We start from the raw sequence: 63101 nt of genomic DNA, 5'->3' as shown, positions 1-63101 counted from the left end.
TATGCTATGTGAAGGAAGCCAATTGCAAAAAAGACAACTACTACATGAATTCACTTATATAAATGTCTGAAGTAGTCAAACTCTTGGAAACAAAAAGTAGAATGGTGTCTTCCCCAGGGATAAAGGAGGGGGGGACTGTTTAATAGGTATACAATTTAATATTTGCAAGATGAATAAGTTCTAGAGATGTTGTGCAATAATGTGCATGTAATTAATATTACTGTATATGTAAAAATGGTTAAGTTGGGTTTTTTTATGGTGGGGGGAGATTGGTTCTGGGAATTGAACTCACAGGCACTTTACCACTAAGCCACGTCGCTAGCACTTTTTAGTTTTTATTTTGAAACAAGTTCTCACTGAGTCGCTGCAGGCCTTGCTAAATTGCTGAGGCTGGTCTTGAACTTGTGATCCTCTGGTCTCAGCCTCCTAAGTCTCTGGGATTACAGGCATGTGCACCATCCCTGGAAAGATTAAATTTTTGTTTTTTTACCACACATATGCACAAAGCACACTGCTAAGAAGACAAATTTTTCTTTAAAAAATTTTTTTTTAGTTGTTGATGGACCTTTATTTAATTAATTTATTTATATGATTGCTGAGAATCGAACCAGTGCCAGGCAAGCAGTCTATCACTGAGCCACAACTCCAGCCCAAAATTGTTATTTTTAAGACTGTTGCATAAGGGAGAGAATAAAGTACATCTTGCCTTTCCTATATGAACAGCATCTCAGGAACCAAATAGTTAAGGGCAGGTTACTCTTTATAGAAGAATTGTGGTTAATAAATGAAAAGGAATGGAAGTATTTAGGCAGTGCTTATCAAGGATGGCTAAAAGCACCATGTGCAGACACCATGTGCTCTCTGAAGTAAGGCTATGGCTACCTTCGAAGTATACTTAACAGTAAAAATAACTCAAAACCTGGAGGTGGCACTCAGTGGAAGAAAGTGTACATAGTATGGGGCTGGGATTGTGGCTCAGCGGTAGAGCGCTCACCTAGCCCGGGCAGGACCCAGGTTCGATCCTCAGCACCACATAAAAATAACGGCACTGTGTTGTGTCCATCTACACCTAAAAAATAAATATTAAAAAAAAGAGAGTTTAAAAAAAGAAGAAGAAAGTGTACATAGTATGTGTGAGGCCCTAGGTTCAATCTCCAGTACTGAAAAAGAAAGGGAGAAAAAGAAAGAAGTCAGAATTGGTCAAACATCTAGGTCTAAGTACAAATATACAGGAAAAACAGGATAGAGTATCACTAGTACACAATTACCAAGCTACAGGCAATGAAAAATTATAGGAAAAATAGGCTATTTCTTTAACAAATTAAAAGGAAAGAAGAAAAAAAGGGGGGGAGGCTATAAATCTATTTATTTGTTTCTTTTTTATTGATAAACAAATAACAGCATTACTATTCTTAATACACATATATACCACAATTTTTCATATATCTTTTTGTATATAAAGTATGTTGACACCCAATTCATGTCTTCATACATGTACTTTGGATAATGATGTCTATCATATTCTACCATCCTTGCTAATCCCCTGTCCCCTCCCTTTCCCTCCATCCCCTCTTCCCTATCTAGAATTCATCTATTCTTCCCATGCTCCCCCTCCCTACCCCACTATGAGTCAGCAGAGGGAGGCTATAAATTTAAAGAAAATATTTTTAAAAAATCAACCATTTACAATGTGTGGATCTTATTTGGGCAAACTAAAAAAAAAAAAAAAAAAAAAGAAAGAAATTATTAGGAAAATAAAAGACCAATTAGGGACATTTGAACATTCCTCGGATATTTAATGATACTAAGGAATTACTGTTAGCTTTTTAAGGCAGTATAATGGTGATGTAGTTATGTTTTTGAAAGAGTTCTTGGATATACTTCAAAAATATTTCAGGTAAAAAAATTTTAAGTACATATAAATCACAGTTCAATATAAATTCAAATATGACACGATTTTGAAACAACTGATGAATCTAGGAAAATTTGATCCTGGTATTGGAAATTTCTCCTTTGGAATTGAAGAATTACTAACATAAAATTACATTATTTCTCAGGGTGCAGTCTTATTACTTGGACCTTCAAGAAATAATATTGTTTCCATTTTTAAAACTATCTTAAAATTAGGAAAATTTATAATTACAGAATAAACATAAATCTTGCCATTTGAAAGAAATGATATGGTGGAATGGAGTCTGAAAGAGCAAAGGGTGAGACTCCCCTGCCAACATATCACCAATATATGTACCCCATTTCATGTGTACTAGTATGTGGTCAGTAGTAAATTCCTTAATAGTTATCTCGTTTCTAAGGAATCTTGGTGCTGGAAGGGATTTCTGGAATAGTCTGAGCCAAACCTTTTTAAATGAAGAAATAAATTTCCAAAGGAGGAACCCCTTGTATTGGAAAGCCTTTTGAAGCCGAGCTTTCCACCACACACTCGCCTTCTAGGTGCAACCTCTGACAACATTAAAATTTAAGGTGCCTTTGCTTTACTGAGGAACCAACAACGCCCATTTAGCAAGTTGGAAAGTCTCAGTGCAGGAAAATTGCAGTTCTGCGCACGCTCAGAGCCGAGTGTCGGAACCTTCAGCGCGTCAGCTCCCTGCGGCTGAGTGGCTGCTTCCGCCCGGTGGGTTTTGCACGGCGCACCCGGAAGGCGGGGCCTGCCAGGCAAGATGGAGTTGCTGCAGGTCCTGAAACGCGGGCTGCAGCAGGTCAGTGGCCACGGCGGTCTCCGTGGCTATTTGCGAGTTTTCTTCAGGTATGCGTCTAGAGCTATGCTCTTGGTTTCTAGGGCTGGATTTGCATTGCTTGGTTCCTTGAGGAGGGTCCCAGGCTTGGGTCACCTTGGAGAATCTCAAGGACAGCCGGCCCAATCTTTGCCTACAATCCCCGGGTCGAAGTCTGTCCCCGGCGTCCACAGGACGGAACTGAAGCCGTCTCTAGAGATGGAGCACCCCCGCCCCCTGGAGTGTAATGAGCATTATCAGAGACGTTCACATGGTGACCTTGGGAAAGTTTTTTCCTTGAACTATCCTTCAGTTCCCTCCCTGTGCGATAAGAGATTGAAGGAGGTAACCAAAATGGTCTTCACTATTCCAAACATCCCTGACGGGCACATAGTTCCCCGAAAACGATTTGGAGACCTAGTGGAATGAAAGAACCAAGAAATATTTGAATCATTTTTAGAAGATGAAGCCCCGGGCAGGGTGGCAAACACCTGTAACTCCAGCGATTTGGGAGGTTGCGACAGGATTGCATGTTCGAGACCAGTCTCAGCAATTTAGCGAGACCCTGACTCAAAAAATTAAAAGCGCAGGGAGTGTGTCTCAGTGGTTAATTCCCCCCTGGGATAAATCCCCAGTATTAAAAAAAAAATAAATAAATAAAAGACCAAATACTTTGGCTCCCTGACTTCCTGGAGGATTTGCTTATTCCAAACTTGTTTGCACAGGGAAAGTAGATAAAAGTCCTATAATTTGAATATGTTACATTTGTATTTTTAGTGTAATTTAAGCACATTAGTTGTATTAGTTTATCTTTTCCCATCCTGTCTGCATGATACTGGGGCGGTGGGGTAGCATGAGCTAAGTTAAGACTAGAGTTCTTAACCTGAAAGCTGATTCTTCAGTATTAAGTGGCAAGAGCCTGGAGGTGAAGGCTAGAAGTATACAACCAATGACCATTCACAGCAACTCATTCTTCTAATTGATGTAGCAGCCTTTGTGTTTGAAAGTTGGTATTCTCACTTTATTTTGGTTTGTTGTGAACAATGAATCATTCTAAAATGTCTGTTTTCTTTGGGATAATTACAGAGCAAATGACGTGAGAGTTGGTACATTAGTGGGGGAAGACAAATATGGAAACAAATACTATGAAGACAACAAGCAATTTTTTGGTGAGTGCAGTATTTTTGGCATTTGGGTTTGGGATTTGATAGGAGTCTATTTTTCATGCCGTACAAAGGAGTTCTTACTTGGAAAAAAATGAAAAACTCAATAGAGAAAAACTAAATGATTAACAAAAGTATGAGAAATGCTAATCCTCACTTGATATTACAAGAATGCAACTTAACAAAGTTAGAGGTACTTTTCCATGTGGGGACATATTCCAATTTTGGGAAAGGGATAGAATAGATTAATTCAGGCATTTTGGAGGACAGTTTGGCAATATTTGTGAAAAATTATACTGCATTTATCTTTTGTCTCAGCACTTAAAAGAATTCATCCTATAAATATTTTTGTGAGACAAAGACACTTATTGCGGCAGGCTTTTAGTAATAAATCTCAAAAGCAACATTATCATGTATAAGTTGATAATGATGAATTTAAACACTTTTTAGAATGCTTTTGTGTTATTAAGAATGATATACCTTGGGCTGGGGATGTGGCTCAAGCGGTAGCACGTTTGCCTGGCATGTGCGGGGCGCTGGGTTTGATCCTCAGCACCACATAAAAATAAAAAAAAATAAAGATGTGTATCCGCCGAAAATTAAAAAATAAATATTAAAAAATTCTCTTTCTCTCTCTCTCTTTAAAAAAAAAGAATGATATACCTATAATTTTATGTACAAAGATGTTAAAGATATGCATAACAAAGTTCTCCAGTTGCAGAACGATGTTTGGTATCCTCAAAGGAAGAAAATATATACTCTTGGTTTACATATTACATTTCCAAACACAAGAAACTTAGAATCAGACAATGGTGGTTCAGTATTCTGACCCTCCATTTTATAACTTTGTGACCTGGTGAACTTATTAACTTCTCTAAGCCTCAGTCTTCTCATCTAAAGTTGTATTAAAAAATGATGAAAAGAGAACAGGAAGAACTTATCTTAATGGAGGTTTCTTAACCTTGAACTAACACCATGACCAGATAATTTGTTGTGAGATGCTGTCCTAGGTGTAGAATGGGCAACAGCATTCTTGGCACATACCTCCTACGTGCAAGTAGCACTTTCTCTCTACAGGTATGACAACCAAAAATATCTACAGGCATTGTAGATATTTGCCTCCTGTGAGGCAAAATTGCCGGAGAACCACGGGCCTAATGCTTGGTACATATGTGCTCAGTAAATATCAGCGCTATTATTGTTATTATTATTACCTTCTTGAATTGTTGGATTTTTTTTTTTTTTACTATGTGCTTTTGTTGTTTTTATAATAATAAAAAGATTCTCAAAAAAAAAAATTCTCTTGATTGAGATGAAAGGTATCAAAGAGGAAAAAACAACTAATCTTCATCCAAGGGAAAAATATATAATGTGAAGTAATGACCTAGCATTTATTGAGTGTTTACCAAAGCTAGGTGCTATGCTAAACAAATAACATTCATCAGCTACTTTAATCTTCAAGATTTCTTTGAGGCAAATACTTTAGTCTCCTCACTTCCCCCATTTTTCAAATGAGGAACTAGGTCATCATCACCAGACAGTGAAAGATATTTCTTAGGAGTATAGAAACCATGCTATGGTTACATTGAATGCAGTTTGGTCTATGAGAATTAAGTAGCTTCTTACATACTCTATAACCATACTATTTTCAATATAGAAACCATAGAATTTTAGACTTGGAACAGATTGTAAAAGGTTATCTAAAAACTATTGTTCTATAGGTGAAGAAACCAGAGTCCAAGAAATGTCCTAACCAAAGAGACTTAACCAAGTAATAGAAACAGTGGCAGAGCCCAGGGCAATATTCTTTCTGCTCATCACTGTTATAAACTAAGATTAAGTTAATTTCCTTTCTTCTTTCACTTCTTTCTTCTTTCTTCATTGAAAATACAGCTATCTTCGTTTCTGCTAATTTAAGAAAATGACACTGTTGTAAACCATTAAAATTTAGTGTATGAAGTAAAAAAATGAATGTTCCCCCTTTGTAATCAAATACCTCTTTTAATTAGCTTGTACTTAGATACTTAAGACTAATGAATGTATAAACCTACACTTATTTATAGGATTATATTATGCATATTTGTAATCGGAATTTTTTTTTTTTTGCCAAGCACTGTGCTAAGTGCTTTACAGACGTATTTAATGATTAAAGCTCACAGAAACCTTAGGTCAGTTCTATAGTTTTCTCCATTTTCTTTTCTTTTTTTTTTTTTAAGAGAGAGAGAGAGAGAGAATTTTTTTAATGTTTATTTTTTTTAGTTTTCGGCGGACATAACATCTTTATTTGTATGTGGTGCTGAGAATCGAACCCGGGCCACACGCATGCCAGGCGAGCGCGCTACTGCTTGAGCCACATCCCCAGCCCCAAATGGAAATATTTTTCATTAAAAAATATGGATCATTTTTCCTTATTAGCTAAATGAATCTACAGTGTTCTTTTTTGTTTGAATATCTAGTTTTGTTTTCTTATTTAAAAAAAAATCACAGCACTGTTTTTAATTAGCACAATATTCCACTCTATAGAAGAACTGTTATTTTTTCAAACTCTTGACTGTTGATAGACATTTAGCTTGCCTTCTACTTTTTGCTACAGGGAACTTGCTTATAACTACATCCATATTCATTTAGATATTCTTTTTTTTTTTTTTTTTTTTTAAGAGAGAGTGAGAGAGGAGACAGAGAGAGAGAACTTTAATATTTATTTATTTATTTTAGTTATCGGCGGATACAAAATCTTTTGTTTGTATGTGGTGCTGAGGATCGAATCCGGGCCGCATGCATGCCAGGCTAGTGCACTACCTCTTGAGCCACATCCCCAGCCCTCATTTAGATATTCTAAGAATAAATTCTTGGAAGTGGAATTGCTGGGTCTGACTGTGGACTTCTAACATTTGGATAAATATATTGTATTTAATGTCTATCAAAATGTTAGATTTTTGAGGCCCAGGTCTATCATTGTAGCCTAATTCTATTGTCATTGCCTAATATATGAAACCTTTTTCAAGGTTTCCTTAATCTGCCTTCATATTTCCCTGCCTCATAGGATTATACTTTACTCTTACATATCTGTCCTTAAGATTGATTTCTCTAAAATAATGCTAAGTGAAGTTAGCCAATCCCCAAAAAACAAATGTTTTCTCTGGTATAAGGAGGCTGATTTGTAGTGGGGTAGGGAGGGGGAGCATGGGAGGAATAGATGAAAGTATAGATAGGGCAAAGGGGTAGGAGGGGAAGGGAGGGGGAGGGGGTTAGCAAGGATAGTGGAAAGTGATGATCATTATTATCCAAAGTACATGTATGAAGACATGAATTGATGTGAATATACTTTGTATACAACCAGAAGTATGAAAAATTGTGCTGTATATGTGTAATAAGAATTGTAATGCATTCTGCTGTCATTTATTTTTTAAAAAATTAGTTAAAATTTTTTTTAAAAGATTGATTTCTCCAAAGTGAAAATATATATTGATTGATATCTGTATTTCTTTTAATAAACAAGGTCATATATAAATAGCATTAGTCAATCTTTGTTGATTATATATTCACCTAGGAAAACCCTGTAAACTAAATGCAGATTACCTTTTGCTTATTGGTTTAAGATCTATTATAGGAATAAATTCAATGTTTCCAACTTGAGGGTTAGGGTTAGTGGCAGTGAGGAAGAGGTAAAGGGAATTACTATTTATTCTTCACTTTGCAGGTGGTGGTGGGGTATTGGGGATTGAACTCATGAACCCAGGGGTACTTTACCACTAAATTACATCCCAGTCCTCTTTTTATTTTGAAACAGGTTCTTGCTGTGTTTCTCAGAGCTTCACTAAGTTGCTGAGACTGGCCTCAAACCTATAATCCTCCTGCTTCAGTTTCCCAAGTCACTGGAATTATAGGTGTACACTCCTGTGCCTGATGTATTGAGTATTTATACACCCAATATTGAACTATGTGTATGAGTTTGATATTTAATTTTCACAGCAACCACAAGATATAGAAATAATCATCTACTTTTAATAGATAAAGAAACTGAAGCTTATAACGTTTGCCTGATAGTAAGTAACAAAGCCCTGATTGAAACCTGGGTGTTTATTTCAGAACCCAATAGAAACAATTTTGTAAGCAGTGGTTAAGCCACCAACTATACCACAGAAATGTGTTAAATAAAAAATGTAGCCATGGGGCTGGGGATGTGGCTCAAGTGGTAGCGCTCTCACCTGGCATGTGTGAGGCACTGGGTTTGATTCTCAGCACCACATAAAAATAAAATATAGATATTGTGTCCACCTAAAAAACTAATAAATATATTTTTAAAAAATGTAGCCATACTGTTTTGATGATATGAACTGTCCTACTTACCAATCATTTATAACATTTGCTTATTATATATAGTTCATATTTTTTCAAAAGGATCAGAAATGTTTTTTTTAAAACATTTGTATGGAAACATAATTCAAGTATGATCACTGTGAATACATTCTGCTCTGATCTCAGGAAGAGCACTTTTCTGAGTAAACTTGAGCAGCTGTGAATACATTCCGGTAAACTTTTCTGTTACTGCCCTCTTCAGGGAACTGGGGAGAAGCAAGGATTCTTCCCTTTGGGAAAGGTCAGAGCCCCACCCACATCATTGAGTTGTCTTAATCCCTGGTTCAGAGATCTTGCTTTGGGGGCAGACAGGTTTTTGATAAAGCTTACCAGCCTCACACTTGCTGGAGCTTGCCTTCACTAATACACCCATGGTATTATTCCTCTCATAGGCCTCTTATGTAAGAGGACATAAAAATATTTTAATAACAAGGATGTCTTCTTTGATATCATGCATTTATTACTTTAAAAAAAAAGGATTTCCTTTATTTCTCACATCTTTCCACCCAGGCCGTCACCGATGGGTTATATATACTACTGAAATGAATGGCAAAAACACATTCTGGGATGTGGATGGAAGCATGGTGCCTCCCGAATGGTAAGCTAAGCCACCATTTTATTTCATTTGACTTGGGCAATATTTCATTACTCAAATATTTATTGAATATTTATAAGGCAGACATTGATCTTCTGAAAGACTCTATCCCAATTACAATGGTTGCAAACAAGTTACCCTAAAGCTTAGTGACTTAAAACAACAATTATTTGTCTCTCATTTTTGTGGGTGAGGAGTTGAGACAAGGCCAACAAGCAAGGATGATTTGTCTTGACTCTCAGATGTCTGGGTCCTCAGCTGGGAAACTGAAATCATCTGAAGAGTTCTTCACCTGACGCCTGCCAGTTAGTGCTGACTGTCAGCTGGGAGGGAGCATAGCTGAAGCTGTGAATTGGGCTACCTTTATGTTGCCTAGGCTTCCTTAGGCAAGTACTCTGAGGAAGAGCAAGCTGGGCAGAAGCCATAGTGCCTTATTTTAGTTCTTGGATCATCCACTATCACTTCTGTATTTCATTGGTTAAAGCAGTTAGAAACCTCTGCCCAAATTCAACAGGAGAAAACATAGGCTCTTTCTTTTCTTTCTCTCTTCTTTCTTTTTCTCTTTTTTGCTTTGTAAGCAAGTGTGCTAACATTGGTTTTCATCCTCTACTTTGTTTTTTGAGACAGTGTCTCACTAGGTTGTTCAGGCAGGCCTTGCTATCCTCCTGTCTCAGCCTCTCAAGTAGCTGAGATTGTAACTCTTTTGGTAGAAGCATGCCAACATCACATATATATTGGGGTTTATAATGGTGTGGTATGTATTACCTATTTGTAGGGGAAAGGTGAAAAGAACCCTGGTTCTGATCTTCTCTAGCATTCTGACTTTATATGAGTTTCTTGATTTTTCTGAAGGTTAGTTTCCTCATCTGTAAAATGAGAACCCTAAAATTCCTTAGGTCTCTATAAGCTGTTTTTATAATATGCATATTTTTAAATCTAATGCTAAATGCTCTTGAATGAAATGTTTCAAAGCAAAGTACTTAACTATTTTGTAGATTGCAGAAATAAAACCATTTGATTGACATACAATTGAACTTTGGACATTCTTTCTAGGTGGTCTAAAAAATCTCACCAAAAAACTAGAAATAAGGCTATGGGATTTTGTTTTAATTGAACTTAATTAGCAGAAATAGTTTCATTTTGCTTAGAAACCCAGGCATGTAACATAAAGGAGTGAAGTTCAGATATTATTACTAGAGTCCTAGGCATCAGGGGTTTCAATAGACCTCGCCTAGTCACTCACCCACAAGACCAAACAAAAGGTAATGGTGAAAAGCAGGAGAAGAATTTTAGTCAAAATGGCCACATCAGGAAGGCAGCGATTTGGCATCTCAGTCCTGTCTTTAAGGTGCTCATAGGAACTTTAGTTTTAAATAGAGGAAGAATTGAGGCAGGGGGTAAGAGGTATACATACCAAGCTGTCTTGGTCAAATTGTACTTTTGTTGATCCTTCTCTCAGTTCTGATTCTATTAGGTGGCTCTGAAGAAGCTCTTATCACTTGAGGGGGCCAATTTCCACTTGCTGCTCAGAGTGTTTATCAAACCTGTGATCCTGGAAGGGAACAGTTCTATTTCCATGAGATGATTGCTTCTGCTTAGAGGGGCAGTCTCATCATGGGTTGATTTCTTAGAATATGTAGGACAGTGACTGAAGACTTCTAGGTACCACTCCAGGAGTCTGAAACAAGATGCTAAGTCTTAAAGGGGGGTGAAATAGATTAGATAAATTTAGAGCTAATAAACCTTGTGTTACTAGTTTTTAGGTAAGCACTCCTTAAAGGATTAGCATGTTTGCATGCAGAACTAAGTAGGGTTCTCCTTTATTACCAACCCAAAATTCAAGGTGATAAAGGAGATAGATACAAAAGAAGGCAGGGATGCCATGCTTTATTTTGCTTTTAGTTACCCATAGTACATCTGAAGGCCTAACTTCAGCCTCTCCAAGTTCATGTTATAATACGGTAGGTAGTAATGAAGACCACAGAGAGCTGAAAAGCATAAAAGTACCCTGCCTCAAAGAAGGCAGCAGCCCTGTTCAACTCTGCTCATTCCGTTAGGTAAGAATTCCACTAAGGTTTTTCAGATGATGATTTTTCTAAAGAAGGTGGAAATCTGTATTTCATTGTGAGAGTTCTTTTTTTTTCAATGTTAATCTTTTTTTTTTTCATTGTAGTTGGACACAATACCTTTATTTATTTATATGTGGTGCTGAGGATCGAACCCAGGGCTTCACATGTGGTAGGCGAACACTCTGCCACTGAGCCACAATCCCAGCCCCCAGTGTTAATCTTTTTTAAAAAGTATTCAGAAATTTAAATACAGCATATCTAACAGACCTTTCCACAGTGACAGAAATGTTCTATATCTGTGCTGTCCACTAGGGTGACCACTAACTTCATGTGTCCCAGGGCACTTTAAAATATGGCTAATGCAACTGAGGAATGAATTTTTTACTTAAATAGTCTACTTGATTGGACGAAAGAGTTTTTCAGAAATGCTGTTGGCTGAGCAAAACATGTCTGTAAGATTTCACCAAGAACCAGTTTTCAAACTGGTCTACTATTTGCATGAATTGAGAGTCTTGGCATCTTTTTTTTTTTTTTGGTACTAGAGATTGAACCCAGGGATGCTTAACCACTGAGCCACATCCCTACATTCCAAGCCTTTTTATTTTTTATTTTAAGATAGAGTCTCACTAAGTTGCTTAAGGTCTCCCTAAGTTGCTGAGGCTGGCCTTGAACTTGCAGTCTACCTGCCTTAGCCTCCTGAGCTGCTGTGATTAAAGGATTGTGCAACTGTGTCCTGGTGGGAGTGTTGGCATCTTCAAGTTAATTAGTTCTTAACATGAGAAAGCAACACTGATTAGGAACTTTCTTGTGCTACATTTGGGACTTGATTTGGAGATTTTTTTTAATATTTATTTTTTAGTTGTAGGTGGACATAATATCTTTATTTCATTTTTTATGTGGTACTGGGGTTTGAACCCAGTGCCTCACGTGTACTAGGCAAGTACTCTACCACTAGCCACAACTCCAGCCCGATTTTGGGATGTTTTTAATGAGAAATAATAATCTGTGGTTCTGTTAATGTCTAGGGAGCTATGGTTTTAGATTTAAGAGCTTTACCTCTGAGGGCACATCTGTGAGGAGGACTGTCAGACCACATAAAATGTAAAACAGGCTCTAGAAGCTGAGATATCCTCCTAGTTTTGTTTATTTGAGTTCAAATTGGCATTTATCTCCTTTAATATGCTAATCTGACATTGATGCTCATGGTCAACATTTTGGGAGATAGGGTTAGGGTTTCTGACTTAAATTATGTGAAATGAAGCTCAGTTAGAACTACAAGAAAAATCAAGTACCTTTAATAACCCTATTTGTATGGGAAGCTTAAAAGGTTATGTTGAGTTTTCATAAGGAAAAGTGGTATTAGAGAGGCTTAATTGTTTGTTTCTCATACCCTGCCTCTGCTAGGTATAATACATTATAGAATTCTTAATTTGTGGATTCTTTAATCCATGAATAAATTTGAAGTTTGGTTGATTTATCTTTAATTAGGTGGCTAGATACTATTGTACACAAAAGGCAATGAGTAACACATGCAACTTATCTTTGTTCATTTAACTACTTACTGATTATCTACCACTACTGTAAGCACTGAGGGTACAATATTGAGTACAACATGGTACTTACTCTTATGGAAGGAGGCAGAAAACCATATATGTGGAATGTTTGAGGTAACGATAAATATAAATAAGGAAGACAAGTGTCAGGGAAGGCTTCTTTGAGGAAGTGACATTTTAGGAAAGATCTAGAAGAGGGGTGAAAAGAATTCCCAGCAAAGGGAATCACAAATACAAAAACCTTGTATGTTTGAGGTGTATTGCTCAGTCTGTTAAAAGAACAGTAATGTGATCAGTTGTCTGGAGTGTAATGAGTGCAGGGAAGATGTTAATAAATGAGATAGGAGAAGCAAGTGGGCCAGATCATGTACATCTTGTAAGCCATGGTAAACATCTTGGTTTTTTTTCAAAAATTCTTTAGAAGTCATTGGAAGGTAAGGTAGATAGGATGTGATCTGATTTGCTTTTTTTTTAGATGGAACAATCCAGATTTTCAGAGCCATTACAAGTATTTGAATCATTTCAGAGTAAATTGCCAAAATGATGTCTCATCACTCCTAAATACTTCAGTGTGTAATTTCTACAAACAAGAATATTCTCCTATATAAGAATATTCTCCTATATTCTCCATCAGTAAATAATTTGCCATATAGAGGAGGCAAAATTTTGCACCTATCCTCTTAGGGCTTTTTGATTGGCCTGAGCATTCAATTGACATAAATTCAGATTAATAGGAGAAAAGCATACAAATGTATATAATATAATTTTTTGGTTTTTTTGTTTGTTTATTGGGTATCAAATACGATGTCACACACCTGCTGAACAAGCACAGTACCAATGAATTACACCTCCAGCCCTATTTAATAGAATTTTTGCATGACACGAGCCCTTATAAGAAAATAAAGATGGGGGCTAGGGATGTGGCTCAAGCAGTAGTGCGCTCGCGTGGCATGCCTGAGGCCTGGGTTCGAACCTCAGCACCACATACAAACAAAGATGTTGTGTCCGCCGAAAAACTAAAAATTAAATATTAAAAAAAAAAGAAAAGAAAGACTAAATGATACACTAACGTTTACTACTTATATGCTGAGGCATTAGTCAGCTTTCCATCACTATAACAAAATATCTGAGATGACTAACTTATAAAAGGAAAAGGTTTATTTTGGCTCACAGTTTTGGAAGTTCTAGTCCATGATCAGTTGGCCCCATGGCTTTCGGCCTGTGATGAGGAAGCACAATGTGACAAGAGTACATTGGAGCTGGGGATTTACCTCACTTGGTAGAGTGCTTGCCTAGCATGCACAAGGCCCTGGGTTCAATCCCCAGCACCACAAAATAAATAAATAGAGTACATTGGCAAAGCAAAACCACTCACCTCATTGGAAGGAAGCAAAAGAAAGGATGAAGAAGGAGCTAGAGTCACCTTATCATTTTGAAGGTGACCTAAAGCCCTCCTAATAGGTCCCACCTCTTTTTTTTTTTTTAAGGCACAGACAGACATTTATTTAGAAAACTAGATACATATTCAAGGGAAAGTGAGGGCAGTTGCTACAGAGATGCCTTTGGTGTGTTTGAATGTGGACTGTCTCCAGAGGGAGAGACAGCAACCTGTTGGTGTGGGATGTTAATATTTATAGCAGGCTGGTGCTGGGGGCTGGACTAGAGGTGGAGCCAGGATGGAATTGCACAGCATCTCACCAGTTTTCCCTGTACTTGCATATTTCCCTCATTCTACTGAAGGATTAGTTATTTCTGAGCACTTTCTGCATCTCAGTTGCTCCTGGGCATTTCCTCTCTCTCTTAATCCTAAATCCTAGTCTCATTTCCTCCCCAGGCTTCACCCCTAGAAGCTTCCACCACTTCCCTTTAGTGCCATCCTGGGGACCAAGCCTTTAACAACACCTAGACTTTGGGAGACATTCAGGGTCTAGACTGCAGTAACTAAATTGTCTGAAGAGTAGTGCATTTTGAAAATGTGACAAGGCAAACTGACTTGGGCTAGAGTAGTCAATTGGATGAAGAATGGCTAGGAAGGTAAGCATTAGTTTAACCTATTAAGTCCCAAGTTTTCAATTCAGTGAATATTTTAATGAAATTCACACAGGTGCATTAAAATAGATTATAAATCATAATTTAGAGCTTATTACATAATTTATTAACATTATAAGTGATATAATTAATATGAATGAATATCTCAAAAGAATAGAACTCTAAAAACATAAATGTTTATTTCAGAGTTACCAAAAGTGGTATGTTTCTTGCTCAATTTAAGTTTTTCAGGTTTTCGGTAAATGAGATGATGAAATATAATAGGGTTAACGAGTTTATTTGTATGTATTTCCCTCCACTTCAACTTCCCCTCCTTGAGGAAGAGCAGTGCTCTCCTTTTGGTATAGGAATGGCATTTTTACATGGCAATTTTATATCCTGCTTTTAAGAAACAGAAGGAAGGGCTAGGTTTAGTAGCTCAGTGATAGAGCCTAGCATGTGTGAGGAACTGGGTTCAATTTTCAGCACCACATATAAATAAAATAAAGATCCATCAACAACTAAAAAGAAACAAAAGGAAAATCAAAGCATTTTTCTTGTACCTGCTATTTTTCAAATGCCTTTAACTCAAAATAGTCAATATGCCATAGCAGCACATTTTGAGGTAGCATATCCTGAACTTCAGTTGCTACTCCTTAATCTTCAGAACCCATTCAAGTCTCACCTTTTGTCACAACAATGTCCATAGCAAGATTTCATCATACCTTTCATGGAAGCTTATATTTCTTTAGTTTCCTTCACACTGGAGTGAATTCTCAGCTTTTTCTTGGTTTTCATGACCTTCACACTTGAAAATAACATTAAAGTTGTTGTAAAATGACCCTTGGTGTAAGTTTATTGAATGTTTCATTAAGACTAGGTTCAGACTGTTTCTTTGACAGAAATATCACAGAAGCAATGCCTTGGTTTTTTGTTGCTTTAATAAAGTAGCTCTCAATTTTGATGGTTTGGTTATTAATGAAAGCTTTTATTACTTAAGAGATGTCTGCCAGGTTTCTCCATTCTAAAGTTAATTCATTGTCCTTTTGTAATTTATTAGCATTTTGTGGGGAGATATGTGAAGGTTATATATCCCATTAGTCATCAAACTTTTAACCTATTATTTATTTCAGTATCAATTTCTATTTTAATCAGTGGGTTATAATACATTACTGTAGTTTTTTGTTGCTCAAATTGATCTTAGTTTGACTAAGTGGGAATCCATTCCTATTGCATTTGGGTTTTTTTGAAATGTTTCCATCATTCTAGGAGCATTTTCTTGCTTTTTGACTCAAAATCTTCCATGTTCCTTACAGTTTCCTTTCTCAGCCTTGGAAATAGCTATTTCTCCAAGGGACCTCTGTTTGCTTCCATGATTTTTTTAGTGGAGAATGGTATTTTAAAACTTAAAATCTGAATGCGAGGTATGCTCATTGCTCTTGGGATTTCAGTGCTCCCAGATACTCTCAGGACAAGCAAGGGAAAATAAGTACACGGGTGCCTTGTCTTATTGTGCTTTCATTTACTGCAGTTCTCAGATACTACATTTTTTATACATTGAAGTTTTGTTCAACGTGTAATCTGGGGTGGCAACCCTACACCCACCCAGTCTATTGGCACCATTTTTTCAACAGCATGTGCTCCTTTCTTGTCTCTTTTTCACTTTGGATAATTCTTGTAATACATAATATTTTCTTTATATGTGTTATGGTGATCTGTGATCAGTGATCTTTGATGTTACTGTTGAAATTGTTTTGGGGTGCCACAAACCTTGCTCATGTAAGTTGCTAAACTTTATCAACAAGTATTGTGTGTACGTGAGGTTTTTTTTTTTTTTTTTTTTTGGTTGTTGTTGTTTGTTTAGAATCAGGATATTGCTAAGTTGCTGTGGCTGGCCTCACAATTGTGATACTCCTGCCTCAGCCTCCTGGCTCTCTGGGGCAGGTACGTGATGCGTGCTCAGCAAGTATTGTGTGTTCTGACTGCTCCATCAAGGGACCATTTCGACCAGGGTCCGAGCGCACACTCTCGGAACCCCGCGAGAACAAAAAGAGCCGTCATTTGGCTTGGTGTCGTGGCATTTTGCATCCTCCTCCCTTCTGCTAGCAAAGGCCAAATTTGGGGGCCAACAGAGGTGAGGCAAAGAACCTCACCCCCCCCCCCCAACTGGTGCAAAGGCCTATCCACAAGTATGGCTGTATGCTGGACCGGTAGTCAATGATGGGTAAGATCCAATTGCAATGGTACCAACCTAAGACAGGAGGATGACGCCTTGAGGTCAGCTCATCTGATGACGGGTAAGAACCATATGTAGTATTGGACAACCTAAGATAGGCACGGTCCCTAAGCCACATTGCTTGTTGTTTAATTAAACAGAAGGGGGGAGATGTTGAGGGCCACAGCAGAGTCAGGAGTCGGGATGACGCATGGCATTTTGCCAGAAGGGAGTGGTTGAGAGGTCACGCCAGCCAGCCATTGAGATGATGATGGTTATGTTAAGCTGTGTATTCAATTGTATATATGACCTTTACTGTCCAGCAATAAGGGGGCTCTTGCTGCCTCGGGCACCTGCTACTTTGGAGTTCCCGTTGAGTTCTCGTGGGGTTCCGAGGGAGTGTGCACGGACCCCAGTGGAGGGAGAGAGTGTTCCCAGGGAGCGTGTGTGGAGTGCTGGTGGAGTTTGGCAATAAAGAGTTGCTGTTTTGAACCTACAAGTGCTTTGTGGCGGCTTGGTTATTTGTGCCCAGCCAGACTGTGGCACATTTCCCCATCTTTCTCCCTCTCCTCAGTCTTCCCTCTTTCTTGAGAAATTACATATTGAAATTAGGCTGGTTAGTAACCCTACAATGGCCTCTAACCACTCAAGTAAAAGGAAGAGCCCCCACTACTCTCTCTTTAAATCAAAAGCTAGAAGTAATGCCTGTAATCCCAGTGGTTTGGGAGGCTGAGGCAGGAGGATCGAGAGTTCAAAGCCAGCCTCAGCAAAAGCAAGGCACTAAGCAGCTCAGTGAGATCCTGTCTCTAAAGAAAATACAAAATAGGGCTGGGGATGTGGCTCAGTGGCCAAGTGCTTCTGAGTTTAATCCCTGGTAACCCACCTCTCCACCCCTCCCTTCACCCCGCAAAAAAAAAAAACTAGAAGTGATTGAGCTGAATGAGAAAAGCATGTGCAGCTGAGATAGGCTAAAAGCTTAGGCCTTTGGGGCCAATAAGCCAAGTCATGAATACAAGGAAAAAGTTGTGATTTTTTTTTTTTTTTTTTTTGGTACTGGGGATTTAACCCAGGAGCACTCAGCCATTGAGTCACATCCCCAGCCCTTTTTAAATATTTTATTTTCAGAGAGAGTCTTGCTAAATTGTTTAGGGCCTAAGTTGCTAAGGGTGGTTTTGAACTTGCAGTCCTCCTGCCTCAGCCTTCCAAGCCACTGGGATTATGGGCTTGTGCCACTACACTCAGCTAGAAACTTTTGAAGGAAATTTAAAGTGTCAATCCAGTGAACCCGTAAATGAAAAGAAAACAAAACAGCCTTATTTCTGATAGGGAGAAAGTTTGAGTAGTCTGAACAGATCAAACCTGCCACAACATACACTTAAGCCAAAGCCTAATCCAGAAAAAGGTCCAAGCTCTCTTTAATTCTTTGAAGACTGAGAGATGTGAGGAAGCTACAGAAGAAAAGTTGGAAGCTAGCAGAGGGTTGGTTCATGAGTTTAAGAAAAGAAGCATCTTCATAACATAAAGAACAAGATGAAGCAGCAAGTGCTGCTATTGGAAGAAGATGCCATCTAGAACTTTCATAGGTAGAGAGGAGAAGTCAATGCCTGGCTTTAAAGTCTAAAAATATAAACTGGCTTTCTTGTAAGGTGCTAATTCATCTGGTAACTTTAAATTGAAGCCAATGCTCGTTTACTGTTCTGAAAATCCTAGGGCCCTTAAGATTTATACTGAAATCTACCTGTGATCTATACATGGAACAAGAAAGCCTAACAGAACATCAGTTTACATCATGGTTTACTGAATATTTTAAGCCCACTATTGAGACCTGCTTTTTTTTTTTTTTTAAAGATTCCTTTCAAAATATTACTACTCATTAGCTCTGATGTCCAATTAAATTAACGTTGTTTTCGTGCCTGCTAACACAGCATCCCTTCTCCCTTTCCATATCTTTTTTCTTTATGAAGTCACTTGTTGGATCAATTCCATTGTATGTAACTAAGTTCCCATGGCTTCCATTCTGCCTCCCCCCAGTAAACTTCCTCCTTACCCACTTTGTCTCCACCACCCCACACTAGGTTGCCACCCCCTCTCCCTCTACAGGTTCTGACACACCTTGTTGGGCTAGGTGCCTGCCTACACCAAGCACAGATGCCTAAGTGCTGGCCCTGCTTGCTGCCTTTTGGACTCTGGTTGCTGTGAAGACTAAAGGAAGAGAGTGGGGCAGGTGCTGCCACAGGCTAATCCTGCAGGAAGCTACTATATATAATTAGTTGCTAGGCCAGGAGATGACAGAAGCTTAACTACTTTGCTAGTGATACAAGCTGTAAAAATTTGAGATTGTAGTAATCTATTATTGTAGAACAAGTTATCCCAAATTTAGCTTAAGACAATAGATGTTAACTCACAGTTCCTGTGGGTTAGCAATTCAAGTGCTATCTAGCTGGGTGCTTCTTGCTCAGGGTCTCTCACAGGTGGAAAGGCCCATGCCACCTCATGACATTGCAGCTGGCTTGCCCAGAGCCAGTAATCAGAGAGAAATGGAAAGAACATCTTATGCAGAAGTCCCACTGTTTTTAAACTTAATCTCAGAAGTTTGTTAGAAACAAGGCAGTTGGTTGTTCCCACTCAAGGAGAGGACCTTATACAAGTATGAAATATGAGGGAGAGGTGATCATGGGAAGCCATCTTACAGGCTGCCTACCACAGGGATACAGGGATGTATTTTCAAGTAAGAGAGTTAACAAAATGTACTGATTGATTGATTGGATTTTTGAGAGGGGGAAAAAAGTCATGCATAGCTTTCAGAATCTTTTACATTGACAGTAATTGTATATGTATGGGGTTCAGTATGATAATACACTTATGCAGTGTGCAATGATCAAATCAGGGTAATTAGCATTTCCCTCTCCTTAATCATTAATCATTTTGGGGGTGTGTGTGTATTGGGAGCTTCAAACTTCTCTCTTCTAATTTTTTTTTTATAAAAAATATAATAAATTATTGTGAACTATACTAACCAAACTGTGCAATGGAATATTAGAAGGAATTTTTCTTATGTAACCATTTTTGTATCTGTTACCTAACCTCCTTTTATTCTTCCTCCATCTTCCCCTTCTTCCTAGGCTCTAGGAATCACTACTGTACTCTCTACTTATGAAATCAACTTTTAGCATCCACGTACGAAGGAGAACATGTTATATTTGTTTTTCTGTAATGGGCTTATTTCACTTAAGCAAAATATTCTCCATTTCAATTCATGTTGCCTTAAAATGACAAGATTTCATCATTTTTTGTGGTTGAATGATATTCTGTTGTGTCTGTATACTACATTTTCTTTATACAATCATCATGGGTCAACACCTTGGTTGATCTTGGCTCTTGTGAATAGTACCACAGTAAATACAGGGGTGCAGATATCTCTTTGATACACTGTTTACATTTCCTTTGGACATACTCAGTAGTGGAATTGCTGTATCATACCATAATTTGTTTTACTGTTTACTCTTTTCCATGATGGCTATACTAATATACATTCTCATCAACAGTGTATAAGTTTTCCTTCTGTATCCTCACCATAATTTGTTGTCTTTTTGATAAAAGCCATCAAACTGGGGTAAGATGATATCTCATTTTGGTGTTTTTGTTTTGTTTGCAATGCTGGGGATTGAGCCCAACGCCTTGTGTATGCTGGGCAAGTGCTATACCACTGAGCTATATCTCCAATTTTATGTTGATACAAGGTCTTTCTGTGTTACCCTGACTGATTGATCCTAGACTTTCGATCCTTCTGCCTCAGCCTCTCAAGTAACTATGATTACAGGCATGCACAAGTATGCCGGATCATTTTTGGTTTTGATTTGCATTTCCCTGATGATTAGTGATATTGAAAGTTTTTTTCTGTAGTTGGCCATTTGTATGTCTTATACTGAGGAATGTTTATTCACATCATTTTAAAAACCAGATTTGTTGTTGTTGTTGTTGAGTTCTTTGAGTGCCTTATGAACTTTAAGATATATCTATATATCTATATCTATATCCATATATATAGTGGTGCTGGGGATTAGAACCCAGGGCCTTGTGCATTCAAGGTAAGCACTCTACCAACTGAGCTATGTCCCCAGCCCTAAATGTTAAGATTTTTTATCTGAATTACTATTAGAATAGTAACTGGGATGGGGAAGACATTGGGGTGAGAAAGCAGATGTGGAAGGGGTAGTTAGCAAGTTGTACTTTTGGACTATTGGCATAACTCAGTGGTAGAACGTTTGCCTAGCATGAATGAGGGCCTGGGTTTAATCCCCAGTATCACCAAAAAATTGTTCTGTTTATAGACACACCATAGTGAATATTCAGGTGAAAAAACTAGTTATGAAGTTAGGATGGAGAAGAATGCTGGTGATAGGAGCCTCAGTGTGATCTTACTTAGTACAATATACAGTTGAACATCACAAATTAATGGTAAAGAGAACATGACCTTCAGTTAAATGCTTTGCTCTGTTGCTCCTGAAAACCAGATAGATTTTGTATCAACTGTATTGCTAGATAAAATTGACCTCTGATTGGTGAATTGCGTCTGGATCGAGACGATTATGAAAGCTTCATGAATTGGGTGTGTTTAGGCTTGCCTGAGTACTACTGCTCTTAGACTGACGTGTACCTTGCAAGACATTGGCCATTGTGGAGCATGAAGCTTTTGAGTTAGGGCAGCTCCTACACCTGTTTGTTGTGGCTCTCATGTCCCTTGAGCTTGTGCTGTGTCATGTAGAGAGTTAAAGAACATAGCTCCCAGGTGGCCGGGTGAGCTGTCACCTGCATGAACTGCAAAGACTCCCAGTCAGAGGAACATCTGATGTTGCCCATCTAGCAAGCTGTGGTTCCTGTCCTGTGTTCTGAGTTTTCAGGTGTCAGGGGTGTCTTATGGTATTCTTTTTGTAGCACTGGAGATTGAATCCAATACCTCATACATACTAGACAAGCACTCTACCACCATCCCCAGCCCTTTCAATTTTTAATTTTGAGACAGTTTTAATAAGCTGCCCAGGCTGAACTTGTACCTGTGATCCTCCTGCCTCAGCCTCTGCTCCTAATGATAGTCTTATATATATATATATAATTTTAGTTGTTGATAGACCTTTATTTTACTTATTTATATGTAGTGCTGAGAATTGAACCCTGTGCCTCACACATGCCAGGCAAGTGCACTACCACTGAGTCCCAGCCCCAGCCCCCTAATGATAGTCTTTTGACATGTCTGTTAGTAGCGGAATAATCTCACCTGGTGAGGCATTAGTGATTTTGATATAATTAAGGAAGATTTTTAGTCACCATCTCTGTCTCACTTAATGTTCACTTAATTCTCTATAATCTTGTGGGGGGAAAATAGAAATCTTTCAGGGAAATGGATTCATTTTGTTTACCTTTGTCTTGAGGCATTTGCTTTGAATCTGCTAGCAACCAATAAACAAAAGGTGTATATGGTGGTGCAGATGTCTTGGATGATCAATGGAACTAATTACGCCTTGAAATTAAGAAACTTATGTCTAGAACCTAGCACAGCACTCTGCTGCTTACAGACTATTTATTCATCTGTTGAAATACCACCATATCAGATATTGATGGGTTATACATTTACATTAGTGAGAAAAACATGTGTGGTGCTTGTTCTCCTGGAGTTTATAGGCACTTTGTGAATATTAGCTGGTTGGCTAATATTATACTATAATTTAGTGTCTGTTGTTTTTGTTAAAGTACCTTTTCATTTTCCTACTTTTTATTTTTTTATGGTTTTAGCAACAGGAATTCTTCAGGAATTGATTTATTTAATTGAATAGAATGTTCTCAAAAGAGCATTTTTTGTTTTGTGTTTGTATTTTTGGTGTAGATGACTTGAACCTAGCTCCTTGCACCTAAGTACACTTTCTACAACTGAGCTATACCTCCAGCCATGAAAGTATTTAGGTAGGTTACAAATGTCAGTTTGTTCCACTTTGTTTAATCTCTATTTTACTTATTTTTAGTACTGAGCTTGAAACCAGGGCCTTGAGCATGCTACGCAAGTGTATTCCACTGAGTCATATTCCCAGCCCTCTATTTTATCTTAAAGTTAGTTAATTGCTCCATCTGCAAAAGTCTTTTTTTTTCTTTTCTATTTTTAAAATTTATTCTACTTAGTTGTACATGATAGCAGAATGCATTTCAATTTATCGTACACAAAGTGTAAATGAAGCGCAACATTTCAATTCTCTGGCTGTGTACAGTGTAGACACACCATTCGTACAATCATACATGTACTTAGGTATTAGAGTCTGTAAACGAGACAGGATGGCGCCTGGCATTTTACCAGAGGGAGTGGTTTGTGAGGTGGCGCCAGCGAGCCATTAAGTGTGGAGATTCCTTATTGGTTGACTGCTGTATCTAGTTTATGTTAATTAAGATAAGCTGTGTGGAATGTATATATACCCCTCCTGTCCCACAATAAAGGGCTCCCACTCCTGCTGTATCAATCTTCACAAGTTGTTCGTCACCCCCGTTTATTTTGCTGTAGCCGGACTGCGGCAGATGGTGGCCCGTTACGGGGAGCCCCGGGACACTTGAGGGTAAGTGAAGAAAAAAAAAAAGCTGCCCATCCATAGATAGGACGGGAGCAAATCTGCTCGTCCCTAGGTAGATAGGGCGAGAGGAAAATGGCAATTTTGAAAAAATAGAGAAGATTGATGCAGTATATTTGTGTCTTGTTTTGTCTTGGTGTATTGTATTGTCTTTTCGATGAAAATATGGAAGGGGTGTTAAGTAAATTACTAAGGGAAGAAGGCACCCCAGTGGAACCAAGAATAGTTAGGGCATGTGTTGATGAAAGCCCAGGAACTCTAGTCAGAAAGAAGAAAGTTCAGAGGAGGAAGGATTATCCGGAAAAAAGTTGCAACAAAAGGCTACTACTAAATACTTTTCATTACCGGAGGGTGTGTGAAGCCCTGCGGCGGCTGCCACCTGCCCAAGCCGGTCATGGCGCAGCAAAGAATTTCCAAGCTCTTCCACTACCGGGAGCCCAAATCAAACCTGACCCGGAGGCATAGTCTCGTGGGCTCTTGCTCCCTGTGCCCGGAAGCAGTTTGAGTCCGGGACACTCCCCAGGGCCATCTGGGGCTGCCCAGCACGCTACAGCCAGCAGAAGACACCACCGGCCATCCCTGATGTTTGGTCATTTTCAGTGCCAATAACTAAGCTAGGCTTATTTCAAATGTAAAAAACCTTGAGATAATATACTAAATTGTTCAGAAGGTTGTTTTCTTAGTGGAATACTACAGGATATTCTTTAGCCATCCGGAGTTCCTGCCTTTGTCCCAGTGCGGGTGAGGACAAGGGTGGAAGAATTTCCAGTGTTGCTGAGAAACGGAGGAGACCTTCAGAGCTGTTGCTGTTTCTGCTGCTACAGCTTAGGCTAGCTGCCTGCAGAACTTACCTGGACTGTGATTTAAGCTAGCTGCCTGCAGAACTTACCTGGACTGTGATTTAAGCTAGCTGCCTGCAGAATTTACCTGGACTGTGATTTACCTGGACTGTGAGTTAATCTATTGAGACACTGCTTTACCTGGACTGAGACAACAAACTGTAATCTACAACAAATTGTAACTCGGTATTGCCGCAGTCTGGCTGGGCACAAAATCACGAGCCACTCACAGCTTTGTAGATTCAAACAGCAATTCTTTATTCCCGAACTCACACCGGCCCTCTCCAAACACGTTCTGGGGAAATCCACGTTCTTTTTCCAAATCCACCTCCTCTGCCTCCCAAATACTCTCTGAATCCCGGGAGAACTCAAGGGGAACTCAGGCAGCAGGATACGCCCTATTCCCAGCAGGAATAATCTTAAACCTGGAACCGCCCTAAACCCGGATTGTCCTAAACCGGGAACGCCCTAAATCCAGGAAAGCCTAAAACCCTGATCCGCCCTAAACCCGGATCCGCCCTGGTCCTTGAGCAAGGTCACCTTACATGTAATGTCACTGCAAAATGTCCTATTTCCACGAGTCCTTCCTCTAAGCAACATGGGGTACGCTGGCAAGGAAATTGTCATACCTACTTGGCTAATGGCTCTCAGCATCTCCCCCCTTCTGATTAATTAAACAACAAGCAATGTGGCTTAAGGACCGTGCCTGGTAGGTTGTCCAATTCAACATATGGTTCTTACCCGTCATCGGAAAACTGACCTTTAGGCGTCAGCCTCCTGTCTTAGGTTGATACCACTGCAACTGGATCATACCCGTCACTGACTACCGGTCCAGCATATAGCCATTGGCCCCCAAATTTTAGACCATTACTAGCAGAAGGGAGGAGGATACAGAAATGCCATGACACCAAGCCAATTGACGGCTCCTTTGGAAAAATTGCATCACTGGTGACACCATCAGCAAAGATATGCCAGCACTACCACAATTAACATGGGGTGCGCTGGCAAGGAAATAAAAATTGCATCACTGGTGACACCATCAGCAAAGATATGCCAGCACTACCACAATTCGCTGCACCAAACGATAATTACATAGTCCAGACAAGTTCTGCAAGCAGTTCAAAGCTGAGGAATCTATCAATATGTCCGTTTCCTCCCAAAGTCCGTTTCCTCCCAAAGTAAGTTGACTCCTTGATTGAGCATTACTTGTTGAATTATATTCATTGATGCATCAGTTTATAAAGTTTACTGTGATAGCTATCATAGAAGCTGTAGTTTGGTTTTATCTTTGTCTTCACCGGCACTGGGATGAAGATAGGAATTCTGGCAATGATGCTAAAGAGACATTATCCTGAAAAGAATTATTAAATATAATGAAAAGGAAAGGTGAAAGTAAACAAACAGATCAGTTAACCTCCTTTAAAAACAATCCTTAACAGCTGTTTACCTGATTTAAATTAAGCCATTTAAATCATGTGAATAGAAAAAAAAATAATTCGTATCCATTTTTTCATGAGCGCTCCTCATATATGATATATGGACATATGCACACACAGATATACAACACAAAACACAAATGTGCACACAAACGTACAATACATAAGACAATAATAAAGGCCTTGTAGCTTTACCTAGGCATGAAATCTCCATTGCAATGTTTAAAAACTCCAGTCAAAAAATAAAACTGATCAGAAAAACATTAACCTAGGTTTGTATGAGCTCAAAAAATAAAATAGAACTTTATGATGTGGGAAAAATGCAATAATAAAATAGATATTGAAAAAAGCACCCTGGTTAATCACTGTCGCAGATGTAAGAATAGCCAAGCTGGAGCTCTGGATATCAGCTGTTATGGATTTGAGTCAAATCATCTTCTTTTTGATCTGTAGAAATTGTTTTAGTTAATCTCTCTGGAATCCAAATCGGCTGCTGTTCTCCCTGTGGAAAAACACAAACAGAACCCCGACTCCAGACAATAACTACTGCTGCTGTACCATTATTTGACCCATCAGTGAATATATTTGGAGCATTCATGATAGGGGTTTTTCTTGTCATTTTTGGAAAAACTACAGGATGCTTAGACCAAAAAGACAACAAAGGATTAGATGGTAAGTGATTATCAAATGTAACATTAGATTTACACATGATCATTGCCCAAGTATTTAACTCATTAGCTAACTCATCAATTTGATCCATAGTATATGGAGTAATAATTTTATTGGGAGAAATTCCAAACACTCCCTTCGCTGCTTTTATTCCTTTGAGTATTAATTGTCCTACAGCCTCAGGATACCTAGTAAGAATAGTGTTAGGAGAATAAGATAAATGTATCCACAATAATGGACCTTCTTGCCAAAATACTCCTGTAGGAATATTTTTTGTTGGTAGTACAATAAATAATAAAGGCAAACTTATATCAATTCTATCCAAATGCATATTTTCCATATATGTTTCAATAATTTTTAATGCCTTTCTTGCTTTAAGAGTTAACATGTGGGGTGAATTTGGATCTGATGGACCTTTTAGAATATCAAATAAAGGTCCCAACTCTCCTGTTGGTATGCCTAGATAAGGCCTTATCCAATTTATGTCTCCCAATAACTTTTGAAAGTCATTAAGTGATTTGAGTTGATCTACTTGTATTTGAATTTTTGGTGGACGGACTATGGTTGAGGATAATAGAACTCCTAAATAATTAATTGGAAAATTTAATTGTACTTTATCTATTGCTATCTTTAGATTATAATTTTTTAATAAGTTTGTAAGTGTGGCATAACATTCCAGCAATATGTTTTTATCTTTATGTGCTAATAATACATCATCCATATAGTGAAATATTTGTAGTTCAGGATTTTGATTTCTAAGTGGCTGGATTTCTTTGTTAACATACATTTGACACATAGTTGGACTGTTAGCCATCCCTTGAGGGAGTACTTTCCATTCATATCTCTGATCAGGACCTTCATGATTTAATGCAGGGATAGTAAATGCAAAACGTGGACTATCCTCGGGATGAATTGGAACTGAAAAAAAAAACAATCCTTAATATCTATAGCTAAAACATGCCAGGTTTTTGGCAAAGCAGACAATTGAGGAATCCCTGATTGAGCAGGTCCCATAATAACCATCTCATTATTAATGGCTCTTAAATCTTGCAATAATCTCCATTTATCAGATTTCTTTTTGATGACAAAAATGGGAGTATTATGGGGAGATACGGAAGGTTGTATATGTCCTTCTGCTAATCGTTGTTTGACCAGATCATGGGCTACTTGTATCTTTTCTTTAGTCAGGGGCCACTGAGGAACCCACACTGGTCTTTCTGATTTCCAAGTAATTTTGATTGTCTCAGTGGCCCTTTCTGAAAATCCAACCCATGTCTGTCTGTTCCTTGATCTATTTGAATTGGTGCTGCTATACCTTGTTCTTGTTTTCCTAATCTTTTTTCTTTCCTAAAACCTTGTCTAGCCCTAGTAGTGGGCGCATTAGGATTGATGTTATTTGTTAATGTCAAACCTAATTGATCTAGGACATCTCGTCCCCATAAATTTATAGGAAGATGATCCAATACATATGGCTGTATAGTTCCTTCACATCCTTCAGGATCCTTCCAATCTAATACCATTGCACTTCTATGGGGATTAGTCGCCACTCCTAGGCCTCGAAGCGTTTGAGTGGCTTGTTGTAATGGCCAATGTTTTGTCCATTTGTGATGAGATATGATGCTAAGGTCTGCACCTGTGTCCAGTAGCCCATTAAACTCATGTCCTTGAATATTTAGTTTTAGCATTGGGCAAGAATCTAAATTTAAAGACAGCATAGCCCAATCTACACCTGTGGAGCCTCATCCCCTGGAACCTCTTTCTACACTACGACTAGGAAATTTATTATGTAGGCTGGGTATTATTAACAACTGTGCTATTCTATCTCCAGGTGAAATTACTAATATACCTCTTGGAGAACTAGCTATAATTTTTATTTCACCTACATAATCGGGATCAATTACCCCAGGACTTATCATAAGTCCTTTTAATGTAGATGGACTACGTCCCAATAATAAGCCTACTGTTCCTTGGGGAAGAGGTCCTTTTACTCCTGTGGGAATGATTTGAACTCCCATCTCTGGAGTTAGTACTGCTCTGGCAGAGGCGCAGATGTCCAACCTTGCTCTCCCTTGTGTTTGTCTGATGAAGGATTTAATGGACAATGTGTCCTGGGCACTACCCTGATGGTGTTGCTGGGTTCCTCCACTGTCCCGTATATTTGTGGTTGTGGGCCCCGGAGCATTGGGCCCCCCTGTCCGTTTTTTGGCAATGGAGCCTGATGCCTTTTTCCACGATATCGTGGGTAAATACCTGGTCCTTGTCCGTTTTTTGATAAGGGAGTACCCTCTATGGTGGTTTGAGAACAGCATTCATTAGCCCAATGTCTCCCTCTACGGCATCGTGAGCAAATACCCGGTATTCTATTTCTTTGATACCTAGTTTTGTTAAACCCTCCTCCTATGGGGCAACTCCTTTTAAAATGTCCTGTTTGTTCACAATCATAGCATGTTTTTGGCCTGGCATCTAAAGCCTGTTGTACTGCAGCTGCCAAGACTTGCCCTTGTTCATTAATATCTCTACATAATTTAATATATGTGTTTAAATCTTCATGTCTCCATGGTCTAATAACCTCTCTGCAGCAATGATTTGCTTGATCATAAGCCAGTTGTTTTATTAATGGAATTGCTTGTTCTGTATCCCCCAAAAATTTGGCAGCCGTTTGAATTAGCCTATCTACAAAGTCAGCGTAAGGTTCATTAGCTCTCTGTATTACCTTAGATAGCTGACCTTGTAAATCTCCATGTCCTTGTAAAGTCTTCCATGCCCTAACTGCGTCTGTAGCAATTTGTGCATATATAGCAGGATCATATTCAATTTGTTGCCGCTGACCCTCATAAGGTCCTTTTCCTAACAACATGTCTAGATTTCTTTGAGGGTAACCGGCTGCTGCATTTCGCCTAGCTGTCTCCTCGCAAAATTCCTCATTGGCAACCTTCCATAACAAATATTGTCCTCCATTTAGCACAGATTTACACATGCTAGCCCAATCTGCTGGCGTCATGTCCAAGTTGGTAATGGATTCGACCATGCTTACCGTGAAGGGAGCTTGGGGACCATAGGTTGTTACAGCCTCCTTTAACTGCTTCACTGTTTTAAAATCTAAAGCACGGTGAATTCGCTGCCCTCCTACCTGTTCAAGTACAGGGCATGCTAATCTTTGAGGTCCTGTCTCAGGATCCCATTTATCAACTACGGGGTTTGAGGGCCACTCAGCTGTCTCCATCGGTGGGGCTGTTGGTTGAATTACGCCCTCTTGTGATAAAACGGAGTTAGTAACAGCCTCCTGTTTTGGCCTTTTTCCTAACAACCCCTTTTCCTTTAAATTTTCTTCCTCTGTCTGACTAGCTTGAGAGACCTTCTCTTTTGCTTGATCTAAAATGTCTTTCTCCATGGTCTGAACCTCTAACAATTTACTTAACATTTTTTTGGTTTGTTTTTCACTAATTTCTAATCTACTATAAAGATAACACAACCCAATAAGATAACACAAAACAAAACGGAAACTGAAAGAAACAAAAACGGAATAAAAAATCGTTGTATCAATTTTCTCTTCCTCAGGGCAGACAAACTTCAAACCTTTAGTCAACCATTTTTTCCAGTTTGCCTGAGAAATTTCTAGGGATAGGCAGCTTGAAACAAAAACAAAATAAATCAAAAGAAGAACACATTGTTTTTTGAAATGGTCACCCATTCTCTCGCCTCCCCTCAGGGGCGAGCAATTTCACTTACCCCCAAGCTTCAGGCGTTCCGCGTACGAGCCACCAAATGCCACAGTCTGGCTGGGCACAAAATCATGAGCCACTCACAGCTTTGTAGATTCAAACAGCAATTCTTTATTCCGAACTCACACCGGCCCTCTCCAAACACGTTCTGGGGAAATCCACGTTCTTTTTCCAAATCCACCTCCTCTGCCTCCCAAATACTCTCTGAATCCCGGGAGAACTCAAGGGGAACTCAGGCAGCAGGATACGCCCTATTCCCAGCAGGAATAATCTTAAACCTGGAACCGCCCTAAACCCGGATTATCCTAAACCGGGAACGCCCTAAATCCAAGGAGAGCCTAAAACCCTGATCCGCCCTAAACCCGGATCCGCCCTGGTCCTTGAGCAAGGTCACCTTACATGCAATGTCACTGCAAAATGTCTAAGGCAAGTCCTATTTCCACGAGTCCTTCCTCTAAGTAACATGGGGTACGCTGGCAAGGAAATTGTCATACCTACTTGGCTAATGGCTCTCAGCATGGTATCTTTGCTAACGGTGTCATTGCTGGTTTAATTTTTTCAAGGGCTTCTTGCATGGAGCCATCAATTGGCTTGGTATTGTGACATTTTGTATCCTCCCCTTCTGCTTGTAGCAGATTATTTATGGTGTTTGTGTAAACACCACTATGGTCGTTATTTAAATTAAACAAAAGAGGGAAATGTTAGAGTCTGTAAACAAGACAGGATGGTGCCTGGCATTTTGCCAGAGGGAGTGGTTTGTGAAGTAACGCCAGCGAGCTATTAAGTGTGGAGATTCCTTATTGGCTCCCAGTCCTGCTGTATCCATCTACACAAGTTGTTCGTCACCCCCCCACCCCGGTTATTTTGCTGCAGCCGGTCTGCGGCACTTAGGGTAATGATGTCCATCATTCTACCATCTTTCCTACCCCCATAAACCCTTCCCACCCTCCCTTTTGCCCAATCCAAAATTCCTCCATTCTTCCCTTGCCCCCACCCCCTCATAGATCAGCATCCACTAATCAGAGAAAACATTTGGCCTTTAGTTTTGGGGGGATTGGCTTACTTTGCTGAGCATAGTATTTTCCAACTCCACCTATTTACCTGGAAATGCCATTATTTTATTTTATTTTTTTAATGCTGAGTAATATTTCATTGTGTATATATACCAGTTTCTTTATCCATTTATCTATTGAAGGGCATCTTGGTTGGTTCCACAGTTTAGCTATTGTGAATTCAACTGCTATAAACATTGATGTGGCTATGTCACTATGGTATGCTATTTTAAGTCCTTTGGGTATAGACCAAGGAGTGGGATAGCTGGGTCAAATGGTGGTTCCATTCCAAGTTTCCTGAGGAATCTCCACACTGCTTTCCAAAGTGGTTGCACCAAAAGCCTTTATTTTTCTTGTTATGGTCTTTAACTTCTGCATAAAATGAAGGACATAAAAGCCACCTAAGTAGTTTCTACATGAAACTCAATGAGGTAAAAATTTGTTGAGTGTGGAAAGGTAGAAAGTTTGGGTTATTTTGTGCATATCAGTCTAAAATTATTCTTTTCATTTACTTTTATAAAGTTTTTTTGTGTGTGTATGATTTGAAATATTGGTAGTTTGAATTCCTTTGAGCCAAGTTAAAAATAAAACATGGCTTGCTTTGATTTTTCTCTATGGCAAATACACTGTTTCCCCACTTGGTGGCACCTTCTGTTCATTTCTAAGTAATATGTCCCTTCTCAGTGTAATGCACTTATCTCTCCTTCTTATGATTGATTTTCTTATTAAAATTAATGTTTAATTACTAAAGTAATACATAAATATCTTCTTTAAAAAATAACAGTATATAACTGGACACGATGGTACACAGTTATAATCCCAGCTACCAGGGAGGCTGAGGCAGGAAGACAAGGCCAACCCCCGCAACTTAGAGAGATGCTGCCTCAAAATAAATTTTTTTTAAGGGTTGGGGATGCAGCTCAGTGGTTTTTGTGCTTTGCACAGCATGTACAAGGCTCTGGGTTTCATCCCTGGTGCCACACACACATAATAATAATAATAATAACTGTGTATGTTAAAGATTTCTTTTTTTTTTTAAAGAAAATAATTTTGTCCTAAAGATTTTCTTAGAGTCAGTGTGAAACTAATAAATATTTTTGCCCTTTTAAGGTTAATTTAGGATATCCAACATCATTGTGGTCAACTTTTTTTCAGTTGGCATGATGTGTTCTAGAAACTTTTGTAAAGAACTAGGATGATAGGTGGGGGATTATGTGTAGGTGACAGAGGAATGAAGGACGATTTATTGGTTTTGGACTTGAGTGATTGGTACCATAGTGGTGGAACCATTCACTGACATGGGCATACTAGGAGAAGGGAAGGTGGTGGAAGGGTGGAAGATAAGAATTGGAAGTCTCCTTTTGGATTTAGTAAGTTTTCGATACCTGTTAGAAGCCCGAGTGAATAGATATGTCAAGTAAACTGTTAAATATATGAATCTGAAACTTAGGGCATAGGTCATACCAGCAAAGAAGAATGAGAGGTGGTTAGCAAGGTAGAAGAAAGAGATTTAGTACTTCAAGAAGGGAAGACAGGTTTTATTTATTGTTGCTATAAGGTTGAGTAAGATAATGACAGAGAAGTGTCATGTAATATGACAATATGAAGTTCATTGAATCTGTATAGAATCTTTTCTTTTTAAAAATGTGGAGACTGGGGGTGTATGCCTAGCATGTGTAAAGTCCTGGGTTTCATCAGCACTGCAGAAAAGCAAAAACAGACATGGAAAAATCAGAAAAGTTTATAAATATACTGACAAGGGATGGTGATCATTACAGCCCCCTAAGAGAACCACATATTTCCTTTAGTTCTTTTAAAGTATTTTTAATGTAGTTGTGTTCATATTATATTCAGTTTTATTTTTTTATGAATATTATAAGTAATGTTTAATGTTATTAAAGCAGTCCCTCTGATTATTTTTAAATACTTTTTTCTGGGCTGTTGTGTGGCTTGGTAGTAGATGGGGTACTTGGAGGCTCTGGACCTACCACATAAAAATTTCCTGCGCTCACACACACACACACACACACACACAAAATCTGATTATAAGAGTTGTCCTGGAAAAGCTTGGAAATCCAGAAAAATGAGGTAGAAACAAATAAACTCATACTTCCTCAGCCTGGATGCAAGCACTGTTTAACTTTCATTTACTGATTCAACAAATATTCAACAGTTTGCTTTTGCATAGAAATGCAATATTTTGTTGTTGTTATTTTTAAGTGTTGGAGTATCTCAATATTGCCTAGGCTAACCCTGAACTCTTGGGTACAGGAGATCTTCCTTCCTCAGCCTCCCACGTAGCTGGGTGTATAGGTGCAGGCCACCACACTGGCCAAGAAGGATCACAATGAGGAGAACAGATTGTAGTTTACTGGTCATACCCTCTTTTGAAGAAAGTTTGTGATTATAAACAACAATGTACATATACATTTTTGACATAATATGCACAGTATTTTGTTACTTGCTTCCTCCTCTCATTTAATATATTACAGACATCTTTCCGAACTCACTAAATTTTCTGCTTGTCAATTTGAGTTTTTAGTGCCTCAGGGTTTTGTATATAGAAAGGCAATTTGGGCTTAAAATTAACACCCTGCTATTACACTTGTAAGTCTTAAAACCTATTTCTTCTTAAGTTTTTAGGTTCAGTTTATAAATAGGATAACAAGATTAGTATACTAAATACTTTTTTGCATAAAAATAAAAAACAATCATTTCCTCTTGTTCTTTGATGAATGTTTCATAAACTCCAATGGAAAGGTTTAAATTCTCCGAGACAGTTATAACCATTTGCAAATTTAGTTAATTACATTCCTTTAAGCATTTTAGGTTACATTTATAAATTTAACATATTTGATTTTTTTTTTCCAGTTCTTCAAATGCCCAGTGAATAGTTAGACTAACAAACCTATCAAGCAAAATGTTCCTAAGCACTCAAATGATCCTTGTTCACTCACATCAGAAACATAAGGGTCATTCTCTGCTCTTCTTTCTCTACTGTGTATCAGCAAGTTCTTTCTGCTTTCTTTTTAATTATTAACACATATTTATTGTACAAATTAATGGGAATCACTATGATATTTCCATGCATGCATTCTTTATGCATTGATCATACCTCTCAATATTTCTTCTACTTATTCTCCCACCCTACTTTTCTTTCTGAATATATTCCATACCTCATCACTACCCCCATAACTATTACCCTTGTCCAGGCCACAGTTATCTCCCAACGGATGGATTCTCCACCTACTAAATGATTAGAGTATTTCTTTTTGTTCTCTTTCTACAGTTCCAGGGATCAAACCCAGGACCTCATACATGCTAAGTGAGTGCTCTACCACTGAGCTACACCTTCAGCTTAGAGTGATTCTTTTAAAATGTACATAAGACCACGTTGAATCTCCACTCTGAACTATCTATTGGCTTCCCATCACATTGATGATAAAACTCCCAAATCTTTACTGTTCTGCAAGACCTTATGTCCTCTCAGTCCTTTCTAGCTTTGTGTATATTGTCCTGTTCTCTGCCCTACTGATTTGGATTTAGCCACATTATACTTGAATGGAGAGCACATTCCCACCTCAGTCTCTGTGCACTATCTATTTCCCTAGGCTTTGCATGACTCACATTGTATTAGTTTTTCATCACTGTGACCACAATACCTGACGAGAGCAACTTAGAAAGGAAAGATTTATTTTGTGTCACAGTTTCAGAGGTTCATTCTATGTTGGGCCAACTCCACTGCTCTGAGAGCAAGGTGAGGCAGAAGGGCATGGTGGACGAAAGCTGCTCCGTTTGTGGTGGCCAGGAAGCAGAGAGTGCAAGGGGAAGGAGCTGCAGGAAAGATGAACTCTTCTAAGGCATGCCCCAGTAACCCACCTCCTTCAACCATGCCCCTCATGTCTACAGCTACCACCCAGTTAGCCCATAGAAATAGGTTACATCTCTCATAATTTAATCACCTTACCTCTGAATATTCCTCTATTAATATAGGAGCTTTAGGGGGACACCTCATATCCAAATCATAATATACACCTTCACTTTATTCAGATGCTTACTCCATTGACTCTTATTCTTTTGTTGTTGTTGATATTGTAGATGGACACAGTACCTTTATTTTATTTATTCTTATGTGGTGCTAAGGATCGAACTCTGTGCCTCACTCATGCGAGGCAAGTCCTCTACCACTGGGCTACAATCCCAGCCCTATAAAAGAGCTCTGTTCTCCCTTCTCCTACTCTATGTAGCTTTTTTACTTGGTAGCATTTACCTACCTCTGCCTGATGTCTTATTATATATCATTTAATTTGTTGTTTCCCTAACTACCATGTTAGAATAATTCCTAACACGTGGTAGTTGCTGAATAAATATTGAATGAATGAGTATAAACATAAATATTATTCCTTTAAATAAATTGTCAGCTATCAATAGTGGAGAATATTGTCTTTTTCCTCTTGGCATATTTGCTTAATCTAGCCTTTTTTAGGTACAGGTTGAGTATGCCGTATTTCTAGTGCTTGTAACTAGAAATGTTTCCAATTTTAAAGTTCTTTTCTTTTGGGGGGGGGTATTTGCTAGATTTTAAAGGTTGAGCATCCCTGATGTAGAAATCCAAATTTTGATATATTCCAAAATCTGAAACTTTTTGAGTATCACATCAGGATTCAAAAAGTTTGGATTTCGGAGTATTTTACATTTCAGATTGTCATATTAGGGATGCTCAAATTTTCAGATTAGGGATATAGTACGTTGGGTTGGATTGAAACAAGTATTACTTAATACAGTGGGTTGCATGATTCTTCTCAAAATAGGTCTTTCTTAATGTTTTATTTTCTGCTACAGAAAATCGGAATGTTAAGAGATTATGTTCTAAAAAACTACAAACAGCATGACTGTAGTAGATTCTCCAATGTTATATTCTTTATAACTTTTTCTTGTTAAAATTATGTTCATTATAAAATGAAGACAAAAGTGCTTTGATTTTTAAAATTCAACTTTTAGCATGTTTCACTTGTTATACAGTGCTTCATTTAAGTTCCATTTGATGGTTGGGGTTGTAGCTCAGTGCCTAAGACTTATGAGGCACTGAGCCTCAGATATGATCCTCAGCACCACATAAGAATAAATATAAAATAAAGGTGTTCTGTCCATCTACAACTAAAATATGTACATATATACACATATATATATATATATATTATTAAAAAAGATTTCATTTAAACACTTTACAGAGATGAGTTGTTGGAAATTTTCATAACCAGGATATGGAAATAAACTATGTGTTACTTCTCATGAACAAAAAAACTGTTCTGGATTCCAATTTCCAGAATAATTTTTTTTTAATCATCAAAGGAATTTTATTTTAGATCTTCAAAGAAAATGTAAAACAACACATGCTACTATCAAAAAGAAAAGTATGACGAAGCCTTAATGATATACATCTGCCTTTGTCCTTTGTCTCTTCACTAAGAGTAAACTGGAGAGTTGTAGACTACAGTTTTGTAGAAATTTCTAAATCTGTGATCCCCATATCAGTCATGGAAGTATATGTATACCAAGGTGGAAGTGGAAGGTGGAGATCTTGACTTGTTGATTATGTTTGGACTGGTAAAATCTTTGTTTGCTTATTTGTTTTTTGGGTTTTTTTTTTTTTTTTTTGTACCCGAGATTGAACCCAATTGAACGGAGGGGCTCTCAACCACTGAGCCACATCCCCAGCCCTTTTTTCATTTTTTATTTTGATACAGGGTCTTGCTAAGTTGCTTAGGGCCTTGTTAAGTTGCTGAGGCTGGCCTCAAACTTGTGATCCTCCGCTTCAGCCTCCTAAGTCACTGTGATTATAGGTGAGTGCTACCACACCCAGCTGGACTGGTAAAATCTTTTTTTGGGGTGGGTATTGGGGATTGAACTCAGGGGCACTTGACCAATGAATTATATTCGCAGCCCTATTTTGTATTTTAATTAGAGACAAGGTTTCACAGGTGCCTTGCTTTTGCTGAGGCTGGCATTGAACTCGTGATCCTCCTGCCTTAGCCTTCTGAGCTGCTGGGATTACAGGCATGCACCACCATGCCTGATTTGGACTGGTAAAATATTGATAGGGTTTAAAAATGAGTTTGGGAATTGCATATAGCTACATTTCTGTAGGAAACTATTTACCTCATTCTGAAGTTCTGAAGACTCGTGATATTTTTTTCTTCTTGTGCTTTCCTAAGCTGTGTCACTATTCATCAGTCCAATCATATTGTCCTCTTTTTGTATTTTATTTCATGTTGGGAAGGACTCAGCATTTCTCTTGTTGTGGACTTTTTCTATTACTTTTTTGCTTTAGACTATCTTGCTTTATAGCAGCCTCTTGTGAATCATTTTTTTGATTGGTTGGAGTATATACAACATGTACATTGTCCTTCAGTGGAAAATTTCAGTGGTTCTAAAGGTATTCTAGTTGAGTTCAGAATTTTCTTGAGCCTTTGATAGTTTGGGTTTTTATCATATGCTAAACTATGGACACATATCAGAAACTGGGCTGTTTCACAGCAACAAGGAAGGAGCCTGCTTCAGCAGTGATTCAGGGAGCTCACTCAACTAGACAGCCATGGGGTCCTTTAGGTTCTGTTCCCAGAGAAGTTTGCCACACAACCATTGCAGCATGCAGTAGCCAAGGATTTCAGGTGTAAATCCTGTTGTCTTATTATTACCTTTTCTAGGGTTCTTCTGATATTGTTTGTGGTTCACTTTGTCAAGATATCTGTAGGAAAGTTATAATCTGCAAGATAAGCCTGATCTGGATTTTTTAACCTAAAATTAGATTTTCTGCTTTTATGTCATTGTGAACGAATATATATATATATATATATATATATATATATATATATATATATATATATATGATAAACACAATATTTTTATTTCACTTATTTATTTTTATGTGGTCCTGAGGATCGAACCTAGTGCCTCACGCATGCTAGGCGAGCACTCCACCACTAAACCACAACCCCAGCCTCTGTAAATCTATTAATCTTCTTCTTATCATAAATCTGTAACTTCTCCCCTTGAATTCAGTCAGACTAGATCCATAAAACAGGATTTCCTGAATAATCAAGTTGTTTGAGTTATATCCACATTTGATTTAGCAAGTATATATATGGAATTAGCTTGTTTTTTGCTAATTGTACTTACTATACAGTCTTTTTTTGTAGCTCTCTGATGTAAGTTCACAAAATAACAGGCCATTTTCTTGATATTTCACTTTTATTATGGTTTTGCATCTCTGTCTAGTTTGGAGGGCCAGCTTGCAAGAAATGTTAAAAGAAGTTCTTCAGAAAAAGGGAAAATAATATTTAGTATTAAGGTTTGCACCTGCAATGCCCCCTGCAAAAGCTCACATGTTGAAAGTGTGGTCCTCAATCCAGAATAAATCTTTATTGTGGTCACAGGCTATCACATCTTAAGTATATGCCAGACAGAGTCATGAGTGGAAAATTTTGAGGTTTCTAGATTAAAAAGTCTTTTTGATCTTTTTCTGTGTAATCTTTAATGAATGACATGGCATTGTAGAATTGACTTAGAAGAAATTTTCATTAAGGTAGACAGAGAAACAGTCACTGCCACTAAAACATTTGAGTACTTAAAAGGGTTTTTTTTTTTTTTTTTAATGTTGGCTTAAGTGGGATGAAATGAGGTTAGAAGTAGATAGAACCTATAGAGTCTCAAAATAATGACAGATGACTTGGGGAAGGTCTATAAACCATTTCCAGAGTTGGTTTGAATTAGGAGGATTTTTCTTTTTAATATATATATTTTTTTAAAAAATAAGATAATATGTGTTCATTATAGAAGATAGCTAAGGAAATAAACATAACCTATTATCCCACCACATGGAAACAATCATTGTTAACATATTGTTGTATTTTATTCCAGTCTTATTTGCTGTGCACATATGTCTTTTTCTTTGTGTTATTAATATAATGGGACCCTTTGAAGAGGTAGCCTGGGTTTGAATACCTGTTCCACTACCTTGGGCAAGTTATTTAAATAAACTCTTGATGCCCTTGTTTCCTTTAAATTGGAATTATAAAATGTATCTCTAGAGTTGACCAGGATTAAGTGAGCTAATATTTGTGAAATATTTAGAACAATGCCCGTGATTTACAAATGTTAGCTGAGTAGTATTTTAAAATTAAATAAACAACCTACTTTTTTTTCCCCCTTAAACCAGGGTTGAACCCAAGAGCACTCAACCTCAACCACTGAGCCACATCCCTAGCCCCTTTTTCTGTTTTATTTAGAGACAGAGTCTTTCTGAGTTGCTGAGGACATTGCTAAATTGCTGAGGGTGGCTTTGAACTTGTAATCCTCCTACCTCAGCCTCCTGAGTCATTGGGATTACAGGTGTGGTAGCATATACCTGTAATCCCAGTGACTCCAGAGGCTGAGAGAGGTGGATCACAAGTTTAAGGCCAGTTTCAGCACTTTAGCAAGACCCTATCTCAAAATAAAAAATAAGCTGGTCATGGTATTGTACACCTGTGATCCCAGTAACTTGGGGGGCTGAGGCAGGAGGATCACATATTCAAAGCCAGCCTCAGCAACTTAGCAAGGCCCTAAACAATTTAGCGAGGCCCAGTGTTTGAGCGCCCCTGGGTTCAATCCCTGGCACCAAAAATTAATTAATTAATTAACTAATTAAAAATAAAAAAGTGCTGGGGATGTGGCTCAAAATACATGAATACACACATACACACACATAATTTATCGTGACACTTTTTCTGTCATGTGGGTGTGTCATGAGTTATTTAAGTATTCCCTTTTATTCTTAGTTTTGTTCTTTTCATTTTCTCACTATTACAAATAAAACTGTGGTCAGCATCTTTCTTATACATAAGCATTTACCTATGTGTTCACATTTCCTTAAGGTAAATTCCTGTAAGTAAAATTATTACATACAGCATACATGTTTTACAAGTATTTTTTACACCTATTGCCAAATTGCCATTTAATCTATCCAGCAGCTCAGGAGGCTGAGGCAGGAAGATCATGAGTTCAAAGCCAGCCTCAGCAACTTAGCAAGGCACTAAACAACTCAGTGAGACCCTGTCTCTAAATAAAATACAAAATAGGGCTGGGGATGTGGCTCAGTGGTTGAGTGCCCCTGAGTTCAGTCCCTGATACCCAAAAAAAAAAAAAAAAAAAAAAGCTGTACCAGTTTATACTCAGGGTAAAAACATTCATGAATGTTGAATGTTGGTTTTATTGTAACTTTATTAAAACTGAGTATATTGTTTAAAAAATTTAAAAAGAATCAGCCAATTTACCTAGTAAAGTTTCTCTTACTCGCTTTGTTTTGTTTTTGTTTGGTGCTGTGTAGTAAACCCAGGGCCTCCAACATGCTTGATACTCTCTACCACTGAGTAACACCTATCTTGTTTTAATTTGAATTTCTCAAACTGTTTTTGTTTGCCATTTTAATTTTTTATGACCTCTTTTAATATCCTTTTTTCCAATTTCACATTGGATGTTTGACATTTTCTTTCTGATTTGTAGTGGTAGATGAGTCATTTTCTGTATATTATAAAACTTGTTTGTTTCTTGTAGCCTTTAATCTTGTTTGCAGTGTTTTAGGACACATATTTCAAACTTTATATAGTAAAATCCTTTAGCTTTCTTTTTCTTTATTTTTTTACTTTTGATATTAAGCTTAGAAGTGACTGTTCATGTTTTGTGAATATCATTACATCTTATGAATATAAATATTCACCCACATTGTATCTGAGCATCTTTAATTTGTTTGGTATCTGTTAGCTATATGACTTGGGAAGTCTAACTTGATTTTTTTTTTTAAACCAAAACCATTAAGCATTTACTAATTTATTGAAAACTTTATACTTTCCCCAGTGATTGAAAATGCTAGCTTTACCTTCTGTATACTTTGGCATATTTGAGGGGTTTTGTTCTACTTTATTGTTATACTTTTTTTTTTTTTTTGTACCTGGGATTGAGCCCAAGGGTACTTGACCACTTAACCACACCCCCAGCCTTTTTTATATTTTATTTAGACACAGGGTCTCCCTAAATTGCTGAAGCTGGCTTTGAACTCGAAATCCTCCTGCCTCAGCCTCCTAAGCCACTGGGATTACAGGTGTGCGCCATTGTGCTGGACTATTGTTATACTTTGTACCAGTTTTGATACCATTCTAATATTTGAGACTTTAATATCTGGTAATGCCAGCCTTCCTGGCTGTTACGAGTTTTCAATTTTTTCTTGGGTAAATTTTCTTGGGTACATTTCCTTAGAATACATTGTCAAATTCTAAAGAGGAAACCCAATGGGATTTTGAATCAGATTGCATTTAATTTAATAATAGTTACTGTGCTAATAAGATTTGATTTGGTCATCTTGTAATGAATTATGTATGGTTTTTTAATTTGTTAAATTTATTTATGTCATCCTGTGGTTTGGATGGATTTGGTGTACAAGATTACAGTAATTATGATTTAATATCTTTGTTTCTAATTATTTTGACACAACTTTGATATTTGAATACTTTCTCCCAAAATGTAATACATTTTCATTATATTCTTCTCTTGTGTAACTTTTCCATTTTTTCCCAGTCTCCCTATTTGTCTCACTGACTTTATTAGGTTTAAGTAATTTTATTTTTTTGTGTTTTAAGATAATACCAGTGATTAAAAAAAAAAAATTAAGTCAGTCTAATGCCAAGCAAAACAGAATTTTCTAGACACTGCTGTTTGTACATTAACATCTTTACTTAGTTGGAATAAAAATGACTGACTTGAGCCAGGAGTGGTGATACATGCCTGTATTCCCAGTGAAGGCTGAGGCAGGAGAATCGCCAATCCAAGGCCAGCCTCAATAACTTTACAAGGCTCTAAACAACTTACCAAGACTGCCTCAAAATAAAAAGAGCCGGTGATGTGGCTCAGTGGTTAGGTACTCCTGGATTCGATCTCTGGTAACAAAATAATAGTAATAATAAATTTTTAAAAAATTTTAATAACCCAGTTGAAAATCTGTTGCAAATAAAATTCTTGGTGTGGAAATCTAAAAGTTAAAATTTCTTGCCCTTTATTTAACAACAGTAACAACAGAAGGGTTATTATACTAGCCTTACAGACTATAAACAGTGTGTTTCTTGTCTTTATTTTAAAACTTACCATAATGAATATAGACTGTCATTTCCTCATCTCCTGTCCTTTGGGCTGTAGCCTTGCTAGAATAAGCATTTTCAGATTTTATGTATTGTAATATATACATTATCTTTTACTTGTGCATTTTCTCTCTCTCCATGAGTTCTTCATTTCCTGTCTTAAGTGACCTAATAGATACATATATAAGCTTTGAACTGTGGCTCCTCAAATATTTTAACCTTCAGGTGTCTTGACAGTTATTTGAATAAAAGTGTTTATTTCTTAAGCTGACTCACCAAACTCACATAAAGCCCTTTGATAAGTGACAGCCTTGCTTTTCATAGCTACCTCCTCTGGGTGGTTAGTGGAGCCTGTCTCACCTGGATCAGTTCAGAGGGTTTCAGCGCTCTGTTAACAGTTGTGGCTTATTGTTCCAGGTCACTTCAACAACACCCGTTTCCTTCAGAGGATATAATGCAGCTCGTACAGGCTTCTTCATTCTTCACTGGGTTAGCTGATCATGATGCAGTTATCTTCAGACCTTACTATAACAGCTGTCATGTGTATCTCTGTTTTACTGGTTTTACTTAGCTATGTCTGTCAGTTATTGCTAGCAGACTTTCTTCAGCCTACATAGTATTATCAATTTTGCTCATTAGTTTAGCTTTATTCCAGTGAAACCTCTTCCTCTTATCCTTTTCTCTGCAGCTGGATAATTGCCTTTTTTCCCTTGGAGCTGCAGTTCTGTGTCTGTTCCCATCATTTCTTTTCTCCATAGGGTCATTGCTATCTTGTGAGCTCCAGGTCTTGGATGATCTGATGAATTCTCTCTCCCACTTCTTTTCTATATAAATTTCTTGGCTTAGCTTCCTGCTTGATTCTAAATGTTTGTCTCTTGAACTTTGACTCCTCCTTCTCTGTCATTAGCAATGTCATCACTGTCTCTTTCCTTTCTTCTCCATGTACTCAGCTTTTAGGCCAGATTTCTCACACTTTCCATCAAATAGCCTTTAGAATTATATTGTTAAGCACTTATAACCAAAATAGTTGTGAATTTGGGGGCTGTGATTTAATATTTTAATACCATAAATTGTATATGTTAGGGGCTGGGATTGTGGCTCAGCAAGGCGCTGGGTTCGATCCTCAGGACCACATAAAAATAAAAAAATAAAATAAAGGTATTGTGCCCAACTGTAACTAAAAAAATATTTTAAAAAAATTGTATATGTTATAGTGTTTGGACTCAAACTGGAGTTAAAGATGCATGCAGAGACCCTCTTGTGTAGCAAGACCCTCATGGATTTTGGACCATAGCTTCATGAGCCAGAGTGTCATGAGCATACTGAAAATTCAGAATCGGCCCCTAACATGTAATGCTAGTTCTGTATTTAATCAGCTCTAAAATAATTTTCACATTTATGATTAAGATATGTATTATAGTTGTCAGTCTGTCATAATTTAAGTGGCCAAATATTTTCCTTCTGAGAAACACATAAAATAATGATATATCTGAACATTGATGATTCTTAGATTTGATGAAATACAGTAATGATAATAATAAAAATTTTTGTAGATGCTTTATTTATATTACTTCATTTGATCCTTACACTATCTATAGGAAGTAGTGATGTTGAATTGAAATGAAAGCATAGAGAAGTTCAGTGAGTGAGTATTAGAGTTGAGATTTTAACCCAAATAACAAAGTTGCTCTAGAGCTGCCATGTTAACCCTCCTCCCACAGTATGCCTCTCATAACAGTTTCTCCCACCTCTTTAAGGCATCGTTGGCTTCACTGTATGACCGATGACCCTCCAACAACAAAACCACCTACTGCTCGAAAATTCATTTGGACAAACCATAAGTTCAACGTGAGTGGCACTCCAGAACAGTATGTACCTTATTCCACCACCAGAAAGAAGATTCAGGAATGGGTCCCACCTTCAACACATCACAAGTAAAGACAGTGAAAATCGGTTTCAACATGTAACATATGGGACTTTTCATGAATTTGCACTTTCCCTGCTTACCATTAACTTGAATAAAATTGTTTGATCAAGTAGTATCTTTTGTGCCTTTTTGCCCTTAACTCTGTCATTCATTTCTTTTTTTTTTATACTTTATTTATTTATTTTGAGAGAGAGAGAAAATTTTTTAATATTTATTTTTTAGTTTTCGGCGGACACAGCATCTTTGTTTGTATGTGGTGCTGAGGATCGAACCCAGGCCTCACGCATGCCAGGCGAGTGCGCTACCGCTTGAGCCACATCCCCAGCCCTGTCATTCATTTCTTAACTTTGTCATTCATGAACTGCAAAACAGGAGCTTACCAACGTAGGTAATTAAAGTAGATGTCAGATAGGTGGCTGCCTGGTATAGAGTTCCCCATTTTCTGGAAACAGCTCCAGTGGTTGTGTTTGTGCTTTGTTATTTACCTTTACTGCATTGCTGGCTGATAGGGGAAGACTGACACCCAACTGAGCCAAACAGATTTTCTCATGGAAATTTAAAACTTAAATGGAGAGACACAAAGACAGAGATGTTAGAACTGTATGGCTTTTTTTTTTTTTTTTTTTTAAGATCTGTATGGCTTTATTGTAGCTCTTTATTGTAGCTCTCTAAAGAGAAGGCCATCAGACATTTCCTCTTTTCTGGGATTGGATTCTTTAACATTTTATTTTAATCTGTGAATTGCCTCTGGCTCCAGTCCAATATATTCTTATTTCTTGGAGGGAGAAATCCAGGCATCAGTCATTTTTAACTGCCCACCCATTTGCAGCTAAGGTTGTGAACTACTAAGCTGAAGAACTCAACATCCAAAATCAGTTCAGAAACTCTTCCTTAGTCATAAGAAGCAATAGTTGCTCACAGCCTTATCCAGACTTTGTATCCCATACTCAGCTGGATCAGGCTGAATTGTATCTCAGGAGATACTGTATTCATTGGGCTGTTTTGGGCAGCTGTCTGCAGTTTGCTGTTGGCTAATGTAACATAAAAGCAGATACTAAAAGGCAGCTAGCCTGTGCTAGATTGAAATTTCACATGCTCTGTTAATCTAGCATTTTACCAACTCCTCTGTCAAGGCCCAAAGCATTGTTTTGTAATGTCACTAGAAATAAATTGATAAGACAAACTTGTGAATAATTAGAAGTTCTTAACCCTTGATTCAAGGACTACTATAATAATAAATATAGGTACTACTATAATAATAGATATGGCCCTTCCATCCAGCCACTTTCTCAAGTTACCACAAGTAACTTGACTTCTTGTGAGCCAAAATAAACCTCTTTGCTTTATAAAGTTACTCAGCAAAGAATTGACTAATATGCCTTGCTATCAAAGAATAATGTGTACTTGTAAAATAGAAATATTTCCATTTTTTAGTTAGAACTAATTTGGGAGTGGGATTGAAAGTACTATGGTCAACTGGTCAGAACAGAGGCTTAAGGGAGATGAATAGAGTTTGAACCCCATTTCACTGTAAGCCTGATGGTACAGTGAACACATACATACCTCTATCTCACAGTTTATTTCCTCAGAGTAGATGTGATGGACATCCTTTGCAGAATCTGAACATTGGCTCCCTGCTCTGAGGAGTAAGTGTCCCTGTGGTAGAAGGGCCAAAGGCAAGTCAGGGAAATGTTCCCTCCTCTTGTGGTTTGGATACAGCTTGAGGGTGTCCCCCAAGGGTTTTTGTGTTAAATTTGAATCTTCATTGTTAAGTATTAAGAGAGTAGAAACTTACTGTGACTATGATGTCTAGAAGTTGGGTCTTTAGGAGGTGATTAGGAGTTAATAAGCCATCAGGGTGGAGCCCCCATGATTGTATCTGGTTGCTTTATAAGGAGGAGGAAAGAGGCTAAAAGGTATATGTCTGCAAGCTTCTTGGCTATGCCCTCCACTACCAAACACGAGCAACACTGCAAGCAAAAAGCCAGCAACAGATGCTGTCCATCTACCTTGGACTAGAGCTATGAGCCAAAATAAACCTCTTTGCTTTATAAAGTTACTCAGCAAAGGATTGACTAATATGCCTTGCTATCAAAGAATAAGTAAAAAGGCAATGTATCTTTGAGATAATTATTGAAATCAATAGAACCATCAAAGGGTAGAAAAATACAAATGTGGTAATTCCTATTATATTCTCACGTGTACAGTGTACTTCCAGGTGATTGATGGGAAAGATTGGTAGGTCGTGGAGAATGGCAGTGGTCTGCAGTGAAACCTAATCTTGAGATGACCAGGATTAAAGCTGCTATTGCTGAAATGGTCTCTATTGAAACAAATTAATACAGCTTCTGACATTCTATACGTAAGTCTTCATCTACTTCATATTTTATCCAGTTTGGTTTGTACAGTTAACCAGCCGTTGTTTGCTTTTACCTGACAGGGACAGAAATACAAATCTGACCCAAGATTTGTTACATGAAGATATTTAATGCCTCCCCAAATAATGAGGTGTCACATTAGTTCACTACACTGATAGAGCAACAAATCCCGGATACCACAGGATATAGGCATACCAAAAGCTGGGATCTGAATCTCATGGAAATAGAGTAACTTGACTTCTTGGTGAGATTCTGAGGGATTCAGGGGTCTAGGACATATTGAGATAGCCCCTTCCATGGTCAGGACAAACTGCTGCACCTAACCGTTCTATAACCAGGAAAGGCACAACACCTTGCGCTACCCTGGAGTTTTCAAGACAGACAATAGCATAAAGGTATTTCCCTGGGAACCTGGGCCTCCCACATGCTGAGCTACATCCTCAGCCACATATAGGTGTTTTTATTCATTTACCGGTGGACCCAAAAAGCTGGCAGAGTAAATCATCCCTTTATGTAACCTGGCAGTCCAAGCCGCTTTGTTACTCAGCTCTCTCCAAGTATCTGGTATTTACTGAAGTTAGAGATAAATCTGTAGGGGATACAAGGGAAGCCCACAGGACTTGGGAGCAGGGCCATACTTGCTTCAAGATTACTATTCTTTTTTTTTTTTTTTTTTTAATATTTTTCCCTTAGTTGTTGATAGATCTTTATTTTATTTATTTACATGTGGTGCTGAGAATCGAACTCAGTGTCTCACACTTGCAAGGCAAGTGTGCTACTACTGAGCCACAGTCCCAGCCCAAGATTACTATTCTTTTGAGAAAAAAATGCCAATTCACTACTGGGGATGTTGGAGATGATGGGATACCAGGTGCTCTCTAATTCAGTTGCTTAGAGTCAACCATTTCCAGTAGCACTCCATCACTTGACTGATAGACAGCACCACAAAGGCACATTTAGTGTCAGCAGGTTCTGCCCACTCTGTTCATGCCTTTGACTCCCCATACCTATACCTTGCTGTTCCTTTGCCATTGTGGTGAGTTACTATCCAATTAACTGAAAATTAAAAAGGCAAGCCTGGCTTGTAGATAATAGACAGTGTGTAGGACCAGCTACAAGTATATTATTGTGTATCACAGTCCCCTTCAAGTCCTTGTCTTAAAGGACAGCAGAGGACAAACACAAACATCTCAGGATTTTAAGTAATACTTTTTTTTTTTTTTTTTTTCTGTACTGGGACTTGAATCCAGGGACATTTTACCACTGAGTCAACTATTTTTTTTTTTTTTTTTGATACAGAGTATCCCTAAGTTCCTTAGGGCCTTGTTAAATTGCTGAGGCTGGCCTCAAATGTAAATCCTCCTGCCTCAGCCTCCCGAGTTGCTAGAATTACAGACATGCACCCCCATATCCTGCTCTAAGCAATATCTTTTATCTGTACATTGACTTGAAGGAAACATGACCTGAGGTCAGGATCTATAATCACTTGCTAGTCAGAGACTTGAAGAAAGCAACATTGAAGATTACTATAAAAGTTTGGGAAGCACTTAAAAAATGAACCTTCAGAATTAAACCTATCATCCTATAACTCAGCCAGGTACTTACTGAGACCACCTCCTGAGAGCAAACCCTATCTCAGTATCTGCTTCTGGGGGTCCCCAACATATACACTAAGCCCAGTGGTGAAGGGACAGCAGGTTCATTTCATTGGACATTTTCCATTTGGAAGGGAGTGGTGATCTGTTTCCATGACAATAGGTGCTTATTCTGAATTTAGATCTATGAAATTTCCTTATCATGTGTTGGCCAAGATCAGAATTTATGGGCTAACTATGCCTGCTGCATTGTCATAGCCACAGGACAGTGCCCTTGGCCATAAAACATACTTTACAGATAAAAGGCAGTTGAGTCCTGCCCTGCTCACGTTAGAGGCATGCCCTGGGACCTCCAGACGTCTTTCTCATTTCTCCCTCTGTTGCTCATGATGTGATGCTAGCCTCTTTCCATTCTTCAAAATGCCGGGTTCAGTCTTGTCCTGGGGGCTTTGTCCTTGCTTTTCTTTCTGCCTGGCCTAGTAACATTTGTGTTGCTCCCTCTTTTCTATTATTGATGTCTCGCTTTACAGTTATACCTCCTCAGCAGGATATTCTGTGTCTATTTAGTCTAAAGTAGCCCCTGTTCTTTTTTTCTTTTCTTTTTTTTTTTTTTTTTTTAGGAGGAACAAAAAAAACAAGAGTACCTGGGAATATCTGTGTATTCAATATTTACTGAACACTAGTCACTCTCCACAATATACACTACAGAAATAGACAATGAAGTAGAGAAGTGTTGACCAAATGTAATCATTTTATTAGAGGTGAGATAATGACTAGAATGAAACAACAACAGCATTTAACAGCAAATTCTGAAACTTCAGAAAGTAAAAGCTCTTTGGGGAATAATATTAAAGCATGCAGATAGTTATAAATAGGAAATGTAAAGTTACATTGCCAGTTTTTGTAGGAGAAAAACAAAAACACTAATTACCATGTTGGCATGTTGTATTTCCCAAAAGATTGGTGACCTCCATACCTTTATCTTGCTCCAAGTCATACTTCTGTGTATCGAGAAGTCCTATTTATGATGCTGTCCTCTAACACAACTTAATCAGGCACTGGTACCAAGTGTCTGTGAGTATGAAATGCAGTTACGTCCAAAGTGGGCAGTAATCCAACCATATCCTTCAGCTCTGGCTCCAGGAAGGTGATGTCTGTGTGTGTGTTACTAAGATTTATGAATATAAAGGAAATACAGGAATGGACACGTGGTAGATTTTTTTTTTTTTTTAATCCTTTGGAAAGAACAATCCTCCTGTCCTGGAGAGGAGATAGGCAGGGGCTACTATATTGCACATTTCTCAGGAGAATGATGTGAATGGTCTCCTGGAGTAGGACAGCATGCTAGTTCTGGGTCACCCACCCACTCGCTGTGTCGACTGTGTCAGAGGACTCCTGGCTACATGTGCAGGATTTCTGTTCATGCTTGCCCTTGCTTCTGGCCGTAGAACCCTGGCTTCCCTTGGGGACCATTTTCCCCTACTTGCAGGCCATATGGGTCAGTGGATTTGATCACAGCCACTAGTTCTCAGAGTGCCGTATCCCACCCACTTCAGTGATGAGTCCAAGAGAGAAAAGTGACCTAACACAGGCCAGTGAAACTCAAGTCTAGGAGTTAGTTGGAAACACTGGAAAATAGAAGTTCTCATTCCACAAAACTTGAAAAGTGGAGGATATGTACCTTGTGCCACTGGGAGCCACTGTAGCCTGAAAAAAAAAAGTGTAAAGAGAAGCGGAGCCAAGAGAAGGAGCAAGACAGATTCCATCGTGGCTCCACGTGTGCCTGAAGCTACACTCCACTCAGACTCTTCAGGAATACAAGTCTCACTTTTTTTCTTCTAAATCTAGATTGTCTTAGGCTTTTCTCATTTGCCACCAAATGTCCTCACTGATATAAAATCCTATGACTTTGTTAATTCTCCTCTAGTAATGAAGTTTGTTACTGGCATTTTCTTATTAGATATATTTCCTATTAAATACAGTCCTTATTATGAATTTTAAATATATAGGAATATTATGAACCAGAAGTGTTTGTCAGGATCTATCACTATAAGCTAATATATTGCTTTATCTTAATAACTCAAATTGTTATGTTGAAGTGAATGCATATAATCCATGAAGTCTCTGCATGTACATTGGAAGATTTATCCAGGTCTTTAAAATTTCCATGTATGTTGACTCTACCAATGTTTCTAGTTACAGAGAGGTCTACAGATTTTGTTGCTTATAGCATGTCTTGGAAATTTGAGCCACAATAAAAATTGAAAAAAAAAAATGGTGATCAATTCTTTGTCATTAAATAAGGCTAAGCACCAACACCACATTTTAGGTGATTTATGATACTCTGAAAGAGTAAAAGCAATAAAAAAAGCAAAAAAAAAAATCATAAAGCAATAACAAAGGGTGGAAAATCATGCACAAGCAAAGTTGTGTCCTAATTTGAAATTTTAATATTAAGTTACCATGAAAAACCATTTTCTCACTTATAAAAGCTGTCTCTTTATAGTCAGCATTAATGAACTTGTGATACTAAGAATTTCATCTGGGGCAGAGGCTGTGGCTCAGCCATGGAGCACTTGCCTGGCCTGTGTGAGGCACTGGGTTTGATTGATTCTCAGCACCACATATAAATAAATTAAATAAAGGTCTATCAATAACTAAAAAAAATAAAATAAAAAGAATTTTTCTAAGGAAGCACAAATAACTAGAACCATTAGCTCCAACTTGAGCTGGGTAGAAAAACAAAAACCACTCACAGAAGTCAGCCATATGAAAGTCATCCAAGCAAAATTCGCACATTTCACAAGTACTAACTAATAAAGCTATACTCACCCAGAGCTAAAGGAGGATAACACCCATGGGGGACAGGACTGGTCTTCAGAATCTGGGAGAGCATCTATAGTTGGAAAAAGCATATATAATATAAAAGCATAATTTTGCATTGAGAAAGTAAACAAAACAACCCACATGATTATCAAACTACAGAAACAAAATTCAGTAAAATTCTTGGCTGTTAGGACATATGAATTGAAAAAGATTTGAGAATCAGGATTGACTGCTAACAGTTATGAGGTTTCTTTTGGGATGATAGACATGTTCTGGAATCAGTATTGATGGTTGTACAACATTTTGAAGATACTAAAAACAACCATGAAGTAGTTTGAAAGGTGAACTTTATGCTCATGATGTTTATCTCAATTTAAAAAAAATATATTTTAAAAACTCAGTTCTAATTGATTATTGGCAGTAATCCTCTTGCAACAGTTCTGTCCCCTGGGTGAGCACTATATATATGATTATTCTGTTCCTCCTCTCTCTCTCTCTCTCTCTCTCTCTCTCTCTCTCTCTCTCAAACTGTCGGTGGACCTTTATTTTGTTTATTAATTTATTTATATGTGGTGTTGAGAATCGAACCCAGTGCCTCACACATGCTAGGCAAACGTTTTGCCACTGAGCCACAACCCTAGCCCCCGCCCCCCTCTTTTTTTTTTTTTTTTGCTTATTATAGATTGAGTTGAGCCTCCTTCTTCTTTCTTCTACAAATTAATTACCTGGAGGTAAGTGCAGTAAGGCTTGTGGGGTGGGTAAGACATGGAGTAAGGGGGTGGGGGAGGTGGGAGGTAAAATGGTGTTGACAGATTTCCAAACGTCATAAAACCACCCAAATACAGAGGGCTAGAAGAATCGTCTGACTAGAATGGCCTGAGATTGGGTTTTGATGTCTGTGGTTTGGGGAAAATCTCAGAAGCCATGGCTATAAAGAAACCTGATCTTCGGGCTGGGGCTATAGCTCAGTGGTAAAGCACTTGCCTAACATGGGTGAGGCACTGGGTTCAATCCTCAGAATCACATAAAAAAATAAAGTTATAAAAATAAAAAAAATAAATCTGATCTTAATTTCCATTAAATAATAAAACATTTTAATAACATACATAACAGACTATAATTAGATTTGCAAAGTTTAGATTGTTTCTAAGTTCAATAACAATACCAAGGGCTCTGGTTTCCCATCTTTCTGTAGTTATAAAACAGCCACCACAGTTCCAGGGGTCATTATCAGTTATTGACCAGGGGTCATTATTTTTTAACCTTTTTTATGTGGATGTACCTGTCTTATAGCCCTTCTTGAGAGTACAGAAATCTTTCTAGAAACTTTCAGCAGACTTCCTCTCATGTTCTCATTGGCCAGAATTATATCAGATGCCCACATCTAAATCATCCACTGGGCAGGAATCATGAGACACCATATTTAGTTTTTAATCAAGAGTCATCCATAGAGCTGGAGAAGGAATTGGCCTTGTTAGAAGACATAAATGGGGAACAAAATTAAAGTTTTGTTAGCAAAGGCTGGAGGAGTGAAGCTGGGTAGCTAATGTCTTTGATAAAAAAAACTCTAATCTGAGCTTGATGGTACACAACTGGCTATATGGTATTGTGAGTAATATTCCTCAGAGGGTGAGAATGGCCTTGTTCCCTGAAAAAATAACTGTCTTACTGAGACTTTATTTAAAAATGTAGAGCTCTTGGGGCTGGGGCTGGGGCTCTGGCTCAGCAGTAGAGCGCTCGCCTGGCATATGCAAGGCACTGGGTTTGATCCTCAGCACCACAAAAAAAAAAATAAATAAATAAAATAAAGATATTATGTCCAACTACAACTAAAAACATATTTTTAATTGATTTTATCATTTTTTAAAATACATGACAGCAGTGGAATGCATTACAATTCTTATTACACATATAGAGCACAATTATGTCCACCTACAACTAAAAAAACAATATTAAAAAAAAAAATGTAGAGCTCTTGCCAGGCACCATGGTGCAAGCCTGGAATCCCAGTGGCTCGGGAGGCTGAGACAGGAGGATCACAAGTTCAAAACCAGCCTCAGCAACTTAGCGAAGCACTAAGCAATTCAGTGAGACCTTGTCTCTAAAAATAGGGCTGGGGATGTGGCTCAGTGGTTGAGTGCCCCTGAGTTCAATTCCCGGTACAAAAAAAAAAAGTTTAGAGCTCTTTTGACAAACCCCTCCTATGTAGAATTATGTACTTCTCTGTGACCTCAGGTGACCTCCCTTGCTTAGGTGGGCCTTACTATACAATCCCCCAAAAGATTGTTATGTTAGGATGCAGCTTACCCATATAGACTGACCTAAATTTCTCAGGTTCAGAAATGAGATAGTCATTAATATTTGTCACATAACTGCCATTGCCCCAGTTCCCTTACTATCTCTATACACCCAGCTCCCACAGCCTCATTAAACCCTTAAGTAATTTTCCACTGGTGAAGAAGAGCTAAGATTTCATTCTCACATTTTGCTAGTGGTCACTTGGCACACTTCTACTTTTGATTGAGTAATGGCCGCTTTGCCTTTATTTCTTGCTTGTTTGCTCACTGAGTTGTATGTTGAGATTTTAGGGGCCTAGAATTGGCATTTGTCTCATTTTACACAATGCAATTGTGTCTATTCTGTTTTTGGAGAACATTTTATTTTTTTAAGTTTTAAATTCTTATTTGTCCTTTTTAGTTATACATCACAGTAGAATATATTTTGACATACATACATACATGGAGTATAACTTCCCATTCTTGTGGTTGTACCTAATATGGAATTATGTTGCTCATGTGTTCATATAGGCACATAGGAAAGTAATGTCCATTCAATTCTACTATCTTTCTTGCTTTTTTTAAAAAATATTTTATTAGTTGTTGGTGGACCTTTATTTATTTTTATGTGGTTCTGAGAATCAAACCCAGTACCTCACATATGCTAGGCAAGCAAGCACTCTACCACTGAGCCACAACCCCAGCCCTCATTCTACTATCTTTCTATTCTTATCCCCATGCTTCCCTTCATTCCCCTCATCTGTTCCGAAGTACTTTGAACAGCCTGCCCCCGCCTGTTGTGTGTTAGCATCCACATATCAGAGAAAACATTTGGCCTTTGGTTTTGGGGGGATTGGCTTATTTCACTTAGCATGATAATATCCAGTTCAATCCATTCACCAGCAAATGCCATAATCTCATTTCTCTTTATGGCTGAGTAGTATTCCATTGTGTATCTATACCACATTTTCTTTAGCCATTCATCTGTTGAAGGGCATCTAGGATGGTTTCATAGCTTAGCTATTGTAAATTAAGCTGCTATAAACATTGATGTGGCTGCGTATGATACGTTGATCTTAAGGCCTTTGGTATATGCTGAGCAGTGGGATACCTGGGTCAAATAGTGTTTCCACTCCAAATTTTCTGAGGAATCTCCATACTGCTTTCCAGGGTGGTTGCACCAATTTGCAGTCCTACCAGCAATGTATGAGTGTACCTTTTCCTCATATCCTCACCAACATTATTGTTACTTGTATTTTTGATAATTGCCATTCTGACTGGAGTGAGATAAAATCTCATTTCTCTAATTGCTAGTAATGTTGAACATTTCTTCATATATTTGTTGACCAATCATTTCTTCTTCTGTGAAGTGTCTGTTCAGTTCCTTTGCCCATTTACTGATTGGGTTATTTGTTATTATTATGTTTTGTTGTTTTTTTCTTGCAATGCTGGGGGTCAAACCCAGCATTGTCAAGCAAACTCTCTACCCTAAGCTATATCTTCAACCCCAAAGAATGTTTTAAAATTAGGAAGTTAACTTGTTTAATTAACTCTATAGCACATTTACATAATTTGTGATTCAATAATTATTTTTATAGCTCTCAATTTTTTTTAATATTTATTATTTTTTAGTTTTCGGCGGACACAACATCTTTGTTTGTATGTGTTGCTGAGGATCTAACCCGGGCCGCACGCATGCCAGGCGAGCACACTACCGCTTGTGCCACATCCCCAAACCTATAGCGCTCAATTTTTAGACATATATCTTATTAGCAAACCTCCTGCACAGCCTTGTTCTTCCTTCCTGCATTGTTGAGTCAGGAAAAAAAGATGACAGTCTGGAAGGAAACATGACTATGAAGTTGGAATGACCTAGGTCAACTGGATCTTGTCATCTCCTAGGAGGAACTCACCTGCAACAGAGGGATAATTAAATCCTCCTCAGAGTCATTAGCAGGAAAAGTCTCTGACGTTTGGTAGACATTGTTATTAATATTTTCATACCTTAGTTTTCTTGGTGAAAACATAGATCCAAAAGCCTAATAAAAATTAAAAATAATCATTAAGTTTACTGATGTGGAGTTCCTGAAAGCATGATCAATTTTAGGCCTATTTACTATTATTTATTTAAAATGAATAGATCATATAAATAACTAGTTCAGCTGAACTTTACACTAAATGTCAATATTATAGATCACCATGACTTAAAGATATTTTGAAATGATTTTGTAGAAAATTCCTTTAAGTTAAAAAAAAATTTTTTTTTGTAGTTGTAGGTGAACAGCATGCCTTTATTTTATTTGTTCATTCATATGTGGTGTTAAGGATCAAACCCAGGGCCTCACACATGCTAAGCAAGCGCTATGCCACTGAACTACAACCCCAGCCTCCCTTAAATTTTAATAGAAACTCAATTTTAACTTATTTGCTGATTTTAAAAGTTCTTAAAAATTTCATGGTTATATTTGGAAAAATTAAAAATACAGCTATGATTATTAATTTTTATCTTTGTTGTACCCTTCTTTCATTTGTCAGAAAAGTGGGATCTGATATTTTCAGCTAATCTCTTAACTTCTGTGCTAGCTAATTATGTATGATTTAGGAAGATCATATCAAATTCATAGTACATTCCAGACAGCTCTAAATTCTGTAGTGTTCTACCTTTGCCATGACAAAAATAGACAAACTAATGATAGTAGCAGGTTATGAAATATACTCTCATCACTGATTCAATAAATGTGAGGGGCATTTGTTGTCTGCTTAACACCACTTTTTTTTTTCCTTTTTGAAAGTAACATCTGGGGGCTGAGGTTGTGGCTCAGCGGTAGAGCACTCACCTAGCATATGCAAGGCCCTGGGTTTGATCCTCAGCACCACATAAATAAATAAATAAATAAATGTACTAACAAATACAACTAAAAAAGAAAGAAAGTAACATTCTGGGGTAGGGGTCCAGCGATTGCCTAGCATGCATAAGGTCCCAGGTTCAATCTACTGTACAAAATAAATAAATAATAAATAAGTTGCATAAACAAGAAAAGTCTTTTGAGGGGCTGCTTCTTTCCATACCAGCTCTACTAATCAGAATATACCACCTCCTGTGCTTGTACCAGAGGTGAGCATATGAGCCCACCTGACTGACCCTAGCAGCATTCTCCTGTCCCTAACAAGGTGCCCAGGAGTAGGCACATATGTGTTCCATGCTAGGTTGATCAAATTCTTCCTTAGGATTTTTTCCAAGAAAACCTAGCAGAGAAAGTGTTCCTTGCTCCCAGGGCCACAGAACTACAGACAGCTCCAGGGGTGTGGTGACTATGTTTTTAGCTTCAGAAAAAGATTGAGGTAATAAAAGTAATGCCCTTAGAAAAGGAAAGAGAGACCTGGTTTCTAGTTTTGTGGGGTCCTCAGAGCTACCCTGATTCTTGGATGTCTTCTTTTGAATTTTTGATTGACTCCTTCCTCACAAACCACCCCCTCTTTTGTCCCCCTCCCCCCCTCCCTCAGTTAAGTTTCTTTCATTGCAGTAAAAATAACCCTGACTATTGCCATAGGACATTAGTATTCTTGAGTTGGTACTTGGCCATCAGTGCTTTCCAAATTTATAAGGAAAGCAATGGAAAGGAGTCATTTTCATTCTTATGAGGTATGAATATTAGCATCTTATTGGATATTATGTAGCTTTATAGAAATAAATGTCATTTGTCATTAGATTAAAGGGATTTATTTAATAGCCTTCTTTGACCTTTAGTTATTTACAAATGAAATGATTTTATTTGGCTGTGGCTGTGGCTCCAAACCTGGACTTTAAGCATTTTGATTTAGAGTCATTGTTATGAGGCCTCTTTTGACCCAGCTCACCACTTTGCTTTTGTTTTATCTTCACAGTGTCCTAACTGCAAGGTCAGCCTACAGTCACCAGTTCTGGCCTGACAACCAGTAGCTAGACCATGTTACTTTCCACTGTGTTTTGGTGGATGTTTTGCTTCTACTCATGGAGCTTGTATCACTTGATTTCTTTTCAGCGGTTGCTAGGATACACCATCTGCATCCATTCATCCTTTAGAATTAAAGCCAACTTGAGCTCTTCCTGATTTCTCAGAATTGCAAAAGCAGAGGCAATGTCAGATTTTGTAAAGGGTCACTAGGAATGTAGCTGGGGACGAGGGTAGGGCAACCATGAGCTCTGTAATTCAAATGTCAGTTGGGATCTTCCTGTTCCTTTAAATTTAGATAAAATTGATTCAAGCTGTCCTCTCTCCTTCACATTTGAAGCAAGTTCAATATCTATCCAAAGATTCAGGAACAGATAGAACAGTTCTTTTAGATTAATCTTTGACTCCATACTTGCATTGTGTGTGTGTGTGTGTGTGTGTGTGTGTGTGTGTATGTGTGTTGCTGAGGACTGAACTCAGGGCCTTGAACATGGCAGACAAGTACTCTACCACTGAGCATATCCCTTGCTTCCATATTCCCGTTTCTGCCAAATTAACTCACTCAACAGAATGTTACTATAGTCCCATGTATGTTTCCCATTTCTACCCTACATCAACCCACATGTAGAGCTCAGCCCCTTCTCATCATTTCTATCAAAAATTACTCACAGCTGGGTGTGGTGGTGCACGCCCATCCCAGTGGCTCAGGAAGCTGAGGCAGGAGGATCACAAGTTCAAGGCCAGCCTGGGCAACTTAGTGAAGACCTGGCTCAAAAAATAAAAAGACTAGGGATGTAGCTCAAGGATGAAAAAGAAAAAGAAATTACATATATGTATGTATGTGTGTGTGTGTGTATACCTCACAATAAATATTTGTGTGCCAAGAACACTTTAAACTGAAAATTGTGCATGACAAAAGATCTTACATTTCAAAAAGGTTGTCAATCTCAACATTAATATCAGATATACTGATTCTTTTGTGTGTGCACAGGGCTGGGGATCAAACCCAAGGTCTTCCACATGCTAGGCAAGCACTCTGCCACTTATCTACATCCCCCCAGCCCCTTTTATTTTTTATTTTGAGGCAGGGTCTTCCAAGGTTGCTAAGGCTAGTCTCAGGTTGCTTTGTCAAGTTTGCCTCTGGAGACTAGCTGGGATTTGAGGCTTGCCTCACTGCACTAGTTAGTCTAGACTTTTGAGATACTGCTCCTAGAAGCAAGAAAACTCCATCTGCGTACCTGGAAACTCCAGAATGCCTCATGCAGGTGGGGCTGGCTCTGCTAACCTGGAATGAGGCTACCTGAGGAACAGGAACTCACTTAGATGTTCTAAGTGGAAGGAAGGGAGCAGCGGCTGGTACTGGATTCCCTAGAGTTTCCTCTCCTGCTCTAATTGGCACTGTGCTTATTGATCCACTCACTCATTCCCCGTGCTCACATGCATTCATTCCCCACCTGAGTCCACAAAGGACTTGAGACTGCTTATGGGAACACCGAGAATTTTAAAGTTAAATAGAAGTACAATTAAAACGTCAAACAGACCAGTGTGATTCTACATCATGTACAACCAGAAGAATTAGAAGTTATACTCCATTTATGTACGACGTGTCAAAATGCATGCTACTGTTATATATGACTAATTAGAACAAATTTTTAAAAACTAACATATGGGGGGGGGGGCTTTAAACAGATTATCCCTACTCTATTTTTTAATTACAAAAGTAATAAATGTACACAGTAGAAAATTTAGAAAATATAAACAAGATTTTAAAAGAGTATTCACGATTTCACCACCCAGAGAAAAATTGTTAACACCTTTAAATATATTTTTTTTCATTTTTTCAGTATAAGAATTTAAATATTGAATATTTTATAAAAGTGTGATTCTAACCTTCATGCCATTTTCTAAACTGCTTTTTCTACTTAATAAAAATATACTGTGAACCTCATGCAAAGTTAATATATTTTCATCTAAAGCAGCATTTTAAATGAATAAAATTCCATTGTAGGGATATATCATAATTTATTTAAGCAATCACCTCATTACTGGAAAAGATGTTGAAATCTATTGTTATATTTTGACCTAATAGTTGGGAAATTCAATTTCAGATAAATATGTCACTCTTTCAGACTCTTAGACCCCTGGCATGGATTAGGACCAATCATTCAGAAAGGGGGAAAAAATCCACAGAACAATAGTCTTGCTATCAAATCTGTCTTACTCTTCTCTTCTAAGCCCCAAAAGAATGACTGTTATTATTCTCTGTCTTCTATTTTATATAACTAGCTAGAGTTTTAGCTGGGCTGTTCCAACATTATTAATTATACCTCTTCCTTAACTCGGGAAATTCTCTAGTGAATGAACAATGATCCATCTTCCCGGGGCTTACTTGAACCAAAATGACATGCAGAATGTTAACATAGTGCTGGGTTTCAGGAGGAAGCCACCCTTGTGAATAAATAAACCCAGAATTCAACAGAACATTAACTCACTCTTTGAGGTGTATCCACAAGTCTTTCCAAGCATGCTAGGTAAAGTGTATGTCAGGATCCATCTTCAGTGATTATTCATGGGAGTTGGTTCTCACTGCTTCTCATTTCCTGTGGTGGAACAGCTGTTGGCCAGCTGAGCGTGACCACAGGCACACCATGGGAGCCTTCTACTTCAGTCACTTTTTTTTTTTTTTTTTTTAGCAAAAGTCACTTTCAGGAGACTTTCACTATTTGTTTTTACTTTTGATTTAATTTAGAATGTCCGTGGGGGGGGTGCGGGGGGGATTGAACCCAGGGCCTTGTCATTATGAGGCAAGCATTGTACCAACTGAGCTACGTCCTCAGGCCGTAATTTAGAATGTGTATTACATACACTTAACATTTCCCTGTACAGCTGGCACTAGGAGATCATTGCTGGCATTGCCTTCTGCATAGTAATGTCCATTTACTTTGGAGTATCTTCACTCCCACCCTTCTTACAGATTTTATGTGACAGACACCATGGCCATTTCCTGGTCAGAACTTAATGTTCCTCCTCCTTGACACAGTGATAGGCTCAAAGGTAGGTTCAAGACTTTAGCTAATCCAATTAGAGGTCCTTTGATAAGAATTCTGGGACACAGATGCCTTACTTTTCTGTTTGATATTGATGAGGAAGCATGCCCTCCACTTCAGGAACTACTGACAGGCATCTTTAACAATAAGGAGAGCCAGCCTTAGGATGAAGAGAGTGCAGGTGAGAAGACACTACAGTCTTTATTTTGCTGGGTCAAACCCTGCCTGAAATCCATTCTCCATTTGTCCTTTTAAAGTAAGTAATCCAAGAAATGTTTTCTTCCAAGTCAGTTTGGGAAAGGTTTACTAACACAGCTGAAAGATAGCTCACCTAAATGATCCTACTTGTGAAGAAACTGTAGCAGACTCCCAGTTCTTCTTTTGATGATTTTCTTCTTGTTTATAGATTCCTTTTCCTCTGTAATGCAAAAATTTCTGCCTGTTAAGCCCATTTAGCTGCTTCTTATCCCTCCCTTCTTGTACCTTTCTTCTTTTCTACAGGTCCCAAGCATTTAGCCTTTCTTTCTTTTCAAAGTCACCATCTTTCTTTTCATTCTTGGGAGAACTGTTTCCAGAAGTGACAAGTAAATGGGACTCCATCCCCAGCTTCCTTTTCCTCTCCTTTCCTGGATGGCAAGCGTTAAGGACCGGACTTCTGCAGTTTGTTGCTAACCACTGGGAGGAACAACAACCAAAGGACAAACATGGGCTGGGGCTGGGGCTAAGTGGTACAGCACTCATCTAGCAGATGTGAGGCACTGGGTTCAATCCTCAGCACCAAAAGGAGAGAGAGGGGGGGTAGGGAGGGAGGGAGGGAAAGGTGTTGTATCCATCTACAACTAAAAAAAATGTTTTTTTAAAAAATTACAAACATGGGGTTTGCTTGGGTTGAGAGATGGCTTACTGTTATTGTCTTTGGGCTATAGGACTTAGGTCCTGGGTGGTTCCAACCTTTCATGTTGGATTATTGGCCTAAACTGCTAAAAGCCCAGGAAAATTCAAGCTGGCCCCTTGGCTAGGTCTGGGAGCCTTCTGAATTACAACCTAAATGTGCTTCGATTTTTGTGGCAAGTACATATCCCTAAGTCTCCTTAAAGAAGGAAAGTACTTCCTATCCAGTCTCCAGAAATCATTTCCATGGGCTTCAAGTCACTCTGCACCGCCCTGTAGATACATACCTCATCTTCCTTCTCAGGATGCTCTCTAACTCCAGTCTCTGGAAATAAACATTTACTGCTTACTCCTCAGCACTGTCCCTTCTTTATGTAAGAGTGCCTCGGTTTCCTTTGTAGAGCCGCCTCTTTCCCCTCATCATGTGGCTTAGGTGTTCCATAGGTGGGCTTTGATGAACTTCAACCCACAAGCTGACCATGGCTGTGGGTTCAGGATAGGCACATGGCCCCATTGAGGACAAAGAGACATGAGGAAATACTTGCTAACATCTGTCTGGATTTCAGTGTTACCTCCTGCAACTTCCTAGATGCTGTCTTGGCTTCAGCCCCTGGAAGAACCCCCTTCTCTTCTTGTCCAAATTTTTGTTCTGTGCAATGTGCTTTTAGTGATTTCTCAAGACAGGTATTAATACAGATTTCATTCTACCTAAAGTTTGGATCCTTTACCTCTTGATCTAAATCAGGGATAGAAACAGTTTTTGTCTTATAGGCCAACTCCAATCAATAGGGAGTAGATCTTTGGAGACCTGTGCTAAGAAAGATTCTGAGCTTTCCTGTCTTAGCAAGAATGTATGCAGTGATCACTTTGTAATGTCTGCCATGAGCAGAAGCTAGAGAGTGAGTAGGTGCCTCATGTTTTTAGTGTTAGTCAAGGTCCGTGCCTCATTCCTCTGCCAGTCATGTAGTCTGCTTGCAGCTCCTGGCTGAATGTCTTTCTGCTTCATGACTTCTATGGGTGCACCCAATAAGTTTCTCTCCTTTCTAAGGAGCACATTGGGTTCACAGTCCTGTTGCAGATCTGAAATGACTGATATATCCTAGATAAAGGACTTGCTCAGTGCCCTTCCTGGCTTACACTGTTTGTTCCTCCCATCTGTTCAAGTTTCTGGTGACTCAACAGGAACCAGTGAAGCTCCCATTATCATCCTCCAGCTATAATGGTCATTAAGGATCATGGATTTACAATCTAAAAATAGGTTAAATATGAATAGACACAGTTTTCATCAAAAGAATAGGTGAGCTGTTGATTACACAATTCTTATTCATGACTAACAAATTTCACCCTTTTTATAGACATGACTGAGCCTGGCTTTATTCATGATCCTTTCCTTAAATCCAAAGCAAAGCCTGTGTAACCAACTAAGAATTCTGATTCCTGAGTGAAATCAATGTATATTGTTTGAATGCCACCAATGTTTTAGAGTACGCTCCCTGATTTTAATGGGAGAGATTTACTTTCTGTGATCACAAACCATTTGTTGGATGGGTGCTATGGTTCCCAAACTTCTTGTTTTGGAAACTGATTCCCTAAATCCATATGTTGATGGTACTTAGAAGTGATGGCTTGAGAGGTCATTAGGATTAAATCAGGTCATCAGAGTGGGCCCCCGTCATGGGACTGGTAGTTTTACAAGGCGGAGAAGGTGCTCTCGGCTTCCTGATTGCCACATCCTGAGCTGCTGTCCTCTGCCAAGATTTTGCGCTGCCCACCTCAGGCGCAAGGCAATGGCTGCCTATGGACTAAGGCCTCTGACACCTGCCTGACTATAAACAAACATCCAGAAACATCAGAAGGCAAGAAGAAGACCTGAAAGAAACAAATGAACACCAAGCAACCCTTCCATTTTCCAGACTGATTCCTAAGGAGAAAAACAGTTCCTACCAAATCCACCCTTCACTGACTCCAACTTCTCAATGTTTTCATCACCATGAGAGAGGCAGATTAAGGCCTCACGATTT

The 63101-nt window shown here is 38.3% G+C and overlaps 1 protein-coding gene and 1 pseudogene across 1 annotated transcript; one reads left to right on the top strand and one right to left on the bottom strand.

Annotated features, from left to right (window-relative positions):
* Positions 1–2628: 2628 nt before the first annotated feature.
* Ndufa12 (NADH:ubiquinone oxidoreductase subunit A12) lies at positions 2629–44250 on the top strand. Its single transcript, XM_076853211.1, has 4 exons — positions 2629–2764; positions 3819–3901; positions 8765–8852; positions 43966–44250. Exons 1-4 carry the CDS (start codon positions 2679–2681, stop codon positions 44144–44146), a joined length of 438 nt encoding a protein of 145 aa, XP_076709326.1. The 5' UTR covers positions 2629–2678; the 3' UTR covers positions 44147–44250.
* On the bottom strand, positions 37403–39995 carry LOC143397365 (serine/threonine-protein kinase VRK2-like; annotated as a pseudogene).
* Positions 44251–63101: the final 18851 nt, after the last annotated feature.

Source organism: Callospermophilus lateralis, chromosome 4 (genome assembly GCF_048772815.1).
Source record: "Callospermophilus lateralis isolate mCalLat2 chromosome 4, mCalLat2.hap1, whole genome shotgun sequence".
Classification (NCBI taxonomy): domain Eukaryota; kingdom Metazoa; phylum Chordata; class Mammalia; order Rodentia; family Sciuridae; genus Callospermophilus; species Callospermophilus lateralis.
This window is presented reverse-complemented; position numbering and strand designations above follow the sequence as displayed.

What these genes read in the sequence shown, in the direction of transcription:
- Ndufa12 (XM_076853211.1), top strand. Translation starts at nt 2,679, where the DNA reads ATGGAGTTGCTGCAGGTCCTGAAACGCGGGCTGCAGCAGGTCAGTGGC. An exon ending in TATTTGCGAGTTTTCTTCAG is followed by an intron (nt 2,765 to 3,818) that starts GTATGCGTCTAG and finishes GGATAATTACAG; the next exon opens with AGCAAATGACGTGAGAGTTG. An exon ending in AGACAACAAGCAATTTTTTG is followed by an intron (nt 3,902 to 8,764) that starts GTGAGTGCAGTA and finishes CTTTCCACCCAG; the next exon opens with GCCGTCACCGATGGGTTATA.